At 34.6% G+C, this 55,035-nt stretch overlaps 4 protein-coding genes across 4 annotated transcripts; 3 read left to right on the top strand and 1 right to left on the bottom strand.

The window, feature by feature from the left end:
* Positions 1 to 10,959: 10,959 nt before the first annotated feature.
* Positions 10,960 to 13,167, bottom strand: LOC128671533 (MYCBP-associated protein-like). Its single transcript, XM_053748066.1, has 2 exons — positions 12,472 to 13,167; positions 10,960 to 12,351 (listed from the first exon to the last, which is right to left on the bottom strand). The coding sequence occupies exons 1-2, from the start codon at positions 13,041 to 13,043 to the stop codon at positions 11,094 to 11,096; spliced, it is 1,830 nt and encodes a 609-aa protein (XP_053604041.1). The 5' UTR covers positions 13,044 to 13,167; the 3' UTR covers positions 10,960 to 11,093.
* Positions 13,168 to 13,450: 283 nt separating this feature from the next.
* On the top strand, positions 13,451 to 21,379 carry LOC128671391 (carbonic anhydrase 2-like). Its single transcript, XM_053747831.2, has 7 exons — positions 13,451 to 13,589; positions 14,506 to 14,724; positions 16,355 to 16,515; positions 18,389 to 18,475; positions 19,964 to 20,191; positions 20,499 to 20,800; positions 21,253 to 21,379. The coding sequence occupies exons 1-6, from the start codon at positions 13,562 to 13,564 to the stop codon at positions 20,790 to 20,792; spliced, it is 1,017 nt and encodes a 338-aa protein (XP_053603806.1). The 5' UTR covers positions 13,451 to 13,561; the 3' UTR covers positions 20,793 to 20,800; positions 21,253 to 21,379.
* fh (frataxin) lies at positions 20,813 to 22,009 on the top strand. Its single transcript, XM_053747832.2, has 2 exons — positions 20,813 to 21,400; positions 21,610 to 22,009. The coding sequence occupies exons 1-2, from the start codon at positions 21,113 to 21,115 to the stop codon at positions 21,859 to 21,861; spliced, it is 540 nt and encodes a 179-aa protein (XP_053603807.1). The 5' UTR covers positions 20,813 to 21,112; the 3' UTR covers positions 21,862 to 22,009.
* On the top strand, positions 21,886 to 35,971 carry LOC128671390 (uncharacterized protein). The gene is made up of 17 exons (XM_053747829.1): positions 21,886 to 22,009; positions 22,277 to 22,410; positions 23,001 to 23,122; positions 23,300 to 23,457; positions 23,942 to 24,122; positions 24,593 to 24,699; positions 25,426 to 25,647; positions 25,953 to 26,150; positions 27,066 to 27,252; positions 29,079 to 29,221; positions 29,553 to 29,672; positions 30,163 to 30,367; positions 30,962 to 31,051; positions 31,251 to 31,459; positions 32,430 to 32,525; positions 33,629 to 33,772; positions 35,357 to 35,971. Exons 1-17 carry the CDS (start codon positions 21,935 to 21,937, stop codon positions 35,549 to 35,551), a joined length of 2,586 nt encoding a protein of 861 aa, XP_053603804.1. The 5' UTR covers positions 21,886 to 21,934; the 3' UTR covers positions 35,552 to 35,971.
* Positions 35,972 to 55,035: the final 19,064 nt, after the last annotated feature.

Here is a 55,035-nt window from a genome sequence, read left to right as displayed (position 1 = left end):
ATAATGACCGCCATTTTGACATTACGAGTAACGCAAGAAAGAGCAGTAAACCGTTGAGGTGTTCCCACGTCTGGAGCCATTCCTGGGTGCATCATCAGGTCGCGCTTATCATAATAATGTATTGTCATCCAAACTAAACCTGTGAACAAAGTTTCAGCTCAATCCGTTGCAGATATCTGCTTCAAACTTGAAATGCAAGATTCCACCCGAGACATAGGGACATAGTGACGTAATTACATTGCAAGTTAAATGAAAACTTGTAAAAAGGGAAAATTTATACCAAAATAAGGGCATAAAAATACATACAATAAATATAATTGTATAACTATAACCTGTGTTTATCATTTTTACATCAAATGGTAACATAATTTGGAATTTTTCTATGAACTGTTCATAAACTGAATAGAAAAAAAAAACTTCAATTTTGTTTTAATAACATTATAACAAGGTTTCAACTAAAGTAACGTTACAATGAAATAACGTAATAGAAAAAATAATTGGTTATTAAAAATTTTATAATAAATATAATAAAACTTTGGGGTAGGTAGTAAAAATTGAATATAAGTTTTTTTTATGAACTCAAGTAACAGAAATTTGGGTAATAAAATGATGCATTTAAAGTTGTTCTAAGTGTTAAGAATATAATGGTCAATTTTGCACGCTGAATATGTAAATGACTTGGTTAGCATGGTAATACACTTTTCTATGAAATTGTACGGTGTTAACGATGTTGCTCGTTTGGTTGTAAGTATCTAAGGTACAATAATTTGCTATATGCTTGTTTACCTTTTTTTTTTTTTGTTTACCCAGGGGAATGCTTGTTACGCACTGAGTGTGGGACTCCTGGGCCGCTAGTCGGCCCAGCCTACCCACTAAACCCCTGGGGCGTTTTCACGTTGCCGTTATGGGGGACGTCACGGGGTCGCTAGGCATTCGACCGCGACGCCCCCCCGGCCGGCCTTTCGGCCCCGACCTGGGCGGGCAGCAAGCACAAGTGCTAACCACCCGCCCCTTACGCCACGCGAGCGTGGCGCGGACCATCAAGCCCACTCCGCACACCAGTCAGAAAGCTGACGGGGGGAGCGGGCATCACCGACCGCTGGTCCTGAAGGGACCAGCGATCACAACACACACAAAATCTTGGGTTCCACAGGGCACCCAAGTCTGCCTCTGTACGAGCGCAAGAGGTGATAGGCAGGTGACACCCACACATTGCACCCGATACAGAGGCAGCCACCCATCGGCCGCAGAGGACAGGGGGATCGTCGAGAGACATACCGACTCTCCTCTTCCCCTGCGGCCCCACCGCACCGTGTTCAGCGCCACGGCCGCGCTGTGGTCGCGGAGGACAAACCCCCGCGACCCCACCTCTGGTCCCCTCTAGTTTCCACATCCAAAGGCTGGTGGCGGGTCACCAGCCAATGGCAGTACTACTGAGGGGACCGTCCACCAGGCCCAGAGCACCCACCAAAGTCTCTGGGCCTTGGGTTCCTCTTGGTTCACCGGGGTGGCTGGTTGTGTCAGACCAGCCCCCCCGGTTACTAAGCCCCACCATCGCGACAAGATGGGAACCCGTCGGGGGGATATGCTTGTTTACCTAGTCTAAGTTTTTATGGGTACTGCCTGCTGTCGCATGATGCCATTGGTGATTGAAGAAGTCGGACACCACCTCACAACTGAATTAAACTTTTAATTTGCTTCAAATACAACCGGGACCAACGGCTTTCCGAAGCACGTAGGAGCTCAAGATAATTTTGGTCACCCATTCAATGACCGACCATTGTGAGAGTATCTTAACCGTCACTATCACAAGACCAAGCGCAATAACCACTGCACCATCACGATCAATTTTTTTTTAATATAATAAATAGGTAGTAAAATAGGACTTTGTGACTTTAAGTGAGTGTATCTACATAGTTATCTAGAAATTTAATTTAGAATTAATAAATTTTAATTTATTAATTAAATTCTTAATTAGAAATTTCGAGCCTCGCTGGGGGCGTACTTGGCATATTTACACGCAAACTGAATTATATTGTTTGCTTCAGACAGTTTATAAACTCTATCACCAGGACATACTAATCGATTGACCTTGTCATTGGATGATATGATTTGATGGTCACGTTATTAAAACCGGTCTGTGATCGAAAGGCAACAGGTTCGAATCCTACTCATGAGTTTGTACACTAATCTGTCTCATGTATTAGTTTTCATAGACCACCACTTGCTTCCGGTGAAGGAAAACATTTAAGTTCATTAGTGTGTATGCGATTACTTGCCCGTAGACGTGGTAGGTAGTCGGTAGTCATTAATTCAATAAAATCTGACACCACTGTTTGTAATTAGCACACTTGAAACTAAAACGCAAAATATGCGCGATCAAAAAATATTACCGTTTATGGTCATATTTTTTGATCGCGTTAACGTATAAGTTTGATTTTTTCCCAGCTGAAAGACACCGTAGACCTGGGTATTTGGTATAAATTTCAACTTGATACCTTTACGCGTACCTGAGAAAAAGGGTATTGACAGACGGACAACGAAGTGATATGAGGGTTCCGTTTTTACCTTTTGAGGAACGGAACCCTAAAAAAATTGATGATAGGCAAACATTTTTTTTCTTTTTGTTGATTTATGCGCACGAGAGCTTCAGCGTTTGTTTCGATATTACTCGTATATTATGTATTTTCTTTTACGTAACCGGCGAGATTCCTTGAAGAATACGTTAGGAAGAACACGATAATGACGAACTTTTTTTTTTTCTAATATTTATATAGGTCCATAACCTATCTAATTTTCTATGAAAACCGGCAAATAAAATATACATTTACACAAAAAATATGAAATAAAAATACTTAGAAAAAAAATCGTCGAATCTTAATGAAGGTTTACATTGAAAACATCAAAAGTTACTCACAATGGGGAACAATTTGTCAGAACAAAAGTTATGTCAGCATATAAACTTTAAGCGGAGAGAATGGTTCGTTAGAAATCTCTCATAATTATATAGTTTTTGGTCGACAGCTCAAAGTCTAGATTGTGGATAAAGTTTTTTGTAAATTAGGAGGAAATTCTCTCAACTTACATTTTTGTTTATATGTTTTATACAAAACTAGCAGTCCGTCTCGGCTTCGTTCGGATAAAAACATTAATTTATTCACTTAAACCTTTAGAAATCACATTATCGATTGGTGAAAACCGCATGAAAAGTGGTTTTTGAGTTTATAGCGACCAGACAGGCCGACGCGGCAGAGGAATTTGTTTTGTAATATGTAAGGACTAGTTGCAGTATGTGGGCTTCGCTTCTGTAAGATTATTGGTATAAAAAGTACTCTGTCGCTTAGGAATATTGTGGCTTCCTACTGGTAAAAGAATTCAGGAATTCGGACCACTTAAAAATATTATACACTACAAAACTATGTTATTTATATCATCACTTAGGTATAGTGATTGGTTATAAATATTACGCATTTATGTCTGACATCGCAGTATTAGCAATGACCATGGAATGAGTAGGTACTCCGTGCAACGGGGGAACTGGTTAGCTCGATCTTTTATTAAAAGTTTTTTTTGTTTGGTTAATTATACATATATATATATATATATATATATATATATATATATATATATATATATATATATATATATATATATATATATATATATATATTCCTTTCATCAGCACTTGATCACAATCATAATATGTTTCATTATACCTTTTGACCATGTACTTTATTGTGTACTTACATTGTTATATTACTGATAAAAAATTATACATACATTTATATTTAAAAAATGTTAAGCCCTTCTGGCATAATAGGGACCAACACTGTTTGAATGAGTTTCTTTCGGCATTTCTTCTCAGCAGTGGTCGTTCCGAAATGCTAGTAGTTTGTAGCATTTCGGTAAACATCATTTAATTTAGAATATGACGTGAAAAAGTGCCTGTGAAGGCCTAATTTCTGAATAAATGATTTGATTTGATTTGACAACGAAGTACTTACTTAATAAATCCATGGCAATAACACACTCGATATGACGATGATGATGTGGGTATTGCATACAATCTATGTCTTATACATGAAATAAGTAGTATAAAATAATTCCAACTTCTTATATGATTTTATGGGTATAAAACCAATTTATTAATCTTAAGATTTTTTTCAGATTTTAAACTACTTTAAGTCAATAGGTCCATAGTTTTTCAATCTTACAAATAATAATTAGTACTTACAGCTGTACACTTCTTAGTTTATTTTGTGAGTAAAAGTTATATTTCACCTAAAGAAAAATCATAGGGTTTCATAATTTTCTTAAAAAAATGTCTTCTAATAATATGTTTAGGATCAAAAGCTGTCATAGGCTCGCTAACTCGTTTATGTTTAAATATATGAGTATATGTGCATATATTCAGTGTGATAAGATAAAGAAAATTCATAACGATACCCTTAATAAACATAGGAGTCTATCTCAGGCTTCAGAGGGTACCATAAATATAAAATGAACACCCCCTTTCGCCCCGTGGGCACATTTGAGAAATACACTTTGAAATCTCATTTTGTTAAACATGATACCATTTTGAATATTTTCTTCAACGTTTCAACGTTTTTATTTATTTATTTTATTTTACTTGCTTATTTTTATATTAATACCGTCATAAAACGATAATACAAAAAAAAATTTTAGAAAATAATAAAAAAAATACAATTAATTTTTTTTGTCGATTTGACGACAATAAGTTCAAAGCGTTATGGTTAAAAAATAATATAGGTCATAATCATAGGTAATCTTTAAAAAAAAATTATGACAAAGTAATTAAGTTAACGAGGGAGATTGTGTTACGAGCAGGCAATTAATTTTGGGAATTTCGAATATATTGCTTAGTCTAATAATATGATATATAGGAATATTGTTCATGGAAATCAGTTATTATGTTTGTAAACTTACTAGACATATCAAATATTTGAAACAACAATGTTTGTTTGATCATGTTACTTTGTGCTAACTTAAAAGTAGTGGAAACTTAGCTGTTTCTTAGAAATTTGTGGTCATTTTGTTGCTGTATCTATTTTGGTTATTTTGAGTAAAGTCGAGTATAGTTATGAACTGAATAGTTCAATTGTCTTCCAAAAAATGGCCATAAATGTCTTCAAATGGCCATAGTACCCGTGGAGCCAGTCAAGTTTCGTTCCATAACCAACAATCACTTCTTAGACCTCATAAATTTAGTTAGACTTATAAAAATAAACAATCAAGACCCATCTTGATTGTTTATTTTTATAAGTATTTGTTTTTCTTCTTTCCGTGTCGATGGCAAATCCACAACACTCTATTGGGTGCTATAAAATATATTCTCGCATAAATATATTCAAGCCACTTCAATGGCTTCACCGGAAGCTGCAATCAAGTCATCCCGTCTTCTTATCCTCTATTTTGATGATCTCGATGGCGCAGTGGTAAAGTGCTTGCCTCTGAACCGAGCAAGGTCCTGGGTTCGATCCCCGGTCGGGTCATGATTAGAAAATGATTCTTTTCTGATTGGCCCGGGTCTCCGGGTCTTGGATGTTTATCTCTATATATATATATATATATATATATATATATATATATATATATATATGTATTTGTTATCAAATATAGTATCATTGAGTTAGTATCCCATAACACAAGTCTCAAACTTACTTATTTCAAATATATACATGTATCAGTCGTAATAATATATATTAATAAATCATTGTAAGATTAGAGATATAACCACAAAGTCACTTAAATTATCGCATTATCGCGTTGACCTGCCGAGAAAATTAACACACGCAGGGGCCGTAAGCGTGTACTGCAGTTATATTCAGCATAGAATATTGTAATGCATGATGTATGAATATGTAATAATCTTGTTTGTAGTTTATCTGTTTTTTTTTTGTTCAAATAATTGTTATTTTATAAGAAAACTAGCGCCCTTCAAATGAAACGGGGTAAAATATAATAAATTGTAGGTACAGCTAAACTTACAGGACATCACTTCATCACACTATCTATATTAACCCGCATCAAAGTCCGCTGCATAGTTTAAAAGATCTAAGCAAGCGTACAAAGGGACAGACAGCGCGAAAGTGACTATGTTTTATAATATTTAGATATGATGTTTAATCAGATCAGACATATTTTCCTTTGAAAAATTTACAAACGTCTCGTTATATTATAGTAAAGACCTTACGTACGTATTTACTAGAAAATCCATTAACAAATATTTTAGAGGACCCTGGGCTCCGACTGGATGAAGAAGCTAACGGGAAAACGCTCAGATAAGAGAACAAACATTTTATCGAGGCGGTCGAAGAATATGAGATCACATTAGTGACAGAAAAACTAAACAAGCTATTAAATCCATAGACATATAGATAAATAGACAGGAATTTGTGACAAAATAACATGGCTTTTAATAAATCTCGAAGAATATATTGTTCACTTATTTCTCTAGTACCAGTGGTAATATAATTCTCCCCTTGTGTTGGTCTTTATGACAAATTTCGTAAAAACCGATACAGTCGTTTTAGAGTTTATTCGTTACAAACTACTATATATTATATTAATGTTTCCTCTTAGATTTAATGCATATTTTTAATTGATTTTAATCATGTCCTGTACATGATAATGTTGTGAACATACTTCAACATAAACTGGTCATTCTCGAAGAAATATTGAAAATTTGCAGTTAATTCTTCCAAAATTTCCTGTTTCTTGAATGAGAATGAATGTAATAATATATTTGTTTTGTACCTATACCATGCATTAGCCTATAAACGCGTTATACTACTTATTATTAATCAGAGCATGTTTGAATAGTCTATGCAGTACCTATGACTAGTAAAAGCCTGCTCTATTTATTTAAAGGTTTGTGCCACAAACATACGCCTACGATCACATATAAGACTTAAGGGAGAGTAGAACATTTACGCATAATATGCCAAAAGCTTTTGGTCCGATGCCAACACGGAAAGACTGGAAGAAAACAAGGGTTTTCACAATGGAACCGTTCACAAGAATAAACGTTTATTAGGAGGGAAGCCGAAAGTGGCGTAGCTATCGTGATAAAAAAGGATTCTTTTGATGGGAGAAATAAACTGCTGTAGTACCAATAGTATTTGTAATGGTCCTTTTAAAGGACCTACTGGGAAAAACTGTCAGTTGTTCTTTTGAAGGAGTTAAAGTAAGGAACTATTGAGAGTAGTTGTGAAATCCCAAAATATTTTTACATCTCATTTCTACAAGTTTTTGACAAGTGATCTTATAAGTGTTCCTATGTAGGGTAGCTTTGTAATCTAGTTTGACTATTGGAAAGTAGATAAATATTTTTTATATAGCTAAGTATTACAATGTTAATTTTGTTTTCGTTTATTATTAGATTAAATTGTGTACGGCTGTCACGGATAAAACAGAGAGCTGAGCTAATGTTACTACTTACGTCGTTGTCACCCTTCTGAATAATTTATTCAATTGTTTGTTACATTAAACATTTTGAAGTAAGGGTCTCAAAAAACTCATTAGTAGTAGGGCTACTTGAGTTTGACGGATCTAGTGAACGGTAACCGTCTAGCCCTTCTCTAGATACGCCACTGGATGCCATAGAATTGTCTTTTCCTTCAAGGGTTTATTCCTTGCCTTAATTTTTTTGCCTTTCCGAGCCACCATAAGAGCTCCATTACACTTTGTTTGCGCTCTAACTCACACGAAGATTCGGGAAAAATAAATTGCGGTACATTGATGACATACAATAAAATTATTTGTGTATTGTTGATACTGACAAAACTAATAACAGAAAGACGAACACGCACACATTTCACGTTATGTACGCGAAATGTGTGCGTGTTTCTTTGTCTTTCTTTCACGTCAAAACGCAAATAAACGTAATCAAACGGAGTTTATATTGAACTAGCGGCCCGTCCCGACTTCGCTCGTGTAAAAACATAGTAAATTATACACCCAAAACTTCCTCAGGAATCACATTGTCTTTTGGTGAAAACCGCATGAAAATCTGCGCCGTCGTTTTTGAGTTTATTGTGAACAGACAGACAGATAGACGCGGCAGAGGACTTTGTTTTATAATATGTAAGGATTAATCTGATTTTTGGTATGGATACCGTTGGAGAGCTAAAAAGTGATAACATAGGCAATTTTTTCCGCGGGCAAAGCCGCGTCCAATAGATAGTATTAGTATACCTATATCGCCAATATTCCTCGCTGCGTTTAAAATGTGAAGAACGTGGATGCCTGATGAAATGGAGAAGAAAAAGAAGCGAAAGGGGACCCTGAGCTCTAACGCTTTACAGCTAAAGGCACCGGACAAAAGCTCAGAGAACGAACGTGATTTTACGTATTCGCTCGCCGCTTTTACAAATAACAATTCAAGAATCGTAGTTAAAAAGAAATCCTCGTTGAAGCGTGAAAAATATCGTCGAAAAAGTCAAAAATCCATTACAAAGAAGATGGCGCTGATTCGAAAATTGAAAATCACATCCGGAGTCACGTCTGTTGGACATTTGAACGTGCAGTGAATCGGAAAGGACATTGTTGTTCTTTGAATAAGGTGATTTTATTTTAAGGGCAGGTTATTTGCCTTGTACTTTTGCATGGCGATGGCATTGACAATAAGAATTTAAGTCAATGTCTCCTTGACCATGTGCTACATCTATGGTTTCATTGGTGAATATACCACCTGACCTACCATAAACCACCAAAAAATGAGAAAGAGGTGAATTAAGTCTACCAAATGGTATACTTATTATTAAACCTAGGTGAACTTACCTAGGTGAATTAAATGTACAGTAGTTTATCGCGAACAGACATACAGACGCGGCAGAGGATTTTGTTTTATAATATGTAAGGATAAGGATAATTAGTTAAATGCGGAATAATGACTAAGAAGGATCTATTTGCAGTCAGCTTATCAGTTACAATGTCACTTCATTGGGGGCAGATGTCCAATTAAGTGGACTGAATAACGAACAGTTGTCTCGTAGTGTTTAATTAAAACACTGTCTATTATCTTCCTCGTAAAAGTTTAGATTAGAATTTTTGTTATTAGCTTTCCTGATGTGTCGTAAAAATGAATGCAATACATACCTATAAGTCTGTGGCTTCCACAGTTCAACTTTGTTATTCTTCCCTATGTTCCGTATGTATTTATTAATCTATGGAAATATTTTATCGGTCATAAATAAAAAATATTGTCAAGTATCTTTTGCCCGCGGCTTCGTCCACGTAAGTTCCCCACGGAACAGTTATTTTTTCGGTTTTATTAAAGAATGAATAATATAGATAGTTCATGTCCTTCTCCATACTTCAATCTACATGTATACAAAATTTCATAAAGATTGGTTGAGTAAATAGAGCGTGAAGAGTTACAAATTCGCTAATAATATTAGTGGGATTGGGTTGGGATTAGAATACCGACAGCATGTGGTTCCGCCCTAGACCACTCCATAGCCTCCCGTGGGTATCATACAAGGCGATCAAGGTATAAAGGTAAGGTATAAAGGCTTTGACAACTGATGGGCAACAACAACATAAATTATAAGATGCACATATGTTAATTAACGATCTTGGAGAAAAGGCTGCGGTGAAGTTTGTTGCGTCTAGAAGCGCAACTTCCGAAACATAGCTACGTTTCGGAAGTCTTAGGTAATTAGGATTATATACATCACTTATTACCATCATAATTTGCTCCAAGTCTAATCTCTACTACTACTTTACTCTAAGTTTCAGAATAAATGTAGACTTAAAGAATTTTGACATAAAGAAACTTAAATTATTTTTAGACTTTTTCGATTTAGACTGAAAGAATTTTGAATTTTAATTTCCATCTCCAAACCGAATAATATCAGATTCTTAAAACATTAGATTATCAAAATAGCAGATTCTTAATATAACCGAAATTGAATACTTATTTAAAGTGCGTAACGTCAGAGAAATGATCGGACGTGAAATCACAGCCAAATCTTCAAAATTTAAAGATTTTACTGGACTCCGATATTCAGAGTATCATGGCCTTAAATGCAGGCCGTGATAACATATTTATACAATTCGTCTAGAGATATCTCATTACTTGGTCGCCTGGTATTTATTACTTCCAAGGATCCCTGATTTTGTAACTTTTCCTTTATAATCCCTTACCCCATTTCCCGTCTTTGACAGCTAAGTGGTATTTTTTATTTCAGTGGCTTCTATTGTTAGGTCTCGCTGAAGCTTAGGTAAAATGGACGAGATACAATGGAAAGTGCAGTTTGTTTAGTCAAATGGAGTAAATTAAAAATAAACTGAAGTAGTAACAGCTCTTTGTTCTTTTATTTATTTTTTAATAAGCATACTCATAACATTTGTATATTAGACAGAGCTTGATATACATAGAAGGATATTTGAAGCGGCCTGCATCCAGACTTTGATGTCATCTGGTCAAGTTTCAGGGAAATCATGAGTAATCGAAATCATCCATAATTTATGTATTTCCCATACAAAGTTCGTATCATCAATTCAAAAATAGTTGAACAGAGTTTTTGTATTTACTGAAAATCATCGAAAGTCAAACAAACGCATCGATCGATCGCAACCTTAGGATAACCCTAAGGATATAACCTAAGGATAAAACCTAAGGATTTAATTAAAACTTTCAAAAAAAATATTGGAAAACTTTATCATATGATATTTGATTGCATGCGAATCTGACATATAAGGATGATTTCTCTGCAACTTTGACCATATAATCTTTACGTGGAAAATTCATGCAAGTGGAGCCGCAAGCAAAAGCATGTTTTTATTGAAAAGTTTTGTTTTGAAATAACTGTTGGCAGTACAAACTAAATGTTAAGAAGGATCTTTACCGAATTTTTCTATAATTAAAAAAACGTATGTTTTAGAATAACCTCTAATTACCGTTTTAAATAAAACAATAGTAAAACTGTTTCCATTAATATTTTGTATTTAATGACCACGATTTATTTTTTTTGGATATTTTCAAATCAAAATTGAACATTTTGAAAGTAACCGTTTATTGATGTGGCAAATGTGATAGGCAAAATGCGTATAACTTTTTAAATGACCTACAAACGACAAAAGTCAAATTCTATCCATCTATTTAAATCAAGGCTACTCAAAACTCCAGCAATTGATTCTATAGCAGCTTCGACGTGCGTGGTCATATGTGTAACGAACATGACGCTTGCCATATCCCTGATATCAGAATCCACAGAGTCGAGAATTCGACTACTACTTTTAGGACCGCTGCTTTGGCTTACTTGGGATTCTCGTCTTTGATACAAACTATCATAAATATATGCCTGTACAGTAACAAACTTGTCTGCCAACTGCCCAAGCAACCAACCCACAGCCTGGTGCTTCTGTTTCAACAGTTCGTCTCCCTCTAACCATGGTTTTAATAAATCCGAATGTGATTTTCTCAGCAATTCATAGTATTTCATTCTCTCTTCAAAATTTTTTTTCAACATCGCTTCTCGCCATTTCACTATCGATAAGTTCCACTCTTCACCAGGTTCCATTTCCAGATAAAGATCTTTCATCTTCTTAACTTCTGTTTGGTGATAGTAACAAACTGGGTTCTTCATCAGAAACATTTCAGCCTCCAAAAACCATTTCTTATATGGATATATTTGTGGCTCAATAGCAGTGGCCTTAGCAACAATTTCGTCTAATATATTTTTAATATTATCATACAGAGCTTTTTTACATATTTTCCGTTTCAGTGCTTCTGTTTTTTTTATCGTTTTATCTATATTTTCTACAGCATCTCCAACCAAGTTTAAAATAAATTTAGCCGACAATGTATCGAAGAAACAAATATTGCAAAAACTAAGTTCCCAAATCTCACTGTGAATACCGGGTTGATCAGAAATATACGTTAAAAATATTTCTTTACTTTGTCCGGGAGATAAAACATCTTCATTTTTGTTAAAAAAGAATACTTGGACATAAAAATCTAGTGGCATGAATGGGATTGGGCGTCTTATCCTTTTCCAACAATATCGTAACGTCGTTGTTCCCAGATTTTCTAAATACATCTTGCTTCTTCCAGCTCTTTTTATAGGAACGTTAAAGTAATATGTCCAAGAGAGACAATGTTCGTGCCAAGGTTGCTCTTGCATTTTCCGCAGGTGTGATAAGTTTTGACCAGGAATATCTTTCAAAACTACGGTGTTGTTAATCCTCACAGCGTATATACTATCGACGAAATCATTTTCTACTTCTGGCAAATCTATATTAATTTCAGGCAATGGAGGTAACTTCACAGGAGGCGGTTGAATAGCTTTTTTACCTTTGATCATCAACTCGCTAATATCGGACCTGTAAAAAGACCAGATTTTTAGTTGTTGATACCTTTATATGAAATATTTTTTTAATCACAAAATTATAACTAAAACCGACACTCTACAAGAAAAATCAAGAAGGATACAAAAACGATACCGAAATGGATCAATTTTCTTAATTTTCCTTTTCAATTCAAGTTCACGCTTTTCCCTGTATTTTATGTAATCAGCATCAAGCTGTGTACATAATTTTCTGGTTGGTTCTCCAAATAAACCCTTTTCTTCAACTTGAATGTATGTGGGCACTCCTATATGTTCAAGCACAGGTGGAGAGCCCATTTCAGCTGGTTTTCTATGCAGCTCATATACTGGTTCACAATCACAATACTGATACAATCTCTCTGGTCGATCCCATGGGGTATTGTCCCTAATTTTAGGTATTTTAGGCACTTGTGCATATACCAGAGCCGTTTTTCTTTCTATGTCTTCATGTTCTTTTTCTAATAAATTCATCGTCAAATCAACTGCAGGTCTTTGAGTGCGCGATGCTAAATATTTTGCTTCGTCATTTCTAATACGAATCCATTTTTCCCAACAGAGTAAATCTCTATCTGGATCTAACAGTTGAGTATTACATTTGATTTTCAAATCTAGCTTTTTCATTTCTTTACTTACTCCAAGTTTTATTTCCTCCTGTAGCTTCTTTTTCATTCCTGCTGTTACTTCCATTTTAATATTAGTAAAATTATCTTTCTTAGGAATATAAGCAATTAGGTAAATAAATAAAATGGTAAATTATGTAACAATATCTATCCGTAATGATTCACAGTTTGGATATAATAGTAAATTTGCATTCGACATTTGACTGTGACAACTTTGGGACATTGAGTTCAGGAGTTTATAGTTGAGATAAAATATCTATGGTTTTCCAATAGGTTTTTTGCATGCAATTAATACTACGTACAACGGTTTTTGTTTGTTGTTGATAGATTTGATCAAATCCATATTTTAAATATGCAAAATTGGTCATAAAATGCATGGAATAATATAAATTAATAAATATTTACCGTAAAAAGTAATAAGTATTTTTTACTACTTTAAGATTACGAATTAGTTAAAAATTAAAACAATGCCCAAATAAAAGAAAAGATATGTATTTTTAGCTGTACGCATGACATAATACGTGATGTGACAAATAATTTACAAACACTAAAATTACAGTTTCATTTTCTGGTAGAATTTAAATTATGCAGTTAGCCGTAGCCGCTCAAACAGGTAACCATTATAAATACTTTCTTTCCTTCTTGAAATGGAAATAATTTATACGCATATATACTGTATACGGTATGATAGGGATACATACGGAGCTTAGAGGAAGCGGCAGAATTTGTAATCCAACGTAGCGTTGGCAAATATTTGTGATCACAGATACAATTTGCGGTTCTGGTTGTGTTGTACCTGTCTGTCTCTGTCTTTTAGTTCGCGATACAAGCTTAGTGCTTAGTATGGGCCGTTGTCTGCTGTTCATTAATTTTTGCCCACATCAACGGAAAAATTGACTTGTTAGGATGTACGTGTCCCTCTTTCATATGCGAGCATGTAATCGGGTGCAACATCACATCTTAGAAGGCCGGGGTCCACGTGAACATAATTTTGATTATTCCGCTGTGGTAATACGACTAGCCTGTTTGACGTCAACCCTTTTTATGTATGCTGTTGTTGCTGTTATCTCAGCTGTCAAAGCTCTTAGTCTCCTCGTACGACATGCAGTCGACTCAACATTAGAATATCCTTACGTTTTATAAAAAGAAGTCTCGCCGATTTTTGTATGTATTACGGTTTTCACCTGTGTACCTTCGGGGTAAAACGTACCCTATGTTAATACATAGGGTACATTTTACCCCGAAGCAAGGTATCAATGGCCTCATTACCAAATTTCATAAAGTGTGGCCGAGGCGTATGAGCATGAAGAAGTAATATATATACTCACAGACTTTCGACTTTACGAGTATTAGTGGGATGTTATTAGTACGGATTAGATAATCAGATGACTATGATAACAACCTTTAATGATTCAATTCTTAGGTATTTACAAAATGCGATGTAACTACATGTGAACACGCTACTTTCCAAAGACACACAGTTGTCTAAAAAGTAAGAAATATATATTTAGTTCATAAAATATTTGTAGAGGATGAGGAAGCGCCGCCACCCAAGAAAGAAGAGAAAATTATACCCCAATTTGGAACGATAGAATGGATTAACTATATCAGTGAATTCGATGGACATCTACCGTCGCCTATCGACGTGTCAATCACAGGGTCCATGGCGTATAGGTGTCCAGAACTAAAGTGGTACAATTTTGATGTCTACCCTCATAAAGTCAAATTAACCAACACTGGATACACTTGTAAGTAGATTGTTTTGAAAAAGAAAATATTGATTATTTTCACAAGCTTTTGCTTAACTTGCAATTCATGTATTTTCGGTTAGAATTTTGTAACAGATATCTTCAACCGATTGAGCTGAAATATTGTATTATGTCTAGTTTGAATGACAATGCATTATTGTGATAAGCACAATCCTGGCAAATCGGCGTCCAGCGAAGAAACTCCTCAACGGTTTACAGTGCGGATAATACGGACATGTTTTTTATGTCACTCGTTGCAAATGCAGTAAGATATCGCCGGCAACAATAAAAACTTGTGTCAAAAATGACATTTTTGTAAAAAACTTATTTTGATTTTTATTATCATCATCCATCGCAGAATCAATGGCTTAGTATTTTCTCAGTCTTCCTAAACAGTAATATATACATACTAGTTGGGTTTTCAGAAAGAAACTTGGGAAATACTTGGAGTAGAGTACCTAAACTCATCCATGATACTGCGTAATTTATGTACCAGTCATCCGCATCTTTGTTACCTTGCCGATCTGTATGTCACGGTAATACCAGCGAATTTGCAATGATTTTAGATGGCTTGATATGCTATTGACTATATACTTGTATCTTTTTAATTTTTTGTACTATTAACTACACAGATACGTCAAACAAAACATCCTGAATCACACTAATCTGACTTAGTAACTTACTTACCTAATATAAATACGAAAGTTTGGACCACCGGGAAATCTCACAGACGAGAGATTCTTTTGATTGTATTTACTAGTGCCAGATAATGTAATTACTGTGAAGAACTCTGAGCTAAATATAGCCTAGCCATGTTGTTGTAGACCTAGTTCCTATATAAAACCTCAAACAACTAGGGGCTAGCAAAAAAAAAACCACTACGACTCAATTCGGACCCTACGACGACCTCGCCTTTGGTACAATAGACCTTCAACAATTAATATTTTTATCTGGTATTTTGTATTCATGGAGTCCACGATACAAATGCTAAAGGGGAATTATTGAATTCGTATATGAACTATAATAGGAAATATTTATAAATACTGTAAATACTAACATAAATATTTTAGGAAGTAAAAGTAATGTCAATTAAAATATAACCGAAATTTCAGTTGAGCCTATACATATCATGTATTTAATAAATACTTCGTATGGAGTAGGTACTATTTCCTTGATACATATTATAGGTACATTTGGTAAGTATTGACAGTTCCATATCATTGACCAGCATTGTTAGAAGTTTATAGTTTATGAAATCATAATAGGCATCGTATGTTGTATACCTACTTTAAACTTGTCATTCACTTTCTAGTTAGGTACTTACTTAATACTTAGTAAAGGATTTAAAAAAATAAATAATAAATACGGTCTACAGAATTTAATTTTATTTTGGAAACACACAATAGCCGCACATAAAAATAACATTAATAACACCTATATGAGTATAAATCAAAAATATATATATATCTTTGCTAAGAACTTCTTACCACTCAAAGGGTTTAGTTACCTAAGGTCATATAACAGCCATATAATCAGAGTGATATTATATGTGGAAGGTGATAGTAAATGTGGAAGGTGCTTACCTATTCATTTCTTTTTTTTTCTGTTCAATCTTCTACACCCTTTTCAGTGCTACTCGGTGCAAAATGGAGAACGGAACGGCCGTATCTGGAAGGAGGACCGTTTCTTGAGAAACATGTGCTGTCACAAATACACTTCCATTGGGGATCTGACCTGATGGAGGGCAGTGAACACACTGTCGACAAACGAACATACCCTGGGGAAATGCAGGTATGAAAATTCATCAATAGCTTTATTTGTGTATTTCTCTTTAGGGTGGTTCACATAGCGTTTCGACCGCTGCGGCTGCGCGGTCATTACAATCCGTCAATTTTATTGGAAGGAAGGAATCATTTCCAAAATCTCATAAAATTGACATTACTACAGTAGAGTAATTATTGTACTGTCATAAGGTAAAACCCATTCGTGTCTTTGTTAAAATTTGAAAAATTGTAATGACATCGCGACCGCAGCGGTCGTAACGCTCTGCGGACCACCCTTTAATCAATAAGTTCATGAATTAAGCTATTTCAGCCTTTTCTACTCTCATATTTGCCCCTCCCGATCAGAAATTCTAAGTAGCAAAATGTCCAACAAAGCGAAACGTCTAATGAGAAATCTGCCAGCAAGCTAATAGCCTATGTATCAAAACGTCTAACTATCAAGAGGTCTATATAACAAAACGTCTATTTAAGAAATCGACAATTTTTCATTAACTACATTTATTATAGACATAATTTCTAGTAAAAGAATGCTATTATTTTCTATTGTACTTCACTTAACCCGTCTATGCACGTTGCAATTTGTTGCAAACCAAAGAAAGATAAGTCCTTGATCCCATATTGTGCTCTCTTTGTTACCTACCTATACATGCATCACTTGCGTCGACAATTTGAAACTTTTTAAAATTGTAGCCCTAACGAATCTTGCTCACGTGTATTTTATAATTTATCTCCTGAACTATGACCAAAATAAACAGAAGGCTTCGTGAAACGTAGGTACCTACCTTCTTAGACAGAGAAAATTACAGACATCGTCAAATCTTTTGTTTCGCTCCAATAAGAAAGAGAAACGTTTACTAGAAATACACTACAAAAAGCGGGACAGAGCGCTAATATATTTTGCCCGTAAATGTGTGTACGGTTTTATAAGTACCTATCTATCATGCTATGTACCTAGTCCGAGAAGTTGTATGAATATCTTTTATCTCATTTGACAACGCCAACTCGTTAACTTTGTGTAGTTATTACGCCCCGTGCCATCATTGCACTCACATATTCGAAGTTTAAATTCAACAGTACAATGATTTAGATATACTTAGGTACCTAATATCGATACTGGGTGTCAATTCTACTAACGATAAGCGGTCATCATGCATCATCAATAGTAGTTTCAGTATAACGTAAGTTGCGTATCAATAAGTATTTGACTTAAAGTTAGCAGTATAGAGACCCTGGTCTAAAATACAATACACAAATCGATATCACTCTTGTTAGCAGAGGAACCAAACTCGAATGGAACCCAATCACTTGGGTAGAACCAATATTGTACGAAGCGCAGAGGCGAGGCAAACATTATCTCATTGTTTTGGACAATTCAATACAGTACAATAGAAATCCTTCAATTGTATAGATGCGGTCGAGTTTAGTGTTGCTGTCTGTGGTTGGTTTCTCACTCTTGAAGCCGCTACACCAAGCGAAGCGCCTTTAGTTTCACCAAAATTTTTGGTCTGAACAGGATAGATATAGCTAGAAGATAGAGTATAACATAAATTATATGTATGTTATACCGTTATGTTATTACCGTGCCATAAAGGTATAGGGTAAGTTGTTATGCTGTTGACTGTACTTAGATGAGATATCGCCGAAACCCTAGGTCAGTATAAAAAATTTTGTAGTTTCGACTGTGAATGTTCAATCTATCTGACGTCAAGTAGAGAATGCTATTGTTACCTATTGGCCACGAAGACTATGTTTTTAGTCACCTTAAAAAAATTCTTCTTCGCGTCAAGTAAGATCAGCTCTTTTATAGAAAAAAATATGTAATGTAAATAGGGAATATTTGAAATAAAAATACCTAGCTATTTTTATTCTTCGTCCAACAGGTGACGTTCTTCAGAGCAGAGTACATGACACAAGAGGAGGCTTTCAAACATCACGATGGGGTTGTGATGGTCTGCTACTTGATAAAGGTGAAACAGATACCTATTTGATTTAAACCGGATCAATTATCATAACACATATTTTTAAACAAGTTTTAAATAGGACATAACATAAAATTATAAATAATAAAGAGAATCCAGCACGTCGCCGCTTGGAAGGTAAGAAGGCCGACAGCATTACCCCTCTGAACCGCTACGGCAAATGCTATGTGCAAAATAACTGCCCGCCATTGGATCGCTTGTTACCTCACGGAGACGCGCTGAAATCTCAATTAAAAAGGATTTGCGTTGGGACCCCAAGGGCCCATCGTCTCAACAGCAAAAACAAGTTGAGAAAATGTAGGCCTACCTACTATAAGCTAATTACCTATAGTTGGTACTAAGAAGTGTAAGACTCCGAAGTTGCTGTTTCCATTAGCCTAATCTTCAGAGAAGAGCAGAAGGTTTCCAAACGGCTAAAAGCACATTTTCTAAACATATCTAAGAACACTTTCGATTAAATTCACTTTCTACTGCTGTTACAATGCCATGGACAGACATACAGATACACATTGCTTATAACTTCCCTCCTGTCGTCGGGGTTTGAAAATACCTAGTACCTATCTATAACACATAAAATTTCCGTAAGACAGGAAGTATACATAAGACTTATCTAAAAATAATATTTAGTCGGTCTGTACTTACCTACCTATCTAATTTAGAATCAGCTCCCAATAACATTATAATAACTTTTTCCCTTCTAAAAGATGCTTTCTCAAATCGTATTTATTTAATTCATACCTAGAAGCCTTATACAAATTTCACCAGAACAAACAAACTCGGATTTATTGTTCTTAAGCATTGATTTATCACAACAATTAAATGTTCATGATATTGTTGGGTTGAATACTACGCTGATTTGAGACTCATCTTAGTATTATGGAAAACAAAACATTTCAGTATTTATTTACGTACCTACTTACATGAAATTTATCTATACTAAAGGTTTGCATGAATGGAATAAGACTTATTGTTAACCTAGTCCAAGAATCTCATTATGTACATACCTAGATAAGTACTTATGTATTGAAAGAAAGACAACAATAACCGAAATATTTACTCGAAATAATAATACTCTTCACGTATCTACCATTAATTGCAAGGACATATAACTAGCCGCCCGTCCAGGTTTCACTCAAGTAAAGCCATATAATACATTATATACCTTCCTCGGGAATCACGTTATCTATTGGTGAAATCCTTACACAAATCCGTCAATTATTTTTTCAGTTTATCGCGTTCATACCAGACAGACAGACGTGACATCTATTATGACGAGGATCTTTTGGGATGATTGGATGTCAGATTTTTTTTCTCTTATTACGTGGCTACACACTATCGCCAAACTCAAAACAGATGCTGACACGAATGTACATTGCGTATTTTGTATGAGTCCTTTTATTTATCGCAATGAAAAAATCAACAATGTACGTGTACTGACTGATGGTATAGATAGTATCAACTACCTACTTTTTCCAGTATGGTGTTGAAGACGACGACCGGCTCAACTGGTTGATCGAGGGTTTCCCGCGAATCAGAGAGGCGCAGACATGCACACGCGTTGGACCTTATCCCATGTGTCGACTACTTCCAATGTTCTTCGAAGATTACTTCTTGTACTGGGGCACTTTGGAAACCGCAAGGGGAGATAAACATGTGCTTAGGTGGCTTGTTCCTAGAATCACCCTGTTTGCTAGTTTTCAACAGGTAGGTTCAAAAAATACGTACTCAAAAATACTTATTGCCCAATGTTTTTAATTCTCAAAAGTCCTAGTTAGGTTCGAATGCTACTCGTGGCATACAAGTTTGTCTATCAAACTCATAAAGTACCTATATTAAACCTACTGCAAACTTACGTAGGTATGCTTGTTGGCTTGCGGGAAAACATTGTGAAGAGATCTGCACACTGGTTGAACGACCATTTATTTCACTGGTGTGTTTTCAACTGCTACCTGGGTAGTGCGGTAGGTAGGTAGTCACAGAAGTTATATCAGATACTATTCATTGTTGTCAGATGAAAGAATTTCGTAAGTTCTGGGATCCCTGGGACGAACCGAATTTAAGGAACTTTAGGCCTTTGCAAGAGCGTGGCGAGCGACATGTCCTTTTTATCAATGCCCATTGGAACCAATATAACTCGTTGTTACCAATACCAAGAATACCTGAGCCTTCTATATCAGTACTTTCGCCTGCTTATGAAAAGAATTTGTGGATGCTGCCCCCGCAAAATGCTTATATGTTGCCTGAACCTGAGCCCGAAGAAGTGGAAGAGACGAAAAATGACAATGAAAATGAAAATTTGATGTAGATAAAAAAGTAAGCGTGTAAATAATTCTCTCCCGCAACTAATCTCAAATGTCAAAGCAAATGTTTTATCCATGGAATTAGTAGGTACTCCGTCGAAGTACTTACAAAATCCATGGTTTTATCGTTTGGAAAACATGGAAATATTTTCTACATTTTTATACAACCTGTGCTAATACATTGCTTTTGATCACATCACTAACATAACCGTCAACTCAAATGTCAACGCTAATGTCATAGTGACATTTGGTTCGTCAAAATTTTTGTCAACAAGAAAGTAACCTAGAATTTGGTTGTTTGATCTATGATTTAACAAATAATAAAATGTTACGGAGTCTTTTACGTACCAGCCGCTGGCTGGCACGAAAACAAATTGATTTAATTCCCAATGCAGTGGTTCGAGTTCGATCTTTTAGTTTTTTGGACCAAAATCAAAGTTTTATCTATCAACGTAATTTCGCAAGTTCTAGTGATAATGTTGAGCGCTCAAAAGTTTTGGATCAAGCCGTTTTTGAAGAAATTTGTAATGAAACATTAGAATCTCTCTCTGAATACTTCGAGGAGTTAGTGGAACAGGCACCTAATCTAAAAGGTGCTGATATAACATTCAGTGTAAGTGATTCAACTCTTCTTTTAGAAAAATAGTATTTTGTCACATGTATATTTCTCTTATAGTTAAAACTGTAAATACTGTAATAATGTAAATATTACCAAACTTAAAAAATACTAAAAAATACCTACAGACTAATATTAGTTGCCTTAGTTTTAATTTTGATGTAAGTATTAAAAGTACTTATATTTATAATCTCATTCTATTACAGGATGGAGTTTTAACAGTAGCCTTAGGAAACTCATACGGCACTTATGTAATCAATAGACAAACTCCTAACAAACAAATTTGGCTTAGCTCACCTGTTTCCGGGCCTAAACGCTACGACTTAGTGTTGAAAAACGGAGGATATTGGATTTATAAGCATGATGGAGTGTCCTTGCACAAATTACTTCAAGACGAAATATCCAAAATAGTGAAAGATAAAGTGGAATTCAATAAATGTACATATAGTGTAGTTTAATTTATATTTTTTATTATTATTAAATAGTTTTGTTGATTTTATTTGTTTTTTATTTTTTATTTTTTTTATCAAAATGGAGGTTATTGAAGATGGGAATATTATGGACAGGATCCCTATTTTATTACAGAGGGATTTTGAATATTATCAGGTGAGTTTAATTTGAATAGGCCGGACAGATGGTACAGATCATAGTCAGTGGACTCTTGAGCTCTGATGCATAACAGATTAGGAAGCAATGAGAAAATGCTTAACTTAGAGAGAGTTGGAACAGATAGTATACAGCAAAAATTTTTTTTTGTATTCAATTTATGTGTGTAGTATGATTTGATATTTTTAAGAGTCATCATTAATCGCAATTTCAATATATTTGCAGATTTCTTGAGCTGTATGTAAATTTGATTGATAACTGTTTCAGAAAAATCAAACTGTGTTATCGGAGACAATTTGTCAGGGAGTGGTTGGCGGGAGGCTGGATTTCCCGAGAAATGCATCATTTGCTGCTGTGAAAATTGTAATCTGGTTGGAAGAAGAGTTCTCTATTGCTTTCCAGTAAGTGGTTTTTATTGCATAATAAGTAAATAAATAATAATAATAATAAATAAATATATTAGGACAAATCACACAAGATTGAGCTAGCCCCAAAGTAAGTTCGAGACTTGTGTTGTGGTATACTAACTCAACGATACTATATTTTATAACAAATACATATATAGATAAACATCCAAGACCCGGGCCAATCAGAAAAAGATCATTTTCCATCATCACCCGACCGGGAATCCAACCCGGGACCTCTTGGTTCAGTGGCAATAAATTAATTAAATGATAATAAATAATACATAATTCATATTTTAATAACCTCTCATGTTTTCATTCTTAGTAATTTATGTGTTGTGAATTGGTAGAGATCAACATGTTAATTTGGAGCTTGGCTACGTTGATTTAGTATGTTGAGGCTCCGTAGTGCTCTGTTGTTTTCATATTGACGTGCGTCGACGTACGTCGTCTCTATACAATTTCTGTGTTGTTGAATGACGCAAAATAATGGAGGACATTCGAGAAATTGGGCGCGGCCTTATTTGTATCACACATCGGAAAATAAACATAAAGATAATTAATGTATTTGTATGTTATATTTTCAGACATGGATCAGGAATGTTTGTGGTCACAGAAGATGTTGAGAAGAGTGATGGCGGTGTGGCAAAGACCTCGGACCCTGACAAATTTGTCCATCTGGCTATCAAGTCCAGTGATTTGCTTTTAGGTTAGTTTGTTCCATACATAATCATAATTTGATTATTTTGCATGCATATTTTTAGAGAACTATGTCCAGAGGAAAAAAAAGTAGCATAAGAAAAAATAGAACTAAATCAATTCAATTCAATTTGTGTAAATGTGCTGTTGTAATCAATATGTAAATTAATATCATTAACATTTTCAGAGCATCTCCACGTCCTAGCGCAAGAAGCCCTAGATCACGCGGACCTTCCCGTGTTGACCGCAACGCTGGGCGCGGCCGCTTTGCTGAAGAACAGTCTTTATTGCTACGTCCAACATGTTGAAGACACTAGCAGTAACGACAAAATATCTGCAATGCAGGTCAATACCATACAAACTGTTGTTTCTGTTAAGTTTTATTTTTAGTTTCATTCAGCATCAGAAACATGGCATTTTCTTCTATGTACTTACTTATGACGACTACAACTTTTTATGTTTCTGAAGCGTGGTGATTTTACTAAAATCTTCTTCCGCTCTGTTTGCAAATCAGTTATGATTCTATTTTATAACGACTTCATCAACTATCATGTGCAAAAAATTTTTAGAAATTATAATGTAGAGCGATGGACCAAAAATTGAGCCCTGAGATCCACCACCCAGGCGTAATGTTGTGCAGGTATAGCTAAGCTGATATTAAAAACAAAATAGATTTTCTAAGACAATAAAATCTTATATAAACATCTCAGAAAATCGCTTATTTACATATTTATGTAATTTTGTAGAAATATTTAATAATTCATTTTATCGAACGATTTAGTGAAGTCAATAAAAAAATATTGCTACAAAACTATTGTTTCCACTTCAGGCGTGCTACAAACGCTACGTTACAATGTCGGAGGCGGTCGCAGAAAGAGTTCTAGACTTACATAGCCGTGTGCTATCCTTGTATATCCTACAAGATTCCGGAGGCAGACCTATAGACGAGAACAAAATGGTGCAACAAACGGGAACGCCTTCTGTTCAGGGTTGGTGGTTATATATGAATGGTGAGTTGGTAAAATTTGAGTGTAAATTTGCCAAAAATACTAAAATGTAATTTATAAGAACGTATGGAAAGATGTTGGATATAAAAGCCTCTCCCAAGGAATTCCACAAGGACTGATTGAAATCATATTGCGTCATTGGAAAAATTAATATTTGTTATTAAATATTTTACGGCAAAACTTAAATTCGTTCGTTGGTGCTGGCACAACTCAATTTGCAAGACCGGTAGTGCCCGAGGCAATTCACTTTCCCATGGGAATAATAGCTAGAATAAACCTTTTTATCCCTTTCTTCCCTTTAAATTCTTACGTGAGCATAACCTTGACGCACGAAAAATAGGTACATCAAATATAATAAATACCAATATATCAAAAATTCACCACCTTTATCCTCCGTTCCTTATCCATCCATAAGGAAGGCCAGTGCCCTAGCAGCGAGGACGTGTTGACATAAATATATACTTTTCTTTCAGGGAGTAGAAAAGACTTATGGGACACGGTTCCGCCCAGGATGGCGCAGAGGATATTTGCTGGGATGTTGAATGAAACACTCACTATATTGACTGTCCGATATTGCCAAGTAAGTCAAGAGTTCCAAGTTTAATTACTGAACTATGCATAGAACTGAACTTGTATTTTTCATAGATAATTAAATAATATTGACATCACTTAATGGTACATAAAAATAGCACTTGTTACAACTCTATTCTTCCTTTAACATTTTGCTCTGCACCACAAAATCTACAGGGAAGATTTCTATGAAATACTAGATGTTGCCCGGGCCTTCGCTCCCGTGAGAATTTTGAGATAAAATATAGCCTATAGCAATCTTGGATAATAGACTTTTCTAATGGTGAAATAATTTTTGAAATCGGTTCGGTGGTTTCGGAGATTACCCGCCTTAAACATACATACTCACAAAAGCTTACCTCTTTATAATAATAGTATAGATGAGTAGAATGATCTCAGAAGATCGTTCTACTCATTAAATCTTACTTGTGTTTGTACACAAGCGAGCAAGAAACCGAAATAGCGCTCATAATGAGAGGGAAAGGGATGTAAGTAGTGAGGGCGAAGTGTGGATTTGCAATCACATCTCATTATCAAAGACGATTCGCAGTTATATTCAGCTAACCAATCACGGTAAAAAACGGCAAAGTACGGCTTTGTGACGCAACGACAACCACACCGCATTGTGACTGGTTAGCTGCGTCTCACTGCGAGTTGATTCAACAATCATATTATTATGTGAATTGCGAACCTATATGGCCCTCTGATACTTAATTATCTTACTCATGTATTTCAGACCAACACGACATCATCAACGACGCCCCTCCTATTGAACGATATCTTAAATATCCTGCTCTGTGTCGCGCAACTTCTGCCGTCAATATGCACGAGCGGTTCTGACTTGGCCGGTTTAGACGTCAAGCTGCAGACGCGTGACGTCAGAGACGTCCACGCAAAGTGCAATGAACTCTTTAAATGTTTTGTCTATAGGGGTGCTGAGCTGCATTTTATTCATCAGGTAGGAATTTTAGTAAACGTTATGTCATCACTATATGTATGCGAATTGTGAGAAGAAAATGTAGAAAAGCGGACCGGGCAGTGGTCCGACTAGTTTATGATTGTAAAACCGCGGCGATTGTAAAAGTCGATCAAGGGCTAACCACAACATTATTTCAGAATCTCAATACAGAATATACCTGTGTCGACACTATAAAGCTCATGCTGCCTGCATTGTGAGGAAATGTAACAATAATATTGCAAATGGATATATTATAAAAAAACATAATTTAATAGCCCTGTCACTGTATCTTCTTCCACCTTCAGGTATTCAAGGAAAATGATTCATTGAACGCCACAAAAGACGGTCCGTACCCATGGTTCACATTTGTCAGTCCCAATCTGTTCGATATAAACCATGACGTCACCATACCCACTACACACTTGCCAGACAAGACAGCTATAGGTCTGGAGCTGTTTGTCTTACTTGCACAACCGCAACCAGCCTGCTCATTGGTTGTCAAGGTGAGATGTCATGATTTATTTACTAGCTGCACCACGCGGTGTTACCCGCGTAATCTTGCCTAGGGCCGGGAAGTTAGATGGACCAACTGCGCGGAACGAGCCTTGCGAAACGAGTAAGAAAGACAAAAACGGCACTGTCCTTGTCTTGCGCATGTTTGATTAAACCATGTTATATCTAGAAGAATCATTACAATAATTACATAATATAAAACAAAGTCTCTTCCCGCTGTCTGTCCGTCCCTATCTATGCTTAGATCTAACGGATTTTGATGCGGGATTTTTTAATAGAGTGATTCAGTTAGGAGGTTTGTTTCCACCCGCGAGCCGAGGCGGAGTCATTCCCATAACACAGCCGCTAGTTATTAATTGCATTTGTATACAATACAATACTCTTAATTGCACCAAAAGTGAAATAAACAAAAAAAGAAATATCACCATACAAAATAAAATAAAAAAAGGCACAAAGGACTTATCGTTTAAGCGATCTCTTCCAGTCAACCTTGGGGTGGTAGGAAACGATAATGGAGAGAGGCGTTGGCGCAGTAAATAAAATAAACTAATACATAATATCCATATATATATAAAAGAACAAGCGTTTTTTACTAATCAACACCCAGCCTAAACCATAGAGGCTATAAATGCGAAATTTGGGCAGTAGCTTTAGGTTATTACGTGGTGCTCAGATAAGAAAGGAATTTTCAAAATTCGACTCCTGAAGGGGTAAAAATTGGGGGTAAAGTTTGTATGAAAAATAACGAAAATCTTTACTGATCTACTTGGAACTTGGCATAAATGCTATGCAACAAAACACAGTCACATGCGAGCACACCGGCGAATTCGAAATCGTTGAAGTTGTTTCGAACACCGAAATCGGTCGGTCATCATCAACATCATCGTATAGTTCATATTTTTCAGGTGCTGATGATGCGAAACTGCTACCTAGCCCGAATGCTCCTCATCCACGCCATAAGACACATGTCCATAGACAACTCTCGATGGCCTGCCGACGGTCTATGGTACAGTGTGGACGGGAGGCCTATGAAGTGTGAAGGGTTTTTGTGTACAGCTGATGGTTTCTGCAAGTTCACTAAAGATAAGCAAAGTACATTACAAATTTTCTTATGTTTGCCTATCACTGCTCTTTGGTAGAATATCAAAGGCTTTGTAATCTGACAGATAAACTAACTGAGATACATGACTCTTGGTGAACTAATAAGTTCAAGGCAACAATCCTATTAGATATACCTATTGTACAAGCTTTTATTTAGTTTCACTTGTCTCGATGTTTGCCTGTAATCAAATTTTGCAAGTTATATTTCAACTACCTCCCGTCGTTCGTCCTACGTCTAACTTTAGTTTCCATGGCAATACATTATTATAAAGCATATAAAAATAAATTACAAATAACTTTAGTTTCCATGGCAATACATTATTATAAAGCATATAAAAATAAATTACAAATAACTTTAGTTTCCATGGCAATACATTATTATAAAGCATATAAAAATAAATTACAAATAACTTTAGTTTCCATGGCAGTACATTATTATAAAGCATATAAAAATAAATTACAAATAACTTTAGTTTCCATGGCAATACATTATTATAAAGCATAGAAAAATAAATTACAAATAACTTTAGTTTCCATGGCAATACATTATTATAAAGCATAGAAAAATAAATTACAAATAACTTTAGTTTCCATGGCAATACATTATTATAAAGCATATAAAAATAAATTACAAATAACTTTAGTTTCCATGGCAATACATTATTATAAAGCATAGAAAAATAAATTACAAATAACTTTAGTTTCCATGGCAATACATTATTATAAAGCATATAAAAATAAATTACAAATAACTTTAGTTTCCATGGCAATACATTATTATAAAGCATAGAAAAATAAATTACAAATAACTTTAGTTTCCATGGCAATACATTATTATAACGCATATAAAAATAAATTACAAATAACTTTAGTTTCCATGGCAATACATTATTATAAAGCATAGAAAAATAAATTACAAATAACTTTAGTTTCCATGGCAATACATTATTATAAAGCATAGAAAAATAAATTACAAATAACTTTAGTTTCCATGGCAATACATTATTATAAAGCATATAAAAATAAATTACAAATAACTTTAGTTTCCATGGCAATACATTATTATAAAGCATAGAAAAATAAATTACAAATAACTTTAGTTTCCATGGCAATACATTATTATAAAGCATATAAAAATAAATTACAAATAACTTTAGTTTCCATGGCAATACATTATTATAAAGCATAGAAAAATAAATTACAAATAACTTTAGTTTCCATGGCAATACATTATTATAACGCATATAAAAATAAATTACAAATAACTTTAGTTTCCATGGCAATACATTATTATAAAGCATAGAAAAATAAATTACAAATAACTTTAGTTTCCATGGCAATACATTATTATAAAGCATAGAAAAATAAATTACAAATAACTTTAGTTTCCATGGCAATACATTATTATAAAGCATATAAAAATAAATTACAAATAACTTTAGTTTCCATGGCAATACATTATTATAACGCATATAAAAATAAATTACAAATAACTTTAGTTTCCATGGCAATACATTATTATAAAGCATAGAAAAATAAATTACAAATAACTTTAGTTTCCATGGCAATACATTATTATAAAGCATAGAAAAATAAATTACAAATAACTTTAGTTTCCATGGCAATACATTATTATAAAGCATAGAAAAATAAATTACAAATAACTTTAGTTTCCATGGCAATACATTATTATAAAGCATATAAAAATAAATTAAAGCATATAAAAATAAATACATTGCAAATAAAAATAAATGCGTTATTACATTATAAAGGTCACATCGGCTACGATTTTTGTAAAACTTGTTTCACCATTTCAGTTGGGGAAGAATTCGCTCGTACTGCTGGCGCCCTCACATATATTCTGGCTACGATAGGAAGTAAGGTGGAGTTGAAGTCTACTCTGTGTTATGCCTTGGAAATTTCTGGAAGAGACTGGGCCTCTTGTTTGGATAAAAGACAGGTGCAGTAGTTTTTTTTTAGACTATAGTCGCTATATATCAAACTATATAGTCGCTGTTATATGTCAGTAAAGTCGAGGTCACTATAATTACGTATAAAATCACCGTTGAAAATTCAACTGTGATTTTATGACCCAAACTTAAAACCAGTAAAAACTAGTTTTTTTACATCAATAGTAAATAAAATATATCTGGGTTGAAAACTAGCGTTACTTTTATAATTGTTAAAAAAAGTAGTATTACTAGCCGAAAATTTTGGTTTCGGTTTCTGCCAAAATCTCCATAGTTTCGGTCGGACGCTAGAGAAAATATTAAAATTGGAATTATTTAAAGGTGTGGTGCGACCGTAGACCGCCGTGGTTGGCCGGAATACTCGCAATAGTGGGATCGGCGCTGCAGTTCATGCCTCCGATATTAGTTAACGCTGTGCAGAGCGGCGCTTCTATGTATCAGGTAAAACTTGAATATATTGGATTATACTTGAATATATGTAATTCTCGGGTTAAAATAAGAAAGTACGATCGTAAATTAGTAAATTCCACTTATTGTAAAATTATAATGTACATATTGTGTTTTGTAACTAAGAAATCTGTTTTAATCACTACCTATGTACTGCTAAAAAGGACAGGGCTAGACTTACCCCCTATGCCATAACAAAAGCGAAATATAAGCATATTCAGGCTTGAACGGGTGAAAAAAGTAAGTGTACTCGGATTCCTACCTAGATTAAGTAGAGTTGACATATTGCATTGTTCAGTTTTCTGCTGCAAAAGTAAATTAGGGACATCAAAATACCAAAAAGAAGTGGTATGGTTGTTCACAGTTTATTGAATTCTTATCATATTATTTATATTTTACAACATTTAAACACACAATTTCAGGTTTATTTCAAATTAATTTGGGTAGGTTGATATGCTGCTAACTGTACATTGTTTTATTACAGACGATGTCCCTATGTCTAACTTGCATCTCCCGATCGCTCGATTGCGTGCCGCGTACCTTTATGAACGCATGTACAATCATTGAGAAAACTTTGCCTTCCCATATACACCCTGTGGGCGGATCTGTTTTATTACAACTTCTCATCACTATTTCCTATGAAGAAATGTTGAATTGGGCCAAGAAAGAGACTTTGAAAGAACAGCAAGGTAAATCTTATAGTAATTTTCGCTGTAATTAATTTAATGTTCTAGGAATCGGTGGAAATATGTATAAGTTTTATTTACAAAAATGTCATTTTTACCGCTTTTATTGTTCAACGCGTGACAAAGTCCGCAAGGCCACAAATAAAATATGTTTTTTCGTTTGACTGTAATCAAAGCCAGTTTTCCAATGCATTTTATGTTAGCATGATGATTTGACAGTGCATCCGACGAAGGAACTCCTTAACGATTTACTTTGCAGTGACAAACAAACGAACAATCATATTTTGTTTGGCTGTAATCATTTGTTGTTTCATATCATGCGCCATTTGCAAGTTAAAAAGTGGAATCTATTTTGGCCACAAGACAATATTTATAATTGCACTAGCTTCTGCCGGCGCCTTCGCCCGCATGAATTTCCCACGGCAACAGATATTTTTCCGGTATGAAAGGTGCTCTATGTCCTTCTCCATACTTCAAAATACATGTATGAAAAATTACAAGATGATTGGTTGAGTGTAAGAGCGTGAAGTGTTCATTACATTCGCATATATTAATGAGGATATATATTTTATTAATTTTATAGTATTGTATTTGCAGTAGCATTAGCGGCCAATGGCGACGCGCACATGAGCCACAGGTCGAATAAGCCAAGGAAACATGTGAGGATTGTCAACCTTGGTAACACAAGTAAGCAAACTATATCCAATATAAATATGTAGCGTTACTACTCTACTCTATCACATAAACCTTCCTCAAGAACCACACTATCTATTGGTGAAAATCCGTGCAGTAGTTTTTGAGTTTATCGCAAACAGACAGACACGGCAGATGACTTTGTTTTATAAGAATATACAATGGTATAATTATAATAAAATTAATTCCGTAGCGACGTCAAGTTCAGTGAGTTTCGACGGCAGTCATAGTTCGCCTTCGTCTATCGCTTTAGCCATAGCCGAAGCTCTATGCTCCATAGACGAGGACCACAAACACACGCAAGAGATAGAACTACTGGTGTCACAGTCTAAGAACACAGTCACGTTGTCCAACCAATTCGGCCTGGAGGATTTTCCTGAGTTTGCAGAGATGTTTGAAGAGGTAACCTTGTGTCTGTCTGCTTAGTTAGTGAAATTTAAGATTGAGACTTAATCTTAAGGTCGTGGGTTCGGGCCCCACGTTGGGCGCCAGGTATAGCAGGGTGGCTGAATTCAATGAGGAGGATGAAGAAAACCGATGATCTTTAAATGTTCTTTATTCCTTATGTGATAGATACTATACTAATTTAATAGCCGACCGAGGTCCAGAAATCCCAATGGAATGTCCCTAAGCGGAAAGAAGTAGGTTTTAAATAGCGCCGCCTAGGATATGTAGATTTAGTCGGTAGGTCCAAAAGTTCCGTAGGAGACAATTGGACGCTAGCGTATTTGAAGACAGTTATCATGTATTCAGTTTATATCCTGCGGCGTAAACGTAACCATAGCGCGTTCTAATCTGATACTAGCGCCATCTAGTGACAAGTGTGAGAAAAGACGTCTTGCTACAAGATTAAATTATTCATTTTATTCAAAACACAGAGTACATTAATACTATGTAATTGATGCTTATAAGTAATATAAAAAATTAGTGTCGCTTGCGAACACCATGGACCAGTAGTTTCTACAAAAACTGGATCGAATACTTTAGACAAAACCGATAAATTTAAGTGCTTGTTATCTACCTACATATATACTTCTTTACTAATATTATGAACAGTAAATAATTTTACTTTTATATATGTTTAGTTTATTCGTTACTATGATCTCCGATGTAGATTAAACGATTTGGATATATTTAGTGGTAACTTCAATTACATTTTAAACGTATTCATGCATATAGAATGCCAGAAAAGTATTTCTAATATAATTTAGTGAGACCGAAAAGATTGTATTAATCACATAATTAATAACACTGAATAATTAAACTGACATTGTTAATTATTATATTTGGTTATTTAAATATATCTTATCAATATATTAAAATAATTTATTTTATATCCAGTCAAGTAACCAATTGTTATATACATTCTAAGGGAGATGTGCCAGGCGCGAACGCAGAGCGGACAAGTGATGCAGCGGCTTTGACTACTCAGATACTGATGACGCCACCCGGCAGAGATAGTCTTCGAGTAAGTAAATGAATAGTTTAGTAAGTAAATGTTTAGACAAAAATAAATCGTTTATTATTCTCTCCATTTACTACTAATTTAAAGACAATATATTAACCCAAAGTGGATTTTGGCCTCCGAAACGCGAGTACGCCATAATCTTCTGTTCTGCACGGAGTTCTCCCAGCTCGTGCAGATCAGCCTTCACAGCGTCGCTCCGGCGATATCTGGGACGTCCGACTGGGCGCCTCTCCGACAACTTTCCCTGATAAGCCGATTTAACGCCACGATCCTCCCTCATTCTATCTAGATGACCAAGCCAGCGTAGTCACTGTGGCTTTATCACGCCTAATATGTTAGACTTTTTCACGAGCTCCTTTATTTCGCATTTTTTCCGAACTTCCGTCTAATTTCTTAGTGGGGCCGAGGATTTTCCGGAAGATTTTTCGCTCCGCTACTAAAAGTTGGCTCTCGTATATAAAGTGAAAAGCCACTTTATATACGAGAGCCAACACTTTCACAATAGATATATAGATATTTTTGTAACAACACTTTGAAAAAGCATCTAATTCGACTTGATTAATAAGGTATGATGTGGCAAGTATCTTTACTCATAGATAAGTTTAATTGTTAGACAAATAAAAAAAACCCCGACTTTCAATATTCATTTCGCTACAAATTTTGAACGGCTGAACCGATTTCAATCGATCAAACATATAGAAAAACCACCGCTTAAAAATTTGCTATCAAATAAAAAGAATCCCATTAAATCGGTTCACCCGTTGATGAGCTATGGTGACACGTACATATAAACACTTCGCGGTCAAACTTATAACTCCCCTTTAACTTTTTGCGTCGGGGGGTTAAAAACAAGTATAACTACCGTTATAATCTTTTTGTTATGTTTAAATTAGAAATAAATTATATAAACGTTTTCCATTGTCTCACTATAGTTCAAATTCACCGCATATAAAGTCATTATTAAAGTGATATTTATGCCGTAGTGATTGCGGTGAGTTTGCAATGAATTTGGTTAGTTTGATGTGATGGTGACTGTACCTACGCTTCTTTTGCTTCTGTTTGACCTTTATCACGGTGACCATATGTACACTATAAATTTTCAGGTAATATCCGACCATTTACAAGTTCATGCCGAAAGGATACACAAGGAGTTAGACATACAAGAATCCAGTGAAGTGGAAGTTCCTTTGAATAAGGCGCCGTTGCTGTATATCATGTTCCATATTGGCAGGCGGCCTTTTGACCAGGTAGCAGTTATAATATGTTGTCCCACTGCTGGGCTCTAACTAGTCAAATCACATACTTTTTTCTAATTAACTAAACTAACTGCACATAATTTTACATGAGGGTTGTCAGTTATTATCACGACACGGTTGTTAAGTCAAAAAATATTTCTTATTCTATTTGTTTAATGAGACATATAAAATAGTACCTAAATCCAGTAATGTATTATCACGTTACTGTTGTTAAGTCAAAAAGCATTTCTGATTCTATTTCTTTAATGAGATGTGAATCTCGTAATTAATAAGACTGATGTCACTTTAATAATGTAAAGTGACATTCAATTAGCGTGCCTGAATTTTTTTTCCCTGTCGAATAGCCAGTTTCTGCCCCACAGAAATTTACCTATAAATTTCACAAAGCGTTTTTATGTAGTGTATATGTTTTTTTACTTTTCTCCCTATAGAAATGGAAAATAATACGTAGGTACCTACTTAAAGCTACACGAATATCAATTTTGCAATAAAAATAAATAAAAAATAACTATGTGTACTTGTGTTGCATTATCTACTTTATATAGCGGCGTAACAATTATATAATTAATGTCCAAAATATAAATTCTCAATCGGTAAACGAGTATAATTAAGCGTCCAAACGTGGTTTGAATAAAAACAGGCATATTTACCTATATGAAAATGTTAACAAAAAATCAAATTACTTTTGATAATATGGTTATAAATTTGGTCATATTACGTCGAAATCAATGTGTTTGTTCAATCAGAAATCGAAAATATTTGCGTAAACGCACCGTCGTTAAAGTAATCAATAATTTACAAAAAGCACAACTTGTTTTCTAGGTTGGAAGTATAGAATAAAAAAGTCGTTTTTATAATTGGGATTCTCTTTGACGTCACTTTGTTAAGGGAAAGGATTTGGATGATTTTGTGTGAACCTGTGATGTCATTTGTCTTTAGCGGATATCTATCACTCTTTCTCTCATATGGTAATTGATTCTATGTATCAAATCGAAATCTAACCTTTCGAATTTTCAGTTTTTTAATTTAATTATTAAAAATTAATTTAAAATCATTTGTGACGTACATATGCCAATATAAAATTGTTTCTAAGTTATAATGAGGCTGAGTTGTGTATTATCTGATTATTTGTTTTTGAAACATTTAGATATTTATATGCGCTTTAAAGAAAGTTATGTACTCTTGATTTGTTCTTTCAATATAACAGACTAGCTGCCCCCGGGCTTTGCTTCCGTTGGGAAATTTATCATTCGGGTTAAACAGTGCTACGTGTTAATCCAGATTATATTCTATTTGTGTACTAAATTTCATAACAATAGATATAGTAGATTTTGCATGAAAGAGTAACAAAATTTCACATTTTAATATTAGTAGGATAGTACTCCAACTTTACTCTTTACATAAAGCTTAACTAATTTAATTCTGATTTTATTTATTCTTAATATAAATTTTGTATGCAAAATGGTGCAGCATACAGCGCTATTTTTACCACACTATACACCATCTACCACCCATGTCTGACGAAATATATATGATTGATTTCCAAAACTTTATTTCAAATAATTTCCTTCGCAGTTTCTCCGTGGCGAATGGCCTATGCCTTGGTCTAAATTGGTTTCTATGGCGAAAATCTGGTCTGGTGTAGAAGGAGCGCGTGTCCACATCAACAGACGGGACGATATACGAAACATAAAGAGTCACGGGAAGTCCAATAAGCAACTTATTGAACTATATGGCATGTTTAAGCCATCTTCTGAAAGCGTGTTGTGAAAAATTGATTAAAATCTCCAATGTAAATTTAGAGATTTGAATAATCGCACGAAGAGATAGCGAGAAATCTTAAGGATGAGCTACGATTTTGTCCAGTTGAGCCATAAAATATCAGAACCATAAATTATTTAATTTATATTAAAAAGTGTTAAAATATATTCTAATTAATAAAATAATGATGATATATATCACGAATCCAGTAAACATTCGTACATGTTCTTAAAAAATCGTAGTTTGAGATTTGAATGGCAAGTTCAGATATTACTATTATGTTCTCATTGGAGATTTTGAAAATAAAAAAATGACACCAATTAAATGTTCTTGTAGACAATGAGAAATTAATAACGGCCATTTTTAGAATAATTAACGCTTTTCAGTGCACTCAAAAAGTTAAATTGAAATAAACGCTTATTAAATTAATTGTTTTATTTGGTAAATTTTACCTCCCCCTCCCTTTTGTTTTGTACTAATCAGTAATAGTACAGCTAATCCAATACTATACACTTCATAGCTTGTATTTGTGGGTATTTATATGATGTTGTATAAATTTTATTTCGCATTAAAAATAGGAAAATGTAGGTACAACTCTACAATGGTCGCTTGGTCTAAATGGTCTGGGTATATAATGTGCTGGATACGTATTAGGTGTGCACAGCCTTTTTATAAAATTCTAAACGTCTACATAACGCGACGTAATAATTAAGTACGCTCAAATGCGAAAAAAATTCTATTATATTGTCCATTTATGTTCAACTTTGATACAAATCAAACTTTAAACATGGCGCGTAAGAATTGAATTGCACAAGTTGAGTATTGGCATGAATATTGTACGATAGCCAGCCTTCAGCTACCGCAACTGTCACGGTAATAGAATTATCATCTGGCGTCTGCTGCAACTTTACAACAAGTTAAAAGAAAATCTAAAGTTCGGGTCGCTCGAGACTGCCATGTCCTATGAATGCGCTTCTCAAACTGGATGTACATTGAAATGTACAGTCGTGGGCAATTAAACCTGACCCTCATGTGGTAGTTAATTACTTAGGTGTGGTGTTAGGTTTATCTAACCGCGACTGTACATTCTTCACTTCTTCTTCTTAAGATGTCGACTCGGTGAATCATATTTGTGAAGACCATCCTTCACTTATTGTGGCGTTTGGTTCCGCCCCAGAATAAGATCATTACACATCTTCTCTTCGATGTCATATGAAGCGACTCTAAGGGTGTTTCGCAGAGCGTTTCGACCGTTGCGGCCGTGTTGTCATTCAAATTTTAAGAAAAATAAGAATTATTTTACCATCTGACTTTAAAAATAATTGATCTGTAGAGTACTGTGGTAATGGTAAATTTTATGAATGATTGATTTTGGAAATGATTCCTTTCTCAAGAAAATTGACGGATGGTAATCACAGCGCGGCTGCAGCAGTCGTAACGCTCTGAATACCACCCCTGGGCTACATAGCCTAGGCTGTTAGGCAACAATAACATCTTGTTACAAACAAACACCACAAGGAGGGTCGACGTTAAATAGGCGGTTGATTATAAAATCAGAACCAGATCTTCAACATATGAAAGTTATTTTGCACCGTACATATCTATGTACGTGTATATTTCAGCATATAGTTATCTAACTATGTTCTGAAATATATCTGCGGTCAGTGATGATAAAGTTTGAGAAACGCTGCATCAGCGCAGTGCTATAAATTCTGTTATAAAACTTATGACACAGACTGAAGTTTACTTCTATCATATAAACCCTGTTTCGAAAAGCTTATGCGGTGATTTTTTATACGTCACAACTTTGAATATTTATTGGTTGAAGTGCAACAACGCAGCAACAGTAGCTGCTGTTGCACTAGCTAGTTAAAAATGTTTATTTTTATGAGAAATAACATAAAGGTCGGGCACTATAAGCAGAAAGAAAATACATGTTTCATTTATTCACATACTGTCACTTTGTATGGTTTTAGTCAGGCATACTTTTTCATTAATTATTTGTGATGTCACCACGTAAAAAAGTTTTGACCAAGAATTACGCAAATCATCATATTATATACTTAATTTTTATTCCACATGGCAACAGTGGAGCCCGTACCCGTTCCCATTGGTGCAAAATGTTGAAGTAAATAAGGTCGAAATTAGTATATTCTCATATTTAGGTACTAAAGCATTCATGTCAGATCTAAAAAACGAATTCACATGAATAAATCTCATCTCCAAACTTCATTTAATCATATACGACCTACTGCACCTAAGTAAAGGTAAGGTAAAGGTTGGTAAAACCTAGGTGTTACCAACGAAGACCTGGTGCACCTTGGTCTAGCCGAACATAAGCGGGCTACATACCCAGTAACCAATTGAGACCGGCTGCATCTAGGTACGTCTTGCCGGCTAAACATAGGTGGCATTTCAGGGTTAGTGACATATACATATGGCAACACTAAATGTCACTGTGATAAAAAGATCGTTATGACAGAGGTTTCGCGCCAGACGGTAATATGAGTCTGTTCTGGGGTTGTCTTTATGTTATGCATACCTATATTTTGTGAACCACAATAGAATATGTTATTTCTAGACATAAACTGGTTGTTATTAACTACAATATAGTGATGTGACCTATCGGTGACTTTCCTTATAGGTACCTACTTACACCTGAATCGCCCCAAATACGTATAGTTATTAACCTTTAAAGTTAAAGAGATTTTGAGACCACTGGGCAAAATATCAGACCTCAATTATTGTGAGAGAGGTAGATAAACAAAGATGATTACAAACTTGAGAATGTTGAACGAAACTTAGAACGAAGTTAAGACAAAACGTTAATTATCTAAACAGAGCGCTGCAATCTTGCACTAACAATGGAGAGACATTAGTTCCAAGTTCCAAACTATTGGCAGCACGAAATTTATGTTTCTAAGCGCAATCTCCGGAATTAAATGACCTAGCTTATAATATAAATATCTAAGCAGATAAATATTTATATCTAGATAGTACTTCAGTCAATTTAACGTATAAATGGATGACATTTGACACGTGGAGACAAAAGCAATCACTAATCTACAAGATAAAATATGTCTGTTTTAATATCTAATACACAAAAAGTAGAAACAGACTCAATTGCAGGAGTATGCATATGCATATCAGTCCTCGAGACGCGCCCCGCCATTTTAGTATGGAATAACACACAATTCCTTACGTAAAAGCACGGGTAGGTATTGTTATACTTTCCAACCAACTTTAAGTAGGGTTATTCGTATAGGTAATGCATAATCCAGCGGAATTGTAACAGTCTATGACTTATCACAATGATCTTAAATAGGTATATCTATTTTTATCAGTATATTTATACTTTTTAACCTTGTCACCTGTTATGAAATTATTATATTGGTACCCATATCAAGGTACAAAATACAGATTGTAGCTTTTATTTTCAATACTTAATAAAAGTACAATCACAACCTAAGCTATAAATCAAATTTCTACGTAACTACATATGTATAGTGACCATTCACTATTAAATTAAACGGTGTCCCGGTATATCCGAAATACACAAACAATGGTTTTCAATTTCCTCCTTGCCGAGTCTAGTCGCTATCTTAGGTTGAATACCAGGGAACCAATACTTGTGTCGATTAGTATGCGTGTATTAAATTCCACTTTCATTCATCAGAATACATTTCAATTTTAGGCACCAATTTTGAACCAAGGTGGGGTACCTTAAGGATACCCCTGGGGGTACCAAGGGAACTTTGATTTGTATACCGAATTAAATTAAATCATACATTATAAAAAAATTAAAATAAAATAACAATTGAAAAATATTTAAAGAATGTTATACTTATAGTTATAACATTCTTTAAATATTTTTAAATACATCTGATCAATCTGATCTCTGAGATTTCAGCGCGTCTCCGTGAGATAACGGGCGATCCAAGGGCGAGCAGTTACTTTGCACAGAGGATTGCCATAGTGGTTCAGAGGGGTAATGCTGCCAGCCTTCTTGGAACCCTTCCAAGCGGCGACGAGGTGGAATTTCTTTATTATTTATAATTATTAATTTTGTAAAAAAAATATGCAATTTTTTAATGTTTTATAAAAATAAAATTGTTATCAATACATCATCATATCGTAAGATTAGACTTCAACCTTATCCTTACATATTATAAAACGTAGTCCTTTTGCCGCGTCTGTCTGTCCATTCACGATAAACTCAAAAATTACTACACGGATTTTCACGCGGTCTTCACCAATAGATAGTATGGTTCCTGAGGGTTTAGGTGTAATAATATTATTCCTCGAGCGAAGCCGGGACAATTTGTATTGGATAAAATTGTCATTATACCACTGTACAGTTTAATGATTTTAAAGTCAGATAGTAAAATTTATTCGTGTCTCTGTTAAAATTTGAAAAAAAATTATAACGAAACGCGACCGCAGCGATCGAAACGCACTGAGAACCACCCGTTTGTCACCGATTCGTACCTAAATTTAAAAAGCATGTCTAATAGGATGATGTGTCTATCCTGCTCATTTCTACATTGTTTAGTTGCTCCTATAGCGACGTCATCCTCTACGCTTACAACCTAGGTCTGACACGGGAACAGCACGTAAACGTGCTCTACTAACGTCACTCTCCGGATACGACGAGGATGTTTCAAACTCGTGACTACCCATCGACCCACTAATCGAATTACAAAATCCATTTTCTTCAGCAAGCTGGTCCATACTACATTATCAATGTATACATAGGCATATATAGTAACATAGGCTACTTTTTAGGGTTCCGTACAAAAAATTTAAACCCTTATAGGATCACTCGTGTGTTTGTCTGTCCGTCCGTCTGTCACAGCCAATTTCCTCCGAATGTAATAGACCAAATCCGGTGTTTGGTTAGATGATGTGTGTAATCCTATATTATAATGATAATATTTTTCAAAGTATATATTCGGGGGTCAAATATTTTGAAATAAATAGTAATTAATTCGAGAAATATAGGATAGTAGGTTTAAATCATTTATAAATTTGCGTGCTGTTGTTGTATTTATTTATAAAAATATTGTTTAAATTTCAATAATATTGACCATATCATACAAAAGCTCATTCGGAGTAAACGCGCGTGAGATACCCCTGGCATTGCTGGTGACGCCCCTTGAAATTTGAAACTACTGAGCCTAAAATAATAAAAAAACGAAGTTATAGTTCATTGCTTGTAAATTACAGGAAAACCTATAAGACTTCCTATAAAATTGTAAAAACAAACAACCTATTAAATTGTACGTAATCCTCTTCAAGGTCGACTCGCACTTGACCGGCTTTTTTTATTATGGTTTTACCTGAGCGTAGCCGGGGCGGGCCGCTTGTGAGTAAAACCTACTAGTAGGCACCTGCCAGTCAGATCGCTCGTTGGATCGTTTATTCAATGCGCAACACGAACGTGATACGACTTCACTGTTATGCGCTCTGCGGGAACAAATCAAAATTTGATTTATTTACATTCGTTGATTTCGGATCGCCATTGATAAATATTTACATTGGCTGTGGTGCGTGTAATTTTCAAATGAACGCATTTCGATTGTTTTTTTTTTCGTTATTGAATAAAGTTGCATTACATTTTTGCAAATTTAATTTATCTATAGACAGACTACCTTCGTGGCGTAGTACCACCGCAGTAGCGTAGTGGTCACCGCGGACAAATATTTGTGTTCAAATATTTGGCTGCGGTTGTGTTATGCCCGTTTCTGTATTTGTGTCCCTCGGACCCGGGGTAAAAGCATTAGGCTTTTACTAGGGTTAGTATGGGGCCGTTGTGGTTGTCCATTTATTTATATATGAAAAAAACGCTTGCCGCAAAGTAGCCTGTAGGTATTTTTTTTGGATTTTCGACGTCATCGCTTGTAAATATTGTAAATATTAAATTGAAATCATAATGCAGAAGAAAATGAAGTATAGGAGGTCAATTCATGAACTGAACAGAGCAGTAGGTACATACATATGTTTTTGATGGGTACATACATAAAGTTGTCAGTGATTAATTAATACGACATCAGCTAGACGGGGAAATAAATGAGCGTTTTTACAAATATTGCTACTTCAAAAGTAAATATGCGTTATAGTGAAAGAGATGGAAAATCTATTAACCAAGAGTAATCTTCCAAGTGACCAATATAGTTTCATATTGCTCCGACAACAATGATGCTAAAGTTCAACAATTTGTGGTCTGTAACAGCATCGATGAAGAGCAAGTAAGACTGGACGCGATTTATTGTCACCAACTTGCTCAAAGGAGTTAGCTATTTGTGTCCGTCTCGAATTCGAAACTTCTTGGTTCGAAATAGTGACGTATAGTTCAATAGAAATAGCCGATTCTTGGATTAGGTTCTTAGAACATCAAAAAATAAAAATATATACTTGTGATATAAATGATGTGAGCGTGTTTAGACTAGCTAAATCCAGATGACTCCAATTGAAAAGTTGAATGTTTGACACGGTTTTAACACAAAAGAATTTAATTTTCATTTTGAATATCTATGAGGAAAGTAAAATACGACTACGTATATAGTAGAAGTTCTTACACATAATTGTGATTAATTAATTAAGATTTTTAATTTTGGTGAAGAAACTAAAGATACTTAGATTTTAAAGCGTATTTGGGTAATAACCATAATAACAAATACCTACACAGTGAAGAACTATGAGAGACAGACTCGCTTACACTTTTAAATGACACTAGGTAGCTGTTTAAAATATCTATTTGTTTTTTAAATTTATATATTATTTCTAGCACATATATACATAGTTAAAACATACAATACTTAGTTTACTAATAATACTGGCCATGCATTTTTAACCTATACTTTTTTCATTATAAGAAGGAATAACAAATACCTATGTTTTCTGTATCCACGGTAGGTGAAATTACAATTTTTATTTGTTTGCAAGTTTTTATGAAAATGTTATGTGAATGAATGCGACACCTCGCATTCATCCACATAACATTTTCATAACAAATAAGTGCAGGACAATGCCACCGATAGTGATCTCGAGGCAAAGTCCTTCGTTTTCCAGTCACGGCGTGCCCATTATTCTGGCTTTCGGATCCTCATTCAACCGCTTGAATCGTACGACACGCTTTGTGTTAGTTATAAAGTAGCGGGTTAGGTTGGGGATGTAGCAACGACAAATATACGGCTATACAGAAATAATGAAAAGTCTTAACAGAAAAACATATAGAGAATATGGGGCCCCAATGGTCTGTGGTGAGGGAAGCAACCGGAAAAACGCTCAGATGACAACGATTGTCAGTTAAAAGAGTTCTTTAAAAATACATAAACTTTCTAGGCAGGTTTCTTAGCCGACATGGAAATGAAAAATCGTCTTAAAACAAATAATAAAAACGCATAATTGTTTTAAATACTCTTGATATCTTAATACTTCTTATGATCTCTTATGATTGACGACCTCGGTGGCGTAGTGGTAAGGTTCTTGCCACTGAACCGAGAGGTCCCGGGTTCGATCCCCGGTCGGGTCATGATGGAAAATGATCTTTTTCTGATTGGCCCGGGTCTTGGATGTTTATCTATATATGTATTTGTTATAAAATATAGTATCGTTGAGTTAGTATCCCATAACACAAGTCTCGAACTTACTTTGGGGCTAGCTCAATCTGTGTGATTTGTCCTAATATATTTATTTATTTATTTATTTATCTAGGTGTACCTACAATTAGTTACTATACGTAATATTGTATTACTCAACAGCCCACCATCGAACTAGCAAAGAGGATCGATGATAAAAATGTATGGGCTCCGACGCTCCGTGGCGGCGGAAGAAACCGCGCTAACGCCCACATGTATACACAAAGTTTTTTTTTAACTCCCAACTTTCTTAGCAGGTTTGAATGCAGAGATTGATCTGTAAAGTGTTAGAGTGTTTAAACTAAACTAGATATAATAACAATTTCTGTTAATTTGACCACTTGTCAGCACGGTGTCTCTATTAGCAACATTAACTTGCAACGGATTTCCACATTGAAGATCCATCATTTGTAATTTATTTGTGAAAATAAAATAATTTACTGCATAGTTTTAAATCTCTATTTTATTCCTATTTTGCTCATAACCCATCAATAAAGAAGCATACAGTAGAAAATATGTACAATTTTTTTGCTCTCAAATACAAATTACCTGATCAATTGATCGAACTTTAGTCTACTTATGAAATGTCGCAAATAATTTTTTTCGCCCTTTCGTAAGTAGACAAATTTTTTGTAAGTACCTATTCACATTTCCGAACATATTAATGAATATGAAAAATTCAAACATACATTTTTCCTAGCCAATGTATGTTTTAAAATTAATATAATAATTGAAAATAAATTGCTTAGCTTTTAGCAAAGAAATACACAAAGCGAGGCATTGTGCCGCCGGCCTAATATTCGCTCGTATAGATTCATTTTGCGATAACAACGGGTGATCTTCCTGAAGATTAAATTGTATCCAATTTTCACATTTCACTTGCTTCTTATTTAGGGATAGCATTATTTAAATAATGATGAAGCGGTGGTGGTGTAATAGTTAAGATGCCCGCCTGTGGATCGAAAGTTCTCAGGTTCGTATCCTACTCGTGCCACATGAGTTTGTAAACAAATCTGACTCATGTATATTATTAGTAGTTTTCATTGACCACCACTTGCTTCTGGTGAAGGAAAAACATCGTGAGGAAACCTGCAGACTTGTTGATTATATTAACTTGTGTGTGAAATGGAGAAGGCAATGACAAACCACTCCATTAATAATGCCAAGAAAGTTGTTACGTGTGTTTCATTCCATGTAATGACCACGACTCTCAGTCATGAGGATTACGTCTATAAAGAAGAGAGCTCATTGTAGTCCACAACACTATTTTATTAGTGGTATAGTTTTAGATCCACCATACCACCGATGGTATGGTCGGTGATATGTATGGTCCACCCTTAATACTCGTATAAGGTGTAACTAAATTATTCGTACAAGAAATGGATTAAAGCTACGTAAGTTCCACCGTTAAGGAGATTAATTCCTTATTTTTCTTTAATCTTTAGTCATTTTCTCTAAATACTAATATTGTTCTTTAGCCACTAGAGATAGGATGATACAAATTCACCAATTTAAAGATGCATGATCACAAAATTGCTGAATTCAACAACTATTTGAATGCAACCGATATATAATTTTATCTTGCCTCTCACACCCCACTGGTTTTAAAAGCAATATATATTGCAATCATTTTTGTAGCTCAGCGGACGTGCACTGAAGTGCGTGTGTTTGAAATTTTATAAATAACTAACCGTCCGTCCCGGCTTCGCTCGGGTAATAACGTAATAAATTTTTATACCTACATCTTCCTCAGGAATTACACTATCCATTGGTGAAAACTGCGTGAAAATCCGTGCAGTAGTTTTTGAGTTTCGCGAACAATCAGACAGACGTGGCTTTGTTTTACAATATGTAAGGATTTTAATCAGTTATTGTCTATAATTGATCATAATTTACTCACACGACCACTTCTCTTCATTTAATGGGACTTTTTTAATGACAATTACACCAAAACAGTTAAGTAAGTATTTGTAAGTTTGTAGTATTGGTAGGTACTCAGCCAATTTCCATAATTTAGAATTCAAAGTTTCAAGATACCGAAAAAAACATTTTGATTTGTTGGCAATATATTATCTGGATCAATATTTTTCATTTTTAAATCCCTGTTTAAATTTTTTTCAGAAATAAATTGCAGTTTTCTTAAAATATTTTTCTGGAATATTTTCTACGATACATCAAAAAAATAGTAGATGAAAATAAATACGATTCTTTAAGTCCTACCTTGAGTTATCCTAAAAAATAATTTAATTTCGCTTCATTAATTTAGAGAGGATTGAAACCATCGAAGTCGTTCTACCACCTCTCGCTTCGTGGTCCAACTATAACAATTGTACTATGAGAACGTAACTTTACCCATGGTTCAGCTGTCAGAATATTATACACTTAATATTCCCAAGCCATCCTATTTATCATAAAACGAGTTTTAAGTCTAGTTTACTCAACTCTGTATATTTTGTGCACATAAATTACCTCTACCTGAGCTTATGATTAATGTCTACATTATGACTCGACTTCCCTAGATTGATGTAAACCACTGCTAGGCACGTTTTACACGTGGTTTTAAATAAAGTTGATGTATGAAGAATTTATCGTAGGTAATTACGAGAAGAGACGAAGAGATTTAGGTCTGTACACATAATCTATGAGACCATGATATTTTATGGTCTAAGTTTTAAAGGTCTACAAAAGTATACACCGGAAAAAGGCTCAGATGAATATCAAAATCAAAATAAAATCATTTATTCAGAAATTAGGCCTTCACAGGCACTTTTTCACGTCATATTCTAAATTAAATGATGTTTACCAAAGCTACAAACTACTAGCATTTCGGAACGACCACTGCTGAGAAGATATGCCGAAAGAAACTCATTCAAACAGTGTTGGTCCCTAATAAATAAATTAGGTAAGCACGTTAGAAAATACGTCAGAGAAAAAATTCCACGACAATATACTTAAAGATCAGACTTTAAATATATTTAAAAAGCACCTCAAGTCCTTACTGATTGATAAATGTTATTAGAATTTGAACGATTTTTTTTATGATAGCCTCAGATAAAAATTTAGTTAATTTAGTTACTTTTATTTTATTCGATTTTGTTTGTGGGATGATAGCATGCTCTCTATTTAAATTTGCATACTCGAGACGGTGACACATGAACGATTAAATTTTTCTTTTCACACCACATTGTAAAAATGTAAACTCGTGTTTTTGCAAATAAATAATATTTGTCTTTAGAAATGATTTCGATTTTTTTACAATTTTCCTGTACGCACGTATAGGATCGTATAACACTCATTATTTGACAACTAAAGGCTAAACGGATACCGATTGACAATAAATAGGTACGTTAATAATTTACATCATTATTATGACCTACGACGGCTTTGCTATGGTAAAAACATAATATATTATAAACCTAAACTTTCCTCAAAAATCACACTATCTATTGGTGAAAACTGCAGTAAATCCGTCCAGTAGTTTTCGAGTTTATCCCGAATAGATAGACAGATAGACACGACACAGGATTTAGTTTTATAATAGGATATTTTCAAGGTGTGTCAACACAGTCATTTAAATTTACAGTTATTATATTATAATAAGTGTATTATTTGAAAAATTTTGAAATATCTTAAGCCTCTCTCAAAATAGGCAAGTTATCTTAGTTCAATATGACCAAAGTACAGCAATATTTGAGTGTGATGATGTTTACCAAAGCTACAAACTACTAGCATTTCGGAACGACCACTGAGAAGATATGCCGAAAGAAACTCATTCAAACAGTGTTGGTCCCTAATAAATAAATTAGGTAAGCACGTTAGAAAATACGTCAGAGAAAAAATTCCACGACAATATACTTAAAGATCAGACTTTAAATATATTTAAAAAGCACCTCAGGTCCTTACTGATTGATAAATGTTATTAGAATTTGAACGATTTTTTTATGATAGCCTCAGATCAAAATTTAGTTAATTTAGTTACTTTTATTTTATTCGATTTTGTTTGTGGGATGATAGCATACTCTCTATTTAAATTTGCATACTCGAGACTACTATAATAGGATATTTTCAAGGTGTGTCAACACAGTCATTTAAATTTACAGTTATTATATTATAATAAGTTTATTATTTGAAAAATTTTGAAATATCTTAAGCCTCTCTCAAAATAGGCAAGTTATCTTAGTTCAATATGACCAAAGTACAGCAATATTTGAGTCAATACATGCAATCAGTGCTCCTGGCACAGCTCCAGAAGGTAGACGTCAAATCGGACCACATTCAAGGACGGCAAAACATGGATGTAATATTACACTAGCATAGCTTTTTTTCTAGCTCTTTTTTTTCTTCTAGGTTTTATAATAACGAAATCTATAATTTTTGTAGAGGAATTATTAGCACTTATAAATACCATTTTTTTCCCTGGGAGACTTAAAACCTACCTTTTAGTTTAGGTATATGCATGAATTGGAAACGTGTACTCTTATATGACAATAATTGTTATTAATTTATATATATGTATCTCCTTAAAAATTCACGGCTCATAGTCCGGTCCTTCGAGAGACTTGCGTAGGGATATAGATTTCACCACAGACATAACAACATTGTTCTCATATTCGTGGATTTAACACGTAGTGGCTCTTTAGAGACTTTTAATGTTATTTATAACTAGCTGCGCCACGGGGCTTCGATCCTGTGAGAAATACCCAATAATTTATTCCAGGTTATATTCTACCCAAAAATCGGTCCATTCGATTTTGCGTGAAGGAGTAATAGACATAAATACATACACACGTCCTCACCAACTTTCACATTTATAATATTAGTACCTAGGATAGGATGAACAGCCCTTAAATTCATTGGCGGAGATACAAATCTTGATACAAGCTGCGTTCATAGAATTCCTGGACGGGTGCATTTGAACGTTGGCTTGCAATGCTGCGAAATTGTGCTCTTTGTTTGAACGAACGATACTTTCACCGGTGGGTTTAATAGTCAGCTGAGTAGGCTGAAGACGAAAGCTATTTAAGGCGGCGGAAAATTTCACCCCAAAAATTATGAACGGCGATTAATTACTGGCGATTTTCTCCCATACAAAAAAAAAAAAGATCTAATAGACTGAGCGGTCGCCAGTAATTAAAAATCACCCTGTATAAGTAGGTACTTAAACCACAAAAAAATGTATAGAGCGCAAGTCATATATTTATTGATGGAATAACATGTACATACGACAGAAAGTTTAGGCTAATGTAATTAAGGAAGTTACATTACCTATGTAACGTTTTATTCCATGTCTTGACTACAATACTCAAATCGTCTGTAAGTTCTGTAAGTATCACTAAAGAAGGAGTAGAATAAATTCAACAAAAATAAATATAATTTCAACAATTTTATGGATTTACAAATTGCTGTACAATTCAAATAGTAATTTTTTTTACCTATTCTTCGTAAGAAAATAATAATTAATTTGCACTTGAAAGTTGTCTTAACAATGGGCTTAAAGAAAATAATTCAAAAATACCTATTTGGCAGTAAATTAAAAGGAAAGAAACAAAATTTTCTACGGCCATTTGATTCGTCCTTGACTGCCAAAGTGTCTCTGAAAACTCGAAAGGGAACATGAGACGTTTATTAGGATTCTGTTTTTTTTTTAGAGTTCTGTACTTTCTTATCGAAAAAAACTTTGATAAATTATGCCACATTAGATAAAGGATTTTATTGTCACAACACATGACATAAATTTTGGTGGCCACCGTTTACTCTACTGTGACATCACTGTGTAATGGAAAACCACCTATAATAATTTCCAATAAAATTCTATATCTATATAATAATATGGCATAATTTGTCAAAATATTTTTTTAGGAAATAAAAGAAGTTGATAAAAAATTTATGGTGGCGCTATTGAGCGGGTAGATAACGCCTAAAGTATAAAACGCTCAGAAAATAATTAGGAAAACCACGTGATTTTTGAGTTAAAAATATAGCAGTATCCACAATTTCACAAACTTTCGTAACGAGTTGGTCTAGGTTTCGGATGTGTTGGTTCAGCCACACGATTTCGATTTTGCATTCCACGTTCTAGCTTGTGGCTTCAAGTTTTAACAATGCGATCTCTTCCTTTGGTTTTATTGAAAAACTAGAAGAGGAAACAGTTGATGTAATGATAATTCCTCTCTTATCGAGTCGGTTATTACGAGCGTCGACACACTATTCAAAATTATAGGGAACCCCAGTTTTTAACACCGTCTCGATTTGTTGTTCGCATAAACAAAGGAATGTGTATCCGCCATATTAGATTCTCTACAGCCTCCACCTGTCTCTTTCTTATTTAATTAAGCTTGAATTGTGCCGGGATGAAAATCTAAAGACGGGATTGTGTAAAAATGCTCGAGAAAGATTTTTAATAAAGGAACAGAAAATAAGTTTGACGGCAGAGCCTTGTCGAGTGGATTGTAAGGTCAATCGACCCACCGGCGCCTTACTGTTTGAGGTTATGTTTACTAAAACCTACTATTTTTAAAAGCAACTTATGTGGCAAGATTCCTGTAAAGGTATTTAGGAGTACGACTGCTGTAAGATTTAAGAAAGTACCCTAGATGCTAATATATAGGTAACATAGGTAATGAGTATCTCAAAATTCACCTCCGCCAATAATTTGCTTACATTACTATTTCGGTATTCATAAAATTTTCCAATTCACAGCCTTAGTGTCATTGCCTGTATCTAACTAGCGTCCCGTCCCGGCTTCGCTCGGGTAAAACAAAAATAAATTATACACCCAAACCTTCGTCTTGAATCATTCTATCAATTAAAACCCGCATCGTAATTCGTCGCATATTTTTAAAGTTCCAAGCGTATAGACAGCGGGAAAGAGTCTTGAAATTGTTTTGCACCGCATAGTATTATGCCGTGAAAAATAGTCACGTTAAAGTTCTGATATCAGTCGCTTTTCAGTTATGATATTAAACCGAAGAATAATTCAATATAAAAACAAAGGAAAATTTGGAATGGCATGAATATTTCTCACACACCTCACGTACGGGGTTTCATCAGGAGATCCCGTGAATAATATATTTTCATGTTGCCTACAATACAACGGACGAGTGCTAAATCTGGCTGCATTTTTGAAGTGGCTTCTTAAAAACATAAAGTCATTATTTTAAAATTTTAATATAATCATAAATTATTTACTAAATAAGGACTTTTAGGAAAAAATATTAGATATTGTACAATATGTTACAAGAACTCTATTGGACACGATAAAGACAAGAAAAAAAATAAGTAAACATGAAGAGTTATGTTTTTTTTTAATAATCAGTAAATTTCATTATTTTCTCAAAATCTAGCAACACCTCAAAATGGATCACATATCTAGCGACGAACAGTAAAAAAATGAAAAAAAAAATAATGAAAGGATATTTTCTTTCCAAAAAAGAAAGGATCCAAAATATTCACGATATTTACCCTGTCTTCTATTTGTTACAAAACAGTGCAATACAAAAATACCCACAATTTTAAAACGTACCTAAAATTGGCTGTCGAAATAAGTTTCGTGGAAACATTGAGACGTACCTGGGGAGAGACACAGGTAAGTGCTCACGCGTCTAAGTGCTGGTTTCTGAGCGGAGGAATGGACGCTTGTTACTCCGTTTACACAAATGTGGATATTCTTTTTTTTTTTTACACGATTTATTTATCTTTCACGTTTTCGTGTTCCGCGTTGCGTTCGCAGCTGCGATGCCGCGAAATTAAACTGCAATTTAGAAGATACAGATGTAATTTTAAAACCGACCGCCTGCCTGACAACGACTCTCCTTAGTGCTATTGCCTATTAGCTGTCAAGGTTATTCGGGAAACAGCGATGCGGGGAAGGAACCCCAAACATTGGCGGTGACAGAGTGCACAGGAGATGAATCGTGAGGTAGGATGAGGTTGAATGGCGTCCACGGGAGGATGTGATCGCCAAACTCTGGACACGTCTTGTCGTTTGATATCAAATTCTAAAATTAAAGATGCTTCCATTCTGCTCTGGAAGCGAAGGAAAACAATTCTTCTCTTTCTACGCAGATTTTCAGAGGCAAACAGAAACAGAGATTCCTTTCGTAGCCGATTGGCTTAAGCTGTCACTATTTTCAATCTCATCCACTAACTATATATATACTCTACGTGTCTTGGTTTTGCGACTTTTAGCACAAGGTAGACCGTGAGGGATGAAGACGGGATAGTGTATGTAATTAAGTAATATTGTATGTAATGCTGTTGTTTTAAGTAATAATATCAAGAATATATTTAAAAGAACATCACATAATAGATTTTTATACAAATTTACTTATGAATGATGACTGCACGCAATTTGGCAAAATAATAAAATCCACGAGGGCGTTTGATGAAGTCGTTCGAATTACGAAAACGTCTGTGACGCAGAAAAGCGTATCGAACCAACGCGTGTCTCAACAGGCAATGATAAATTATTCTATTCTTCCTAAGAGGATCATTACATTTAAGCGAACACAGTTATCAGGACGCTTCGGATATTTTCCAGTGATATACATGTATCTGTGACATATTTACCTGGTTATTTGATTTGTTTCTTGTTACAATTTTACGAAAAAATTACGACCGATTCTTGTATGTGTACTTTTTTACTTATAGGTTTCGGAATGTCACAATCACGACCTTTAAATGTGATTGTGACATTCGAAAACCTAGGGTCCGCTTAAAAATAAACCTTTACTTGGTAGATTTTATGACTCCCTGCCCGACGTTTACTCTCTTTTGAACTGGTTGTATTGTATATTGCTAGTATTGTATGTCAAGACTTTTTTCGCTTAGTCGTCTTGTACATCCAAAGGAGGATGTGGAGTATGTCCAATTCCAAAACTATTTCAGAAGTTACTCTTGACTCAATGTATTGAAGTTATAAATGATCATGAGGACCCGAAACAGAAGAGTCTTTCAAGTTTTCAACCTTCCAACCATCTTTCATATATAATTTATCACATACGAGTATCTACGACTCCTGCTATATTGCAGTTGTTTTCGTGCAACGGTAATCACTTACTTTACGCACTTGCTCGTTTGAAAAAAGGTGCAATAAACAGGTTATTGAATTATCTTTAGCATTTTTTCGTAAAATGGACGAATGTTTTTTAATATAAAAATTCGAACGGTGTAAGTGGCGGTCATAATTTTAAACTAAACTAAACACGTATCTAAGAGGCTGAACGCTGGACCGAGTCAATTATTTTCTATTGGAATTTTATGTCCATTTCTAAACTGTAATGGAGTAATATATTTTGTGTATTATGATACCGGTGCAGTCTCTAGTGTATTGCTTGAAAATAAATAAAATATTAAATGTATTTTCAGTGCTATCATTTTACTATAATACTCGACCAAAAATAGTTTTCTTATTCGGAAAATTGGGTAGAAGCATTGCAAACAGCTGAATTAACTTCGCCGGGTGTTTCATCAGCAGTTGGGCGATAAATTCAGCAATTTGCGGCTAGCACGGCCAATGTCCACGTTAATTAATTATACACATATAACCGGACATAGATGGGTTTACGACAGGGCGTAAACTGGACGTAAATTACTTACTTTGCCTGGTGTTGGAAATGCCGAAACTAGATTTTAATATTAATAGATTCCATTTATTATTTGTTTTAAAAATGTTGATTTCCTATTATATTTTTATCAATTTTTCATTAAAAATTAATTACTCCTATGTTTTTTGCTTTGCAGATTGCAACATTTTCCACGCAAACTCAGAGTTAATCAACAAACCTACACTAAAACAATACATCGTTACCGCTAATAAGTTCTGTCAAGTAAAACTGACCGACTAACAGCCGGTGAAATTGAGCGCACTTGTGGCGGAAACCGAATTAATTGTCCGATTATTTACTTGGCTGAACAGGGATGGGTTTTTTCCTGGACAAACTAAACTTTCAGACATTAAAAAATGGGTTATAATATAAAGTAGCGTATTTATTTATTTCATAATAATTAATTACGCATTATATAACTGAATCAAATATGAATAATTTATCTACCTCTTAATAATCAAAGCATGACAATATAATAAGAAATTAAAGTTTCAGTATTATAACAAATAAAACGTATTTTATTTAAAATGAACTAATAAATAAAAAAAAGACAAATGACTAGCAGCTTGAATTAACCAATGAATAAACCTATATCTGTGTCGAAACCATGCGGAGAGAATTTTGATATAGGTGCAATATATTGGGATCTTTGTGGCATGCTATGGAAGTCCAAAGTTCGATTCCCGGTAAGATAAAAAATGGTAGGTATTGAATTTAAAGTAAATTCATCAAACGTTGTTATTTAATATGTCAGCTTTAATTTTTTCGCAAATCAACCCCCAAATAACTATAATGGGGGGTGAAATTTTGTATGAAAATTGTGATGTTTGAGAAACTCACGCAAGGGAAGGCGCGGACAAAAGCTAGAAAATAATAAATACATAAACGTAACCAAATAAAAACATGTAAATAAGGTCGTAGCTTACCTCTGACGATGGTAGCAATTAATAAATACCTAATTGATGTCGCTACTTCATAGAAATAGAATAAATAAAAATAGCCAGGATCGTTAATTTTTCATGACAGCCTCATTATGGGAATCGTTACGCGAGTGAGACGGCTTGTGTTATTGGATTAGTTAAAAAATATAGGGGTTAAACCGTCATGTGCATGTTGTTAGGACTAGCTATGACTCCAGCTGAAGTGTCTGAGGTGTTGAGGTGAGGTGTGTGTGAGGTAAAATAATACCAAAAATGTTGCTTTCTGGTGGCGTGAATGAATGAATGAATGAAATAATTTATTGCTTAAAATGCTTGAATAATTTCACCAATAATATGTAGCACATATTATTGATGAAATCATTCAAGCTTGTCTCACTCAATCAAGTTATATAAGACATATACACATAATAATATTAAAAACCGAGCACAAAGTTGTAGTTTCTCTGTGTGGGAGAATATAACCAATACACATCCTCCCGTGGATATCGTACAAGATGACTATGGGACAAGATGACGCCTTGGCAGCGGAATGTTAATACATATTGGTATTCCCAAAGAGGATTGACGTCACATAGGCGTCAGTTGTAAAATTACAGCCAAATTTTGAAAATTTTGAGATTATTTATTTACACTTACATACCGGGCTTCACTTCACGGTGTCACATCTCCGAGTGTTACCGGGAACTCATTCAGTCCTTAGGCATATGCCCTATAAATCAATATATGTGGCCGTTCAAATCGAAAGGGACCTTATGGCGCCCGGCACTTACGTCATTATTGCCGTTGTTTTGTATTCGAACAACGGCAACAAAGACCTAAGTGCCAGCCGCCATAAGGTCCATTTTGATTTGGACGGCCACATATCATCATCATCGTTGACAGCTTTCTTCTTTTTTCTTCTTTTCACTCCTGGGATAGGCCTTTTAATGAAAACCATCCTTTTCGTTCTTTGGCATTACGATACACAATATATATTATATGTACCTAATTAACTAGACGACCTCCGTGGCTTAATGGTCATCATGCCGGACTGCTACAGTGGAGGTCCCGGGTTCGAATCCCGGTCAGGTCAACATGAAAAATTTTTTTTTTTTTAGATTGACCTGGGTCTTGGATGTTTATCTATATATGTATATGGTATAGAATATAGTATCGTTGAGTTAGTATCCCATAACACAAGTTTCGAACTTACTTTGGGGCTAACTCAATCTGTGTCATTTGTCCCTATTTATTTATTTATTATTATTATATTTTATTCCATTTTATTCTCGGGTTTTAACCCGGTAATTTTAACGATATATACGGGC

The sequence above is a fragment of the Plodia interpunctella genome, chromosome 7, assembly GCF_027563975.2.
Source record: "Plodia interpunctella isolate USDA-ARS_2022_Savannah chromosome 7, ilPloInte3.2, whole genome shotgun sequence".
Classification (NCBI taxonomy): Eukaryota; Metazoa; Arthropoda; class Insecta; order Lepidoptera; family Pyralidae; genus Plodia; species Plodia interpunctella.
Note: the sequence above shows the minus strand (reverse complement) of the source record. Positions and strands in the feature narration are given on the sequence as shown.

What these genes read in the sequence shown, in the direction of transcription:
- LOC128671390 (XM_053747829.1), top strand. Translation starts at nt 21,935, where the DNA reads ATGGAGGTTATTGAAGATGGGAATATTATGGACAGGATCCCTATTTTA. An exon ending in ACAAAATATCTGCAATGCAG is followed by an intron (nt 23,458 to 23,941) that starts GTCAATACCATA and finishes TTTCCACTTCAG; the next exon opens with GCGTGCTACAAACGCTACGT. An exon ending in CCTGCTCATTGGTTGTCAAG is followed by an intron (nt 26,151 to 27,065) that starts GTGAGATGTCAT and finishes CATATTTTTCAG; the next exon opens with GTGCTGATGATGCGAAACTG.
- LOC128671533 (XM_053748066.1), bottom strand. Translation starts at nt 13,043, where the DNA reads ATGGAAGTAACAGCAGGAATGAAAAAGAAGCTACAGGAGGAAATAAAA. An exon ending in AAGAAAATTGATCCATTTCG is followed by an intron (nt 12,352 to 12,471) that starts GTATCGTTTTTG and finishes GTCTTTTTACAG; the next exon opens with GTCCGATATTAGCGAGTTGA.
- fh (XM_053747832.2), top strand. Translation starts at nt 21,113, where the DNA reads ATGTTACGGAGTCTTTTACGTACCAGCCGCTGGCTGGCACGAAAACAA. An exon ending in GTGCTGATATAACATTCAGT is followed by an intron (nt 21,401 to 21,609) that starts GTAAGTGATTCA and finishes ATTCTATTACAG; the next exon opens with GATGGAGTTTTAACAGTAGC.
- LOC128671391 (XM_053747831.2), top strand. Translation starts at nt 13,562, where the DNA reads ATGCAGTTAGCCGTAGCCGCTCAAACAG. An exon ending in CATACCCTGGGGAAATGCAG is followed by an intron (nt 16,516 to 18,388) that starts GTATGAAAATTC and finishes TTCGTCCAACAG; the next exon opens with GTGACGTTCTTCAGAGCAGA. An exon ending in TGTTTGCTAGTTTTCAACAG is followed by an intron (nt 20,192 to 20,498) that starts GTAGGTTCAAAA and finishes CATTGTTGTCAG; the next exon opens with ATGAAAGAATTTCGTAAGTT.